General features: G+C 47.3%; 1 long non-coding RNA gene across 1 annotated transcript; it reads left to right on the top strand.

The window, feature by feature from the left end:
• The first annotated feature begins 10,403 nt into the window (after positions 1-10,403).
• LOC144169008 (uncharacterized) lies at positions 10,404-60,606 on the top strand. Its single transcript, XR_013322333.1, has 5 exons — positions 10,404-10,540; positions 25,579-25,708; positions 45,233-45,372; positions 47,269-47,386; positions 60,269-60,606. It is a non-coding gene; the product is annotated as an uncharacterized LOC144169008 (long non-coding RNA).
• Positions 60,607-68,496: the final 7,890 nt, after the last annotated feature.

Below are 68,496 nucleotides of genomic sequence, written 5' to 3'. Positions count from 1 at the left end.
CGTCAAATTTTGACCGAAAGACGAAAAGCAGGAGGGAACAAAGGAAGGGTAAGGAGGGAACCGGCCGATCACGAGAACTTGTTTCGTGACCCCTCCTTACCCTTCTCATTTCTTCGAATCGTGGCCTCCCCACCTTGTGAGTAGAGTGGGCATCGAGGCACCCTACCCGCGAGTGCTGTCGCGCGACATCCTTTCAGTGGTGACGATGCTTCCCCGAACTTCCTCCGAAGGCCCCAGCTAGAGCGAAAGCGCGTTTTCTTTCTTTCTACATTTATTCTTTATTTAACACATCGTGGTAATGCAACGGGTTCACTGCCGCCGTTTATTTTTCTTTTGACACAGCTTGCTGCAACTGGTTTGCTGGTTTTACAATCTTATTTTAACTATTGCGGGAATCGTGGAGAACCACGACCTGCGATCCCGAGCCAGCGCGCGCTTCGGGAGAGACGCTGGTGCGCTGAAACCGGTCCGGCGCTCCGTTGGTTCGTCGGCGTCCCCCGAGAGATGGCGCCACCGATGTGTGCGGGGATAGGCGCGCGGGCGCGGGCGGCGCGAACTTGCGCGCACGGGAGTCGGGAGACTCTCGTCGGAGACCCGGTTTGGGCGAGATCGGCGGAACGCGGCGGTGGTGGATACATGCATCTCAGGTGGGAGCTTTGTTTGTCGCGCGTCGTGAGTGCCTGCCTCCCGTTCGCGGTCACGACCCGGACGGCGTGATTCGTGAACGCCGTCGAGCCTTGTGCTCGCATGCTTTGGGATTCCCCAAATAAACGGCTGAGCTTCGGCACTACTGTCTACTGTGTTCTCGTATCGGCGAACCTCGTTGGGCTGCCGTAGGCATGGGAGCCTGCGTGGTTGACACGCCGGGAGCTAGAGTGGGGGCCTACCCCAGAGTGCTGACATGGTCCCCGAGGAACCCCTCATATATCCCACATGGCGCCCAACGTGGGGCTCGTATTCATACGAATTCGAGGTTGCTAGCTCCCCGAGAAATGCGTTGCTGCAGTCGTAGCCCGCTACCCTTTGTCCGGAAGACTTCGGACGAAACGCCTCGCGCCAGTCGGTTGCAGGCAGACAGTTATGATGCCCGATACAGCCGTGACGGCAAATGTGTAAACTCTCCTACCCGCACCACGCGGTGAGTCAGTAGGATACCTCCGAGCACCGCAGTCGCGGCCCGCTTGGGAGACGGGAGGTGCGTAGGCCTTGTTCCAACATGGCGGCGGGTCGCCTTCCTCGTAGCGCCGTCCCCGCGCAGTCGTGCCGGCGGCGCCGGTTGAAGTTTCCCGCAGGCGCGGAGGACACTACCGAGCGAGGGTGCGGTGTTTGGGAGTTCGCAAGCCGCACGATGAGCCCGCCGCTACTGCGCTTCGAGTCCGAGGTGGAGTGTTTGCCGATTTGACGCCTGACAAAGAGTGAGGGGGATCGGTGAAGAATCAGTCTCCTCTCGCTGCGGGGGGAACCGGGAGCAATGGGACCATTGTCTCCGCCCTTCCGGAGTGCGTGCGTCTCGATGCCGTGAAGTCTCCGCTCGAGATTGCGTTTAGGCAGTAAGAGCTTCGCGCGGCTCGGCAGCGGGCTCGTTGGTCGCGAGAGATCGCCAGTCTTAGTAAGAGACGGACTCTCAGGTGACCTATACCGGTGATGTTCGCCCGTAAGCCGCTGGTATTGCGGTTGGCGCTGGCTCTACGGCAGCTTGTATTGCTGCGAGCAAGTTGCAGGAGCCCGCCTGCTTGATGCTGACGCAGCTTTGCCGACCAACGCACCAAGCCGTAATTACTCGGACGGGTGTTTCGATGCTGACCCCCCGTAATAGGCAGGCGAGCTGCCTCCAGACGGGGGTGGCTGCTGGAGCACATTTGCCGGACTCGTGATTCCGCGAGCAAGCGAACGTGCAAGGGGGAGTACCCTCGGGCATGCAGCTTTCCGGCCAGTCACAGGAGATTGCGGAGTCCCGCTGCTCCCGCCTTCAAGTTCGGGAATCGTTTGAACCAGAGGTGAGGGCGAGACCTGCAAACGGATACCACCGGGAGCCACGCCAGTCACCACTGCCACGGACAGCGAGGATGGCCTGCTGAACCACCGGCGGGGCCGAGCGCGGCCCGCGGAGCTACCGCCAATTGCTGCTCCGGCCTGCCGGGCGGCAGCCAACCGTTCGGGAGGACCTGCGGCCGAAGCGGCCACGGAACCCAGGAGGCGGCGGGATCTGACGCTTACGCGAGCGGCGCGAGCCTTCGGGCAGCCGCATTGGGCGCGGCCGTTCCTGTCACTGCCTCGAGCTGGGAGTTGCGGTCGCATCACGCCGTGAACCTGGTAGTTCATCGGGTGCGGCTGCGGGCTACCCCCGGGCCTGCCCACCTGCTGTACTGCCCAACCGCGAGAGACTCGGAACCATTGCAATGTGTTTGCGGGTTAGTGAGGCGAGCATCCCGACGACGACATGGTGTGGCGAACCTTGGTGTGGACTGGCAGGGGAGTGGCGTTCGGTGGCGATTTTACTGACTTGAGGCGTCGTGACGAGTGTGGTGTAGCGTGGCGTCACTCGAGCTCAAGTGGCGTCCAGTTTTAGGGGGGAGGAGTGTGGGAATCGTGGAGAACCGCGACCTGCGATCCCGAGCCAGCGCGCGCTTCAGGAGAGACGCTGGTACGCTGAAACCGGTCCGGCGCTCCGCTGGTTCGTCGGCGTCCCCGGAGACAAAACAGACGACTGGGCGAGTTGGTACATTGTCTTGCTTGGTAACAGCGCAAATAAAACAGGACACAAAAGGAAGAAGGAACGGACACAGCGCTGACTTACAACTGAAATTTTATTGCGGTTGCCAGCGGTTTTGTAGGAACACTGGCAATAACAACAAAAAGGAAAAAGTAGAAAAGGAGAAGGAAAAGAAAAGTTTTTATACATGATAACATGAAAGGAATAGATACGTCACGTATTCCTTGGCGTGTCACGATAAGAATTTTGGGAAGGCATTGAACTCACAGTGGTCATGACGAAACGAGATAAGTACAAATGACATAACAAAAATCATGGTCGCAATCGAACCGTGGGACAGGCCTAAGTAATCTTCATTTACCGGGAGGGGTGCGCTGCGCCAAGAACTGACACTCCTTATCTGAGAGGGAGATAGATGGAGTGCTTACGCATTGTTTTCCTAACTTTAAGATTTCGTTGGCTTCTAAATAAACTTTCCGTCGTACGACAGAAATTCTGCCGTCATTCCGCAGAGATTCCTGTCTTACAACAGACCATCCTCCATTCCCAACAGAAATTCCTGTTCTGCGACAGAAATGCCTGTCGTACGACAGATTTTCTGTATTTGTACTTCAAAAATTCCCGCCGACCGACAGACCACCCTGTAGTCCCAACAGAAATCTCGGTCGTGCGACAGAAATGCCTGTCGTACGACAGATTTTTTGTAGTTGTACTACAGAAATTCCTGTCGCACGACAGACCATCCTGTACTCCCAACAGAAATCCCTGTCGTGCGCCAGAAATTTCCGTTGTGCGGCAGAAATTCCTGTTGTGTTTTTCGACTGAGATATTGTGCATTGGAGTGGCCATGCTCCTTTTCTGATAAAGGAGGCAGTGGAAAATATTCAGTTTTCACAATCATCATATTTGATTCCTTGCTATCGGGTGTGCTATACCAGTTTTGCAGCTTGCCATGGTTCGTGTTGCTTTGAATGTACCGTGTAAGGCTGCAAGGGATCACCAAAAAGTACGAATTTTTGTTTTTTAACTGCGTTTTTTTGGCTTTGTTTAGCTTCCCACATGAGTAGGAATTTGGTGTCACCATGCGAAATATTCGCTTCTTCTAGGGCTTCTTTGGTCGTTTGTTCAGTATGATTGCTCAGTAGCTCTGCTCAACTTGAATATCGTCTGAGTCATCTGTACGAGGGACATCATGTTTATTATAGACGCGCTTTGTGGTTCTGGTTATGCGAAAGCTTTTTGTAACAGCAGTCCTAAGTTCTTTTATAAGTTTTCGCTTGCAATTCTAGACTTCAGTGTGATTGTCATGATCTAATCATGGCTACCGGAATCTCCCTGCATGTTTAGCCGGTTTGCCACTTGGCGTGTGTTTTTCCTGAATGGAAGGCCTGGAGGCGTATCCTTGGGAACCCTTTCTTCTATTACGTTTGGCTACACCGAGCCTGAAAACCAGCGAGACGCTTTCCTGCTGTGCATTACATCATGTTTGATTATGTCTCGCTTGTATGTTAGTTGAAAAATCGTGCTAAAACTATCGTGCTCGGTTGGACTAAGTCCGCCCCTCTGCAAAAAGGCCCAGTTAATTTCTAGTTGCTGTTGTGGGAAAGACCACTAATTTACACCAACTGGCCAACTGACAAGACAAATCATAACGTTGTTACTGAGAACGTATAGTTAATGCGTCATATTCCATAGAACAGAATTTCTCCCCAAATTGTATATATGAACAAAATTCCCTTATTGTCTTGCATTACTCCGAAATACATTTCGAGTTCAAAGTATCTAATTAACGTAGATGCTATTTTGCCGGTACATTTACGTAGCGTATGACCACTGCTTGTAAATTAGAACAATCGCGGAATGCTTTAACTAAAGAATGATTACATCGCACCGGTGCAAAAGCAGTACCACGCTATAAACTCTCAAGGACCGGTTTTTCGTGATAGAGTCAAAGAAAGGAATAAAATGCTTACTTATGAAAGAGTTACAATCAGTTGTCCTCAATATGGTGCAAAATTTGTACACAAGAATTACTCATTTACTTTAAGTAATTATAACTGTAGCAGGTGGGAGATAACATGGAATCTACGAGGATATGGCGGTAACAATTATTTTTACGTTACCGACCCTAAGAAACATTTCAATCTAAGCTATCCTGAAGTAGGTTGCGTAAGGTTGCGTAAAGGTTGCGTAAAGCTTCGCTACCTTCAAGTCTTACGCGTTGGTGTGATCTTCCTTCATTTTTTGTTTGCTCTTTAAAGTGGGGCCATTGTCTCGACCGGAACACAATTAATTAAAGCCCAACGATGGGTTTTCGCACAATACGTCTGAGTTCGACCTGCCGCTGTTTTTTCATTGTGCCGTCCTCTTGCACGATGGTAAGTTTAAGAAATGTGCACTGAAGGTTTTCAAAATTAAAAATCGGTGTGTTATACAGCCGACGCATTGGTCAATGTTCATATATTTCGTTTGGGGGTATTTTCAGAAAAACGACAGCAGCAGACGTTGTCTGTAACAGTATTTTCTGGTTTGCGGCAGTGCAGTGACAGCCAACAGGAATGTCGTCACGTTTTCAACCTCCTGGTGAGCAAATAGCAAAAAATAGATGCAACTCGGCGCAATGGTAGAGCTATTTGAGAGGCCAAGTTCGGTACGATTTTTCCATGATTCCTACGTTACACTGTGTACTACAGAGAATTCTCAGGATTTTGAAGAGGAAGAAAATCCCGCGTCATCTGCACTTACACGATACCCTCAGTTGACCGAAGCATGCAGAGTATAAATGCATTATCGGCACCTTGGCATTTTTGCTCCCCTCCCCCGCCCCCCCCCGCCCCCCCAAAGGTGAAAGCGGAAGGCTTATCCTGTGGCGGGCAAAACATGCAGTGTATAAATGTAATCTTGGCGCCCCGCCGTGTTTGGCTAGTTAGAGAGATAAAACCCGCTTCGCGCACAAATTATGGAAAAATTACCGCTACCTTTGCGGCCATTTCTTTATAGAATGACATGCCCCTTTCTGTTAAATCGATGTCTACTTTGTCATTATAGAAAAAGTCGCTTGAAAGTTTTCTGTGAAATTATTAGTTGCCTGTTTATGGCCTTTTTGGGGGGCTTTGTGATTTTGGTTTTGCAATTTAGATAATTGTATTTTGATTGACAAAGTCCGCCACTAAACTAATGAGATTTTCTTCTTTCTTTCTTTTTTTCTTTTTTCTTTGTGTTGCTTTTTGTTGCCTGATGTGTCACTTAAAATATAATGATTGCTCACCCCAATATATTGTATAATTGATTGCCATTCACTCGTATTACATCTTGCTTGTTCACTCGATCTAACTTGTTGTTTGTTGTAATTCATCGACGGTCCTGTTACAGTTTTTACCTTCGGGACCCTCGTCTGCATATTGCTAATGCTGTACCACTTTTTTTGAATGACTAATAAACTGAAACTGAAACTGATAACGTTATCCTTGCGCCGAGCCGAAGGATTCAGTGCATAAGTGTATTCATCGCGCCTTGTCGCTTCGCCAACAGAGATGAAACCGTAAGGAGAAACCGGCGGTGGGGCGGAGCATGAAGTGTATAAGTGTATTCTTAGCGCTGTGGAATTTTTCGCACGGAGAGGAAACGGCTGGGCAGGGAGAGATATACGGCTTCCCCTAGGTGTCGCGTCTTTGAAGCCCACAGCGTTCTAGCTCTAGGCGTTGGAAAGCGAGTGTCCCCGTGTGTTCTTTTAGCACGTGTTTTCCCTGCTTAGATAAAACGTTCTCGTACGAAGCGTTGCGAAACGAGTGCCCCGGTGTTTTAGTACCGTGAGTACATGATATTGCGACGACATGAGACGCCGAAAGCCCCAGGCCCTAACGGAATGACCCCTAAAATCATCCGTTCCCATAAAGCAGAAACAACCATCAAAGGGCATTCGGGCCTTGTTGGCACAACCGCGTTTGTGCCTTCGAATGCGGCAGGACGGGTTACTTAAATACAACAAATAAGCTTAAAGTGCGAAAAGGGAAGAGCAAAGGAAGAGTGCGTAGCTTATTAGATATTCCCAACAATTCTGCACAATGGTTGGGTACCAGGTTCATTTAAAATTTACCTTAGATAAACATGACTGCTAGTCCAGCTGGCAATGTTTCAAGAAACTTGGAATATTGTATTCGTGGTTCATTTAAAAGACACTGAGCAATGCCTGAAGTATTTTCAATGCCTTAAAGCTGCTCCTCTTCATTTCTAGGGAACTCCCCCTCTTTTTTATTCGCACAATTGGGACTATGAAAAGGTCTTGCTCGGGCAGTACAGAACGACGGGTCTGCACAGGTGTCCCTATACAGACATCCGTAGCCCAGCGCCCTCTTTGTTTTAGAGCCCAGATCGTCATCGCGACCTCTGTTCATCCTGCCCCATCCACTTTCCCCAACAGGCATCGAGCACTCCGTACCAATACAGGGTTTTCTTTGCCTACCTCCCTCGATGCCCCGTCTCTTCCCCTGTGTGTTTGGATCAGTATTATTTCATTCCGTTAACTGTTTCATTTGACAACTTCGGCCGAGCGACAAATCTTAAAGAAAACGCCGCTGCTTCAACTAATGGTGCGAGGGTGGCGAAAAAGCCGGGCTGACGGCCCGTTTTTCGTCGTCAGAAACCTCCTAGCTGTTACACCTACATGGATTTCCGAAGTTGCCGCGGAAAGGTCTCTTTTACTGGTAGGCCCGGATCATTCTGTACGGAGCCTTTCACGTCTCTCACAATGTTGACCACATTAGTACGCGCTGGAACCTGCCGAAAACAGCTTGGCAGACTCGGCGCGAACTGGCGAATTGAAGAGAATGCAAGAGATCACGCCACGAACGCGGGCCAGAGGGTTCTCGAAAGGGGAGTTGGACGATTCCGGGCGCTCTACACGAGGCGCACGCTCGCGTTCCCTGGATATTTTTCTTCTTTCTGCAACCCCCTCACGTGGCGGAAGCCCACGCGCATTCGTGGACGACGCCGGGTGCTACTCACGAGACGCACGCTGATGTGCGCTCGGTATTTCTATTACTGAACGCCGCAACACGGAGCTCATAAACACCTGTGCTGTTTAAAAATCATGTGCTGTTCAAGCAGCCTAGCTACGTTGCTAGGTTTCTTACCTAATTTGGAGACAAACGCATCCGAGACTTAGTTACTGCTACGTCGAATTTCTGTCTTTATTCTTTTTCTCCGTTTTCTTTTGACACGAATAAGACTGCGATAGTCAGGCTGTTGGCAATTCATGCTTCCTCGCAGACAGAGCTCACCTCCTCGTGCACCCGTTCTCCGCATGGCGGCGTCTGCAGCGGTGATGCCGCATCCACGAGGCGAATTGTCTCTGCATTCTTGCAGGATGCTGGGTTGGCGCTGTGGTTAGATCACTTGCCATGGCTGCTGCTCTAGTTGCCCCATTGCAAATCCCACACTAACCGAATTTATCTTTTTTTTCAGCTGTGCACATTTCGATGCCATTCGTGTTGAAGCCTACGTTGAAGACGAGGATTACCTATGGGCGGTATTCAATGAAAAATTTAGCGGGAGATTTCTCCGCCTGACAACATTGAAAACCGCCATGTCGATGGCCACCATTCCAGCGCATGAGCTTTGCGCCCATGCCTCGAAGAAAAAAGAAACACCAGCGTACACCGTCTGCTGCGTTTCAGCCTGATGATCGGGGCCCCTTCAACAGATATCAAATTAATCGCAAGTGGTGGCGCTCTAGCTACCCTCGAGCACTTCGAATCCACGGAGGATGAAACCGCGGCTGTGAGCGGCGCGCATCAGCAGCGTATGTCCAACGCTGCAGTTGGCTGCCTGCGCCGCGATGTCAACGCAAGTGTACTCGCATGCCATCCACGACTTTATGTCTGGCAAGTGCCCTCAAATACGTGGTTGATTACAAAAACCGAACAATTTCCTTGGAAAAATTGTTCACACTTACACCGACCTAGCGCTGGCTTTCTCATGAGCTAAATATTTCACACTCAGCAAAACAACTCACGTCTGAAGTTAGAGCACGGCGGATGACAATCAGGTGATCTGCTGCGGCTACGTCATACGCGTCGGCGGATAGGTATATCGTACTGTGCGGTACTCTACAGCACTTGGCGTCGAGGTATTATTTTGCGTTCACTGGGCAACGGTTTAAAAATAATGCAGTTCCTGCTGTCAAACTGACCACTGCGCTCAAGTACAAAGCTTTGGGCCAAGACTGACTCGCACCTGCTCGTAGGTGTGCGCGGAGGCTGGGGTTGAATTGCAGATAAGGTTGTCACACTCATGAGCGCAATCGCGACTTTTCGCGTAACCATGCTATCGGGGTACAACTGACTATCGAATCACTCGCACACGCCTTACACGGAAATACAAGGTCACGTCGCGGCCCGCGGCCTGCCTGGCCGCCATGAAAGCATGGAGGAGAGAGGCGTGCCTGATCTGGGGGCCGTGTGCACAACGTCGCCTTGGCCACAGACGCTTGGCCACAGATATTGCAGAGCACTCGCATAGTTGGCTGCATGAATTCCACACCATTGAACACCGGCTATACGATTACGGCTAGGGTAACGTTCCACATTTATTAAAACAGCCAAGCCTTGCTTCTTAATGTATACGAACCCAATTAGCACGTCTACGAACCCAACGCACATCGAAGGCAGCGCTTACAAGACTGTGTTAGGACGGCAGGCGACCTTCGACAGGACGCACGGTCCGGAAGCTGCACCATGGAAGGCTTTCGCATCCGCTGTCGGAAGCCGATAAGCTTTCGACAGCGGACACCAACCACCCTCGACCAGGAACTAGGTCACAGGACATCCGTATACTTTTCAACGTTGCCCCAATCTAGCGCAGCCATCTCAGGTTACGCCGCGTTCACGTCCCACAAACGTTAAGTCGCGTTCGAAAGCCACAGAGTAGTCACAGCGTCAGTAGGCTATTACGTCTCATTAAATTACTGCGGTGTGCTTGCCGTAGCAGTGTACACAAGTACAATGTGTTCGAAAACACAGATTGAAGGTGGGCCAGTTGGTACATAACTGAGTTATAAAACAGCGCTAGAAACAGGACTACAGAAAGGGCACACAGACAGGGCGCCGATTTCTTGGCGATACTGTAGATAAGGCATGCTAGGTGCTACGATTGTGGTAGTAATGAAGAATACTGTACTTCTTGGAACTGATCGATTGTTTTTTTTTGTATTCGTTATTTGTTATATCTTTCCTCACGTGTCACTTTCTTTCCGTATTCATTGGCCGTTCAGTGACAATAAACTCAGTTGTTAGTCAGCGCCCTGTCTGTGTGCCCTTTCTGTAGTCCTGTTTCTAGCGCTGTTTTATAACTGTGTTCGAAAAATTAAGGTGAACACAATTATCAGTGAGGCCGTCAGGCACGTTCCTTGTGTAGCACCTATTGCAATTTCCGGCTTCTTCGCGGAACAAATGACAGATTTCAGCCGTGTTGCACCTCGAGAAATATTCGATAGCGCATCTAGGAGCAGTGAGAATTACTCCGTAGGCAGACACCCGGGTTTACCGATCAGGCAGGACGTTGCAACCGCGTACCGGAAGTTCTCGACGACTGGGTTCCTTTAGGCGTGTGATGTATTGCGCTTCCAGCTGCAGTCACAGTGTCTTGTCAGTTCACGAGTAGATTGGCATCCGTTAAAGATTACGCTCTGAAGGTCGGGCATCCTGTCTGGCCGCTTATATTCGTGTGCGTGCAGGTCAGGGCTGTCGTCGTTACAAGAAATCGGTATGGCGTGTTGCAGCGTTCGCGTTACAGCGCTCGTCGTTTTTTTCGTCGTCTGCGTAACAACAGGTAAGACTTAGGAAATTTTCATTGCAATTCCTGCATACCACCACGGTATTTTTACGCAATATACAGTAGATCTAAGCATTGTGATTATTTCCGGATTCAAAATAGGGGAAATGAATTTAGTGGAAACAACATCATTTTGCCCAGAAAGTATCAAAATCATACTCCCTTTCTACCAAAAAATATCGTTAAAACACGAAGCTTTCCCCCACGCCACTTGAGGGAAATCCACAGTCTAAAATCCAACCTCTCTATATCTAAACTCCCAACTGGCCAATTTAAACGCCAGAGAGTCAAATTCAAACGCCGACATAAAACTCCACACCACCAAAGAATTTATTTATACACAATCACCGTTAAGGTATTACCAAACTATATTTGCGTGTTACTGGAGTTCTGTCAAGTATGCAAAACCATCTCACTGTTGTGTTTTGTCGTGGAGGATTGATGCACGCTTTGTAAAATCGATCGCGTGAAGCTGGCCTTTCTGCAGTGTGTTTTACGCAGCCGCAAATGCCATCAGTGAGGCATAGGAAGCTATGCTTGAAAAAGATCCTCATGCCGTTGTGTTTCAAACGTTCGAGCGAACTTTCGACACCGTTATTTCGTTGAAACATGGCCGATTAATTGAACGAACCGGGAGTGCTGTGGCATGGTGGCGGATGCAATGTGTCCCTCCGTGCAAGTTTCGGCGTCTCTGTGTAACAGTTGTCACTGCATTTTGGATGAAGCTAACTGCTCCGTACGCAATCCTGTGCGGCAAAACTGAACTTTGGCTATGAGGTGAGCCGTATGTAAAAGATTCGGGTCAACAATTACGTATTACTGATGGTTTTAAGGCGTCCCAATATCTCTAAGTATGGAACATAATCTAGAAACAAATCACCAAAGTCCCAGGTGCCATATCTCCTCACGCATAAGAAAGCTATGGGCCATCGCAAATGATTTGCAGGCCACGTCCAGAGGGCGCCTTTTTAGCTGTGGCGTGGACAATACCCTGCCGTTTTGGCGATGCCTGGCTCGCCAAACTGCAAAAGAAATGTCAGAGTGCTGTCCTCGGCGGATCTTTTGTGTAGTTTCTTTTTTGAACGTGCATTAGCCTCATCGTGAGAGCATGAACGCTGGAAAAGTTCATTGGCAAGAGGGCGACAAACGAAACCATTTTCCCCCCTTAATTCACCAATTGCGCATATTTAGAACAAACCATAAGCGTACAGAGCATACTGGCAGCCACAGGGTAGTTACAGCATACCTTGAATACCCTTTCACGGTAAAGTGACTCTAAAACAGTTATGCTGCTGCGGAAACTGGTTCTGGCAATATGGATCAAAATGGGCACATTGCTTCAACAAAACATTTTGTCACGAATGCGTACTGATCACGAGGGGCATTGTGACCTCACCTTTAGCAATTTTTCGGGATCTTCGGCCATGACCCAGCTGTAAAAGTGTAGAGAATTGCGGATCTTAAAATGAAAGCTTCGGGGTTTGTTGTTCAGGTATCAGTGCATTAGCGCTAATACTTCTAAACATATTTCACCATAACTTATCGCCAGAAATACTTCATGATTAGAGTAAATATGATTACTCGTACTTTGTGTAAACGTTTTTGTGCCATTATGTGAGGGCGTTATGTATGCATGGTTTCTTTGGCCCCGTACGGTGGCAGTGCGATACGAGAACAATATTTCTCGGTCACGTTTGTATTCCCGATTCATTATACACCGGTTGGATGGTCCACATGGTATAAAGATTTCCGCATCACGCATTTCTGTATATTGCAAACCTTACAGCTGTATACCAGCATTGCATCGTGAAAAAATGAATTCAGAGGACATGGTCACAGATGCTAGTTCACTACCATAGGGGTCAGGGACTGGCTTGGCGCACCGACATGTGATGTCCGTCCACTCAAAGCGGGGCAGGAGAATCAGAAACACGCAAGTTTGCGGCTAATTATTACAAATAATTGAGCTACTTTCGTTACCAATTCAGGTTTGTACACCAGCTTGTAATGACCCTTTAGTTTTTATAAACTGATACAAATTTCTAGGCCTCGCTATGTGCTTCTCCTACCATAGAATTCTAGAGTCGTGGGTTATTACTAGCAGATAGAGACGCAATGGTGTCTACCGGCGGGATGACAACACCAGCAGTGCACGTTCGAAAGCTTGTGTAGTTTTAGCTCAATGTTTTTTCCATGGATGAATGTCTATTTTTAAACACCGTTGAAAATTCGTTTGGAGAAAATTTTGGCATCTTTATGCGCCCTACCCAACCAAAAAAGTCACAACAAAAACAGATTCAGTCTCCAAGAAAAGCAATAAATTAACGCTGGTGACTCATCGCAAACCAATATGGGCTCCCAAACTAAGTGTGGGGGACAGACTTCAATGTGGGCGTCAAAGCGTGCCTAAAACATTTCATTATGATTTAACCGTTGAACATGCACTTGCGTTTTAACAAACCTTTATATCCCTTTCTTTTGCGATAATTCCCCGAAACCCGTTGGTGGCGTGTCATCTTTGGGGAGCGAGGAAACCCCGAGGTGTTCATGTCCTATTCAGGATACATTTAGCCGCGCAAGACCATTGCTGAACCATTCTGTGCTGCCCCAACTCGCAAAGAGCGGCGTATCCAGAATTATCGATTACAACGAGCAAACTACGTGGACACCGGTCTCTTATAGTGAACTCGGGAACCGTCCCCTGCCCAGTTATTCGGCCAAGCATTGGGCGGGTATCCAGCCAACGTAATCTAAAATCGCTGGCCAAAGAGAGCAACATAAACAACAGAAAACACGCCTCACCTCAGCAAAATATAAAAAAACTCACACTAACGCGTAAGACTTGAAGGCAACGAAACTGTACGTGACCTTCACGACCATCGCGAAGGTTTAAGTCCGCGATTGCAGCTGGTTTGCTTCTTCTTCCCTGCCGCAATTTCCTTTACTACACAATTGTTCATCTAAGTGTGAGCTTCATTAATTTTTGCAAGTGATAATAATTAAACATCATTTTGGGTGGGCGTATGCTCTGGCGTGTCTTTCTCGTTCCAAGTAAGGGTTGCCGCAAATATGGTGAACGCTGGAGTTTTTTTGTTTATTGGGGGGGGGGGTTACTCTTGGCTGATCTTTCTAAGAGGGTACGCTTGACTTAAAAAACGTGCCAGAGACTGATGAAAGTTTATTCTGCAGCTGAATTCCGAGCCGCGAAGTTATCAGGCTTGGCGGAGGTGCAGAAAGTTCAATATGGGCAGCCAAGAGACACCACAGGGCTGCCCGTAGGTTTTCGGGGGGAGCGGCCCAGCTAGACCACGAGTAGATAATATCAGGAGGAAAGGGGCTGGGGAAAGAAATTTGGAAGACGAAGTCTCCCGTACACAGCGCCAATATGTATGTTCATTGTCCGGATAGCCGCCACATACCTGACGTTGCGGACGGCCTGGTGAATTCAGTATGTAGTGGAGGAACAGATCACAAGGAGGGACAATGTCTGCGCCTGTCTAATATATGTAGCGTGCATTCGTGACATAAATTTATATGGGGAGGGAAATACGATTCTTGTTATGCAGATGTTGTCGAGATGTTCGCGGCGCCTTTTGTGATGCATTGTTTTATCCTCTTTTGGATTGTATTCCTCATGCAACGGCTGAGGGCTTCCCCGGAAATTAGGATCGCGGGACATAGCGTGGTCTCATTCATTACCCTGCATGCCTTGGTGGCCAGAGATACATTCCAGGAAAACGTGTAAGTGGGGATGAGCGTGCATGTATGTTGTCGGGCCAGTGTGGACAAGGGATAGATGTCATTCGTGGCGAAGCTGCGGAGTGCTCCCTGGCTGTCCGCGGACTGTAATGTGGGTGGTCCGCTGCTGGTGAACTATAATGGCTTCTGCGATGGCTTGAGTCTCTGGAGTTGTGAGCGAGGGGACGTTGACGTGATCCCGTGCGTTAGCTGTGCTGGGGCCAACCGGTGCCGTAGCGGTTGAATGGTCCACAACACGGGCGCCTGTAAGTAGTCGTCATGGGTTGGTTCGGGCAGGTGTTGAGCGCGACATGCTCCACGTGCTTGATCTGTGGCTCGACTCATGTGTTTCGGTATATAGGTAGCACAGTGATTCTTAGTATTGTCTCCCAGTGTGGTTGCGGGGGAGTGACGGGTGGGAGGTGGTCGTGGGGTACCCCAGGGCGCGAAGGGTTTGGCGTCCTTGCATTGAAGTTGTTAGTCGGTGGTGCTGAGCTTCATGAAAAATTTAGGCTTTTTTTTCAAGAGTGTTTTGGAGGACAGTGTCATTATTAATGCCGTGGAGACGTAGAGAGGCACTCCCATTTCTATGCGGGTGCATTTTCTGATGGCTGTTTTATTATTTTATTTATTTAAGGATACAGCAGGCCAGTATTTTGGCCCTGACAGGAGGGGCTACACAGTATACATACAATATAAAGGAGATTAGTAGCAACAATAAAGACAACACGAAGACTACAGGAGCGTTCAACCATCAAAGTTTACAATGTGGGATTCAAGCTTTTTCATAAAATCAGCAGATTCAAAAACCTCTCGTGGCAAGGAATTCCATTCAGACACAGTTCGGGGGAAAAATGTGTTCTTGTGAGTGTCAGTTCTGGCGAAAATTGGCGATAATGAGTATTCATGGTTATGTCTAGTTGGCCGTGAAGTTAAAGGTTTTATACAATTAGGAAGTAATAATTTATTTTCCCTACAAGACAGTTATGAAGAAACCCAAGGCGACTAACTTTCCGGCGATTCTTGAGAGTCAATATGTTGTACTTCTGCATCAACAAGGATGGTGAATCATGCCTTCTATATTTACCAAAAATAAATATCATTGCTTTTCTTTGAAGTCTTTCAAGCAGCATAACATCCTTCTTAAAATGGGAATCCCATACTTCAGCAGCATACTGCAGATTTCACCTTTTCTCATTTTGTTGGCTTGTGTATTGGTAAGGCACTGAAAAGGTTACGCTTGCATGACGCGTGAGAACACGAGGGCTTCAACTACTTTGCATAATTCGTGTTTTTGGAGGCCTTGATGGTTTCACGTATCATGGCGGAGCATTTGGTGAATTTTGTTAATTTGAGCACTGATGTATTTGGCCCACTCTGTGGTTTTAGCGTCCTGTTCAAAAACCGGCCCAGGACCTTGAAGGGGCTTCGGCGAGGGAGGGTCAAGTTGTTTACTGCCAGAGTGATTAGGTAGCGATATTGGTTATTTTTCTTGAACTCTCTTGTCCAATACAACTACATAGTCTGATTTGTTGTTTGGGCAGGTGAGTCCGACGTCGTGGGTGTGCCCGCTGATTTTATCGAGGCCCTGTTGTAACGTTTATTTCTGCTCGACAGTGCTTCCCGTTGTACACCAGTGTGTGACGTCACCAGCGTATGTGGCGTGTTGAAGATTTGGAATAGCATTCAGTTTGGCGGGGAGATTCCTCATCACCACATTGAAGAGCGTTATTGATAATATGGATCCTTGTGGTGTGCCTCTGTGAAGTGGGCAAGGCCGAGATGGCTTCCCATCGGGTCCATAGGTGTAGATGGTTCGGTCTATGAGAAAAGTCTTAATGTACTTGAAAATACGGATACCCCGTCTAATTTCCTTGAGGCGGAGAAATATCGCGTCATGCAGCACATTTTCAGAAGTTTTTTTATGTATACTCCTACGATGGTGCGTAATTGGGCTGCTCTGGGCTGTGCTCTGACGTCCTCATGAATGCGTTTGGCCTGTACTATGTGCCCACATGCTTTCTAAATCCCACCGTCGTGGCTGGCAGGTGGCCGTTGTATTCCAGGTGCCTTTCTAGTCTAACGAGCACCATCTTCTCTATAAGTTTTCCAACAAATGACGTCATGAAGATAGGCCGGAGGTTGGCAGGTGTGTTGGGTGGTTTTAGTATTCAGAGGATTAGAGTAACATGAGCTTCCTTTCATCGGGGGGGAGGGGGGCGGAGGGAGGGAGGGAGGGAGGGAGTGTAGGTTACCTGATCTCTAAGCCCCATTGTTATAGTTGAGAAGTTACGCAAGTTTCTCGGCAGGCATGTTGCGTATCATCCCATATGTAATTTTATCGGGTCCCTGGGCCTTGTTGCGAGTGAGTGAATGCGGTGCCGTGTTTAGTTCTTCGGGGAACAAGTCCTAGATTATTCCTTCATCCTTATCTTCTCGGGCTGATTCTGTGTAAATGATATCGACGCGTTTGGTACTACAAGGGGGGTTGAGTGTGTTGCGAATCTGTTCTGTGATATCATGTGGTGTACCTCCCATCGCTAAGTAAAGTCGTTGGACGGTGTATTTTGTTTTTGTTGCACCAGCATTGTTCGAAACAGTCCCCAGTTCCTTGCTATATGAAGCTTGCCGTTGAGGCCTTCACATACTTGAATCCAATTGTCTTACTTCTCGGCGCACTCTTGGGGTTCGTGGTTGAAGCGGTAAAGGCGTTTTTTCAGCAACCCGTTACGCTTGTCATGTTTCCAGCATTTGACAATAGCACGGCGCTTTCTCCAGAGGTAAGGGCGCACTGGTCAATGTACGGATTGAATTTACCGCGGCGTATTTTTTTGGTCTGTTTACGTGCCACTGTCAAGATGACGTCGCTTCATTCAGCAAGGGGAATGCCACCTGTGTCAATTTCTTGCAGGTGTTTACGTAGATTTGGCCACTTCGTTATATTTGTTGTGGGCCTGTTTAATCGGAGTGCCCGGGAGGCGTGGCGGTCACTGCCAGGCAGGCACACACGAGCGGTAGACATTTCCTTGGTGTTGTTAATGGCTGCGTGGTCGCTGCGAGGCCCGTGCACATGTGCCCGCGATCGGCCATTTCTTGGTATTTTTAACTGTGGACACAAAAAATTTCGATTTGCTTAAGAGTTTCCCGCCTAAGAAATAGTCGATGCGCACGCAGTTTATGTTTTTTTATCCGATTGACACGCTTTTTCAATGACATCCATGACCGAAAGTCCAACTTTCCTCACCACCGCTCGTCTCATAATATTATTGCTAATACTTTGGTGCCAATTGATGTTCTGGGTGAAAAGATAGCGTGAAAGCACATTAAAACATCTATGACGCCATAAGGGCAGCTGGTGCTGAGCCCGCAAATGGCACATGGCGTTTACTCCTTAGCAGTCTATTCACGACAAAAGCTTCGTATTAATATGAAATACCAATGAAATAGAATTCCCAAGTTAGAGCGCGGAAATATTTGCAATTTTAATAAAATGAATTAAACAAAAAGACATTCAATCAGCTATTAAACTTCAAGATATGTTGTTCGGTTTTTTATGACTTTTCTAATACTTGGAAGGTACAGTTCTCATATTGTCAGGTTCGGGAGACAATAATAACTAGAAGAACAAGCTTTGTGAACTAGAGTAGTTTTTGTAACACTTGAATCTAAACAATACACAAACTATGGAGGAAAGAGCAATGCGGAACAAATGGGGAGCAATAGAGAAACTATCGCAAAAGCGGTATAGGAAACCAACACGTGTTCAAACAGAAAAAAGTCACCATCCGGGAATTAAGGGGAAGAACGCAGTAAGTGGTTATTACCCGCACAGGTGCGTGGCAGCGTTGAAATGTTCACGCAGTGTGTCGACACCGTGGCAGTGAAGCGCGCTTCGAGCTTTCTTCACCGTCCTGGCGAACGCAGCTCTCTTGAAGCGCCGCTGTCTTTCACTTATGCCCGGCGAGACGACTCGCTTGTGGGGAACATGTCTTGGAGGTTGCGCTTGTGGAGGACCTCTTGGGGCACGCCACGGGTCTGTTCGCCCGACCGCCGCGCATCCCGGTCACGCTCCACAGCTCCACACTTCACAGTCTCTGGTCTCCCTCCGTGTTCTTCTCTCGCTCCCTCTGCCCGCATGTCACTGTCGCTGGCCGTTGCCGATTGGCTGGTGGCCGGCGCGAGCTCGTGCCGTGGTCGCGAGCCCTCGGCGCCGTAGCTGGTGTCAACTTGGCAGAGCATCTCGCGCGTGTCATCTGCTTCGTAATTTCTTTTCATCGTCTTGTGGAGGATGTTTGTGTCGGCTCAAATTCTTCGCATGACATTATGTACACTAAGTTCCCGAAGGGAAAACATTCATTAAGGGGTATATTTGATTTTTTGTGTAGTTTCTTCATGTTTTGTGGAGCGTTCTTACGCCATATCAGCCGTGCTGCTGTGGTAGATATACCCGTATCGAAATGATTACGGGAGAATAAAAATACCTCAGAAGTAATTAGAAATGCCAGGCAAAGTGAGTTTGAATGACACGTTTGAGAGTCTGGAGTTTGTTATGTGAAAGCGATATATGGGAAACTAAGGAAAAAAATTAGTATTGGCTTAGCTGTGCTATGCCAGGATATACGTAGCGGAACAAAACTCTAAACATTACTCGTGGAGTGAAACTCGAAGACGCACGCAGCAGCATTTAGTTGGACAACGAATTACTGAAGTAAATTTATCAAACTTCTGTTTGTTTTCATTGCATATACTGGCTCAAATAAACAAACTTTCCTTTTTCCGGTAGATAGAGCAGTATTTATTTATAAAGCCTGAAAGTAGAAGTATTGCCATTCTACATTTGCCTCGGCCGCAGCAATTACAAAATGTCGCGTGTTCATCTTTGGATGGGATTGGACGATAACATCTCAAGGTTCTTCAACTCCGTTCCGGTTTTGGTTCTGTGCAACAAAATACATGGCATACGGCGCTACTGTACGGCGGGCATTCCTGATAACTGAGGAATCGCCATAACAGACTTCTGCCATGTTGTCTGTAGAATTGGTCAGATAAGTCTGCCAGCACCGCTAAGAATGGTCATGTTCACCAGCCGAGGCTTACGCAGTGACTGAACGCCCTCCACCTCATCGGAGGTGCTCAACTGCGGGAGGCTTTGTCGCAACCTTTGTAACTTCTGTGGCGCGTCGTTTTGCCGTAAGAGCCGTGTTCGCACAAGGACTGCAGTCAGCTGACTCAGCATGCACTGTGCCCGCAAGCAGTCGGTGCTTATATCAACGCCACGCAAACTAGAACTCTCTAGAGCTTCAAAGTCAGCCTGCACACAGTCTGTCATCTCGCTTGTGCAGCAGTGAAGGTTCCAGCTCAGGAAACATTACTTAAATCAAAAGCACCTGACAAAAAAACGGCGCAGCTTGCAAGCTTACACTAGTGGTGCATGGCTGAAGAAATAGCAGAGCTGGCGGCACCTCTCCATTCGTCCGAGACCGGGCTGTTGCTTTTCACAGGAATTTCCCAACTTTTTTTTGCCGCTGAAAGCTCTCCATGACCGGCAGTTCGGGAGTGTTTTATCCGCCGCCTTGCACATCTCTCCCAAATAGCCTGCGCTTGAATTCGCAGCAACCAGCTTCGCGAATTGGGCGTCGCAGCATGAACTCGGCGTCTGTGCTCCTCACATCAGGCGCGAAGGCAGGCGAACTGAGGAGAAGAACAGCTCGCGAGATATTACCACGAAACCTGGGCTGAGTGTTCTCGGATGTCGAGGTGGCCAACCCCAAGCGCTTTTTTTTGGTGTTTTTGGGGAGCTCCTCACGGGCCGCATGCTGACGCTAAAGCCTGGCCGACGCCGCCAGCTCCTGACGCAGCGCATGCTCTCACGCGCTGGGCATTTTTTGTTATTTGCTTCTGGCAACCATCAACGGAGGAATAAAACCAAAAAGGGCTCTACTGTTAACAAAAATACACGTCCAATCGGGGATTGGAACCAGCTCCTTGAGACGAACTGCCAACAGTGCTTCAGACCACACGGCCATACCGTGCGTGGTTGTTGGGGAGGGAAATACTAAGTGTATCCTATTGCCTCTCGATATTCTTTATTCACTCATTCGTAGGTGCTTAGATGTGTTTATTGAGCAATGGTTGTGCCATAGGTGTCCCCTGAAAATTTACGAATATCTTATCACTAGTGACTGCGTCCCTGAGGCATAAAAGCGATCGGGAAAATATGGTCGTACTGCTTAATGCTGTGGTAACTCAACCGGCGCAAAACGTGCTTCACGTACCTCGTTTTTATTTTTTCTGAGCAAAAAAAATTCGCTTCATTTTAAATCCCTCCCGGCAGCTTGGGCCGCTTTTGTGATGTACGCGAAATACAAAAACGTTCATGTGTTAGAGATTTCGCCCCACGTGAAAGATTCGCAGGTGGTCAAAATTAATCCAGAGTTATTCCGTGTGGCGCGCTTTGTCGCCTGCGCAGCGTCGGCGCTTTAAAACTCACATTGAGTCATTTTAATTCCTTATTACCTCTATTACTTCGCTGACTCCTTACTACGTAGCGAACCAGTTGCACAGGCATATGCAGCTTACAGCGTGGGTGTAGCGAAGTCTGCCAAGCGTCGACGGTGCATGTGCGAACCTATTTTGATTTCACCAACTTTACTAAAATTGATACAGTCTACAAATAAACAAACTAAAGCCACACCCTGGTGAGCACAAGTCCTGTCGTTGCTTGTGGCGTATTCGGTTGGTCGTTTACGAGCGCTTTGGAGTGGTCTGGAAAGCGGCTGCGCCTTTGGTTGGCAGAATTCGAGCGCTAAAACTACCTTCGGTTCGTTATTTCGGAGCGTCAGCCTCCTGCTCCGAGCGCTCCCGACCGCTCTGACTTCGAAGTAAGAGCGTGGTACGATCTGGGCGGGAGGACGGGTCACGTGACAAAAACGGCGCGCTTTACCACGGCCCGACTGGAGGTGAGGCGAGCGCGCACGCGCGCCCGCCCATAGAGTTTTTTACCATATACACTAGAGAGGATTCTGGCGCTAGCGTCTATGCGGCTCATATGAAGGCCGTCTGTGTCGTCATGGGCCATACATTGCAGTCGCTTTAGTTTCATCGTTGGCTTGGATGAAAACGTTCTAGTGACCGCAAATTTAAACAAAGTGCCACAAGAACGCGAAGAATGGTGTTCAATTACGTAAGTGGAAAATCAAAACAGGCTGTTTTAAAACTAAGGAAAGAGGAAGTAAAGCGTATTTTTGCCGAAACGGTTGTGCATGCCAATCCGCAGGCCAAGGTTGTACTAACAAACGAGGTTAATATTTGGGGAGGAACCTCATTGGAGATTGATTTTATTAATTTTACCAATTATTGGAAATATTAAGTTGCTTGAAGTGTTTGGAGAGTTTTTTGAACGTGCCTCTTAAAACATTGTCTTCGTGGTGAACTGGGGCCCCAACCGCCAACTAGTTTAACAAGAAAAAAGAAAACATGGCGTTTAACAGTCGTGCACGATGACAAGATGGAACGCATACAAGCGCCGGTATCTGTCGTATCCCCGTGGTCTTATCTTGTCTTCGTCGAAGTACGTTTTGTTTATTCTTTTCGTCGGCTACAAATTTCGCGGCGGCATATTACCCACTCAGTCGTGCGTCCTTCGACTGCGGCATGAGCAATGTCAGGTGCGGTCACGCACTGGTTGCTACTATTTCGACTTCCTTGTAGCTCGTAAACATGTTAATGCATAGTGAAGAAAGCAAATCCCGAAAACCGCTTAAGAATCCATTTGTCATGCCAAGACCAAGCCAAAAAGGGGGTCTTCCCATGAACCCCCACGACGGCATGGCTTACAAGACGCAGTTTCCTCTCTAGTATACTTACTAAGAATCTCTATGCGCCCGCTGCTCCTCCAGCCCGGCCGTGGGTTTACCCGACGGCTTCCCACGCTGGCTTCACGGTGGCGCTACAGGCGCGCTGCTCCGTGATTGCCGATGCATTCGGTTGGTAAGCTGCCTCTCGCGCTCTGATTGCGAGCCGCCGTGGCATCTGGTGAATCTCAGCCAGGGGACCGGAGCGGCCAACTGAATACGCTATTAGATTATCGGGAGGCCGCCAGCCGACGTAGTCCTAAGGATGGTCGGCGATCCGGGCAATAGGCCCAGTCAAGCCAAGGCAGCAAGTAAGCGTCATACGTACGGTCATAGGTAATGTTCAAGCAAGGTGCAGGACAGCACCTTACAATCGATTTTCCTACTACATTAATTCGCGTTAACACACCAGGAGGGATTGAAACCTGCCCTATTTATTACACACTTCAATTGGTGCAAGTAATCAGACAATGTTTGCGATCACTTCAGTGTTCATTGATTGCTTTCGCGTTTAAAACTTGGAACTAAGGCGTTCCAATCCTAAAATATGATTCAGTCGGCGTTCGGTGATATAACCACACAAAATATCAAAGGCGGTTTGAAGCACAGGTTACACACAACGCACCAAAATTCATATTTTTTCCCAAAATTGTGTGCTCCTACGCCCGTCTTTTACCCATTGGTCATGAGGTAATGCGGGCATTGTAGAACTAGTATAAATTACAGTTTTGTCTTGCTAAGCGTACAAGCGTAAATGTCTTTACTGCTATCAGTTAAGCTGTTTTGCAGTGAACCTTCCATGTTATTATCAGATGTGTATGCGTCTGGCGTAAATAACCTTTTTGTTAGCCATGAAGCAACTACGTGGAGCAAACTACATCACGTATTTGCAGCAGGCGTCGTTGCGTATACAGGACGAAGGCAGTGTTCGTACCGACGCGTGCAGCGCAGACATCACGACCAATGTTTTGCTAATACAGAGCAGCCAATTTTTATGACACAGCCTCACAGGTTGGTTGCTCTTGAAGGCATCGGCCTCGAACGGAGCAAATGCTATCTCGAGACAACCACTGGTAGTAGGTTTAGGGCGGACGCCTTAGATTTGTCCACATTATAACCGTGTGAGGCAGAGAAAGGCATGCGCAAAAATGGCCGAACTGAAAATTGGCGCGCCATCTGGGAAAGAAAGGAGCAGCGCTGGAGGAGGTTTGTGAGAAAGGGCACCCGACCATAGAGAGTTGTAGACCGGCTTATAAAGGCTTCCACATCCCCAAGAGCGAGGATGCTCTGCGGTGTTTCCATGGGTAGGAAATACCGAGAAAGTACGTCAGTGCGGAAGAGGCGAATTAAGCTCAATATGCCACTCGACATGACCGCTGTTGTGCAGAAAGTGGCCATGAATGAAGTCGCGGCAGCCGCGAGATGGTACCCAGATCAACAGAAAGTTCAATAGAAGTTTCAGCAGCATTGACACAGAATCGCGTCATCCCCATTTTTTGTTTTAACTAACTCACTATGCCCTTCATGCAAACACCGGTGAAATAAAAAAACTGTGATGCTCTTGCACCGAAATACGTGCACCATAAATCTTTATACGATTGTAATCACAACCTGTGTCACGCGAGTGATTATGCTGCGAATTACATCGGCCTCTGACGAACCGAACACAAACGAAGTTGAAATTGTTTTACAGGCTAGTAGGGCCTTTATACGTAGACATCTTTTACCTTTTCCATCTACGACTTAAGCAACTATATCTGTTCCATTGCTCCTAATACTACAAACCACCACGGCACATTGACATCCTAGAAAGTTTGAAGTCCGTATTAGAAAGAAAATGATGTCAATAAGGAAGAGGGATATGTGATGTTTTATCCATGTGGATATATATACCAGCATTACTCCCTTGCTTGCCTTATACCTCACTAACTTTTGTAATGTGCAAAAATAGGCTACATGCTCGAAGACAAGAGTAAGGGACGCACCGAACCTAACTGGGATTTTGTTATAAATAATAACTGCTTCCGACATATTTAGAACGCCATTATTTCAGGATGGGTTCAAATGCCGCTGTCAAACAGATGATGTAGGAATATAATTTGGCAATATAATTCAAGGAGTTGTGGTTGCACGCAGAATTCCATAAAAACGGTTTTTCCATTTTGACTAATGCTTTCGTATGTTGCGGTTACAGACAAGATATTGCAAAATTGACTTGAATCTTTAGTTTTTATTACTTCATGTAAAGACTTGTACTCCCGTGTTCTGAAGATGTCAAAAGACCCACAACGCTGCTTCTTTAATAAACAATAGGACAATTTCGCTTGAGTTCCGCCTTTCTGATAGTGCAGTGCGGAGTCTTTTCTACGTACACGCGTTCGTGCTCGAGAAAGCTCCATGTCTAGGGCCCTGCGATTGCTGTGTGCCTGGATTCCTGCACGGATGTTTCCACGGAGGTGCCTGGATTCCTGCACGGAGCAGCTGTTATTATGATAATGAGAGGAGAGAGAGTGTTGCGCACAGCTATTGGAGAGAAGAACGGAGGAGAGTTTGCGCACAGATGGCGCATGCATAGTAAGGGTGCGGACGCCTAATGCGAGGAGTGATAGGGTGCGAGTAAGAGATGCTCTGCATCTAAAAAATTTCTTCTCCAATTGAGGAGTACGCAAAGTGTTATGGGCCACTGTGAGGCCGTGCTGTGGTTCCGACGGCTTGGGGAGGGGCCAAGGTTGCCAACCCCTGTAAGGTTTTTTGTGTCCGATGGTAGGATTCCGGCAATGAGCACCTGTGGGTGAGCGGCAACCTTATTGCAGGGGACGCAGGATTTTTTATTGGTGTAGTCTGACGCCCTTCTGAGGTGGCAGATCGGACTTAAAAAGAAGTCAGATTTGTGAGGTCCAGAGCAAAACGTCGCTGCCCCCATTTCTCTTACAAACTCCCAGAAACCCCTCTCTTTTCTCCTACCCATTCTGTCACAACCCAGCCCATTCCGATACTTCCCAGGGGAAATTAGGCGAGTCTTTGCGGGCCCGCTCTCTTGGTCTTGGTGTCGCTTGAGCAGCTTTCACCCCTTTACTTTACCTCCGCCACTGGGTGGTCCCCATCTCTCTTGCCGTTTGCCCAGGTTATGTATGTGTAAATTGGTCTAAGCAAGTTATACTTAAGAGGTTTGAAGCAAGTTTGGTCGTGAAGGCAACCTGATTTACTTTCACTTCACAATCCTCAATTACTCAGCGTGGCTCTGATTTGCTTAACTGAAAACTCTCGGCCCTTCAAGCACCTCGTAAATCATATAGCATTCTTAGCGAGCTGCAGGTGCGGGATAAACGCTGTTATTCTTGCTGCCTTCTTGGTGTAGTTTGCATTGTACGTAACAGAAATGCTTTGATAGACCTCAGCAACTAACAGCAATTTTAATATCAATCGTTACTACCATATCTCCAGGTGACGCTGATTTCTTCGGGGAACTCCAATGCTATTTTAAGGCCTTTGAGTGTGTGGGGAACGGCGTGTATTACCCCAGCGAACCTGACGAGGCGATCAACTTCCCTGCTGTTATAAAGAAAGTATGCAGGTAAGTAATTCTATCTGTAAGCGTTTGGCTCGAGAAGCGCTTAATGTGCTACTGCCGTAGTGATACTAAAAGGAGTACCTTGGCGTGTTGGTTGGACATGATCGAAAAAAAAGATAACGCAGCTGCAACGCAGTGATTTTATATATCGTATTTACTTGCATAATGATCGCAACCGTGAAGTTTGTCGTCAAAATTCGGATTTTTTAGATTTCCCGCGCATCGAACGCACTAATTCATCAAAGCACTGCATTTTGTATCAATTTGCAAAGCGGCTGGTGGTGGTGTGCGGAGTTTTTATTAGGTTTGTATTATTTGTGTTATGTTCATGAGACCTATCGTGTAAACTTCTGACCCGCAAATTGCTTGCGTTTTCTGTGCTCAAAAGGTTTTCGCAAAACATTTACCCCACGTAATGAACGCACCCCTAAATTTGCATCAATTTTTTCAAGAAAAGGGGAATCATTAAGCTTGCAAATACGATGTATGTATATATACAATATATGTGTAAATAATTACGTATATATTTTTGTTATTATGGGGTGCTCGCTACCACGCCCGAGCGTCAGATAGCGTTCTGGTAATTATAAACACCCCAGAATGTAAAGGAGAACAGAGCCGCCCAGATAACCGAATTGGTAATGCATTCGAGATCAAATCGAAAGGTGTGGGGTCGGTCCCCACTCTGGCGCGTGTTTTCTTTTCTTAATTTCTTTCTTTCGCCTATTTAAAAATTATGGTAACTTCAGTAACCGCAGTTAAAAAGAGCCAGCAACACCCCTGTGCCTCCTCTGGCGTTGAAGACTGCCGACCTATCTTTCTGTATTTCCTCAACGAGCCCCATATTTCCTAACTACATTCTGCGAAAGCCTAGCGAGAGACTCGGTACTGGCAGCCTTGATACCAAGGTCCCATTAGCAGGCTTCCTGCCAGTTAACCGTCATGACAAGCTGTAGAATTTTGAGTCATGCCCCAGGGGTTGAATAGAATGTCTCCCTCTGCCCGTGCAGTCAGAGTGGCGCTGGATATTACCCTCAAGGGTCAGATACAGTTGTAGTAAATTTAAATACCCCAGAAAGTGAAACAGAGCACAGTCGCCCACATAGCCGAACTGTAAGGCATTCCAGATCAAATCGAAAGGTGTAGGTTCAGTCCCCACTCTGGGCGCCGGTATTTCTTTCTTTCTTTCTTTTTTCTTCCTTGCTTATGTATATTTAAAAAGGTTAACTTCACTAGCTGTAGTAAAAAAAGGAGCGTAACAACACAGCTGTGCCTCCTTTGATGTTGTAGGCTACCGACCTATCTTTCTGCGTATATATATAAATATATATATATATATAGTAAATAATGGGTATAGCTTCTAGAAAACTGTTCATTTGTCGACATTTTGGTCGGATGGCGACTTTTATCAAGAACACATTTCATATTTCTAAGCACGTGTTTCTAAGCTTGTCATCCAACGATGCCGAAAAAAAGAGAGTTGGGGGATTTGGGGTGAAAAGCAAAAGAAACACACACTCTCGGTGAGGTGAGGTAAAGGGTTACAAAAAAAGAGAAAGAGAAAAAGAAAAAGAATCAAAAAGAAACCCAAACATGGAGAGGGGAGAGAAGAGAACAAAACCCTTTCAATACGCTGTCCTGTATCGTATGTCGCTTGTAGGAAGAGTGACAGTTACCTCCCGCTTCAGAAGGGCGCCGCTACGCTCAACAAAGCAAAGCCCAAAGCAGTAACATGAAGGCTCTCACAAAATCACTGGGGGGCACCGAATTCCAACGCTAACTGACATTACGGGAAGAGTTTAAAGGAAGTGGTCGCAGTCGCACACATGTTTTTGTAACGCCAAACCTACAAATAAATAGGAAAGCTGGTTAAAAGTGTTCGTATGATCTCCGCACTGCGGCTCAAAACATGCACTATTCCGTCGACCGGCGGGACGGCCGGGCGGCATTCATGATTCTTAGGTCAATTCTTCCGCCTTGTCCAGGCAGCCGAAGTGGTCGTCAATGACCATGAACCTGGGTAAAGGCGCTTAACAAAACGTAGAATTAAACCCTCGGCTGTTGCTGGTACCGAGGTGTCGTACTTTGTGCCAGCATTCCATTTACATATATATATATATATATATATATATATATATATATATATATATATCGGCCGCGGCGGCCGCTTTTCTGATGGAGGCGAAAAGCAAAAACGCCCGTGTGTACGAGATTTCGGCGCACGTTAAAGATCCCCAGGTGGTCAAAATTAATCCGGAGGCCTCCACTACGGCGCGCCTCATCGCCTGCGTTGCGTCGGCGCGTTAAACCCCACAATCAATCATATATATATATATTGTTACAGTACGAGGGAGGTTGATTTCCTGGACAGGACAGGGAAGCTTCACAGGAACGAACCGAGCTCCAAAAGCACACGCCTGAGGATTGTTCCTCTTCCTCCACCAGCCCAGTGATAGCCCAACAGTCATGTACATGTCCAAGTACGTGAAGCGGTACAATGGTATATATATGTATATATATATATATGTATATATATACCCTACTGAAAAGTTCCCTATATACGGAATTATGGGAATACAGAGTTCATACGAAGTGTTACGCCCCCAAGCGTAATGAATGTTGATATTATTACGACAAGCACGTGAATTATATGAGTTTGCACAATATGATCGTTTGGGACAGTTTCCGTGTTTTTATCTTCAATAATAATCAAAATCACGCTCCGTATCATTTCCGCATACTCCGTAAATACGGAATTCACACGGTCAATGAGTTCGTGGTTCTAGTCATCATAAAAAATTAAAACAGGTGCCTAATTTTTCAATAGGCATGCACTGTTTCATTTTCATGAGCTTCTCAAAAATCTTTTTTGTTTTGTGGCGGCTTCGTGTCGTGCTAAGAATGTACTCCGCATTCCAATAATTCCGTATATACAGAACGTTTCAGGAGGGTATATATATATATATATATATATATATATATATATATATACAGAGGTATACTAAGAATAGGAAATGAAAGGCTCGTTGATATAAGAAATAAGGAATAACGGTTGGCGATGAGGAAGGCCAAGGAAAACACAGGGGAGGATGTGGTAGTTCATTTTATTATGCTTGAAACAGATGCACAGTTTTGAAAGAAAAAAAAGTGGAGAAAAACATACCTGCCTGGTGGGATCCGAACACACGACCTCCAGAATACGCGTCTGGCATGATGAACACTTAATTCAACGAGCCCCAAATATCCAATTCTGATTTGCTATTGGTGAGGGCATGGTGGGGGTCTCTATTTTGGCGGTCTTTGTGGTCGAACGCTGGTCGACCACTTCGGCATGTCGAGACGCTCGAGGAATGGACCGGGGGTTAAAAAGAAGGTCCCCTTCACCCCGAGAATCCGTGTGGCGCTGGCTACAACCCCCCCATCCCGACCGCCGGAAAAAAATACCTTAACATAAATACCCGAGAAAGTGGAGTGGAGAACCGCTCACCAATGGCACAATGGTCATCGCAGCAGACACGTATTCTGAAAGTCGTAGGTTCGGATCCCACCAAGCGGGCATTTTTAGATACAAGGCTTCTTAAGCTCGGGGCTGTGTCCCTCTTTCTGTTGTCGTTGTCTGCCGTCCGCAACACCACTGTGCATGCCTGGCCAGGCACCGCTGATGATGACTGTGGCAGGATGCCACTAGGGATTGGCCAACCAAAGAATCCATCAGGAGAAAGCTTCGCGTTCAACCACCGTCGTCATCTTCCCGTAGGGGAATACTGAGTAGTATGCGTGCAATTCCTCCTCTCCTCTCTTGCACTCCTCTCCGGTATTCCTCCTCTCTTCTTCGATGCTCCTCCACTCTCAGGATTGCGCACGAATGGCAACACCTGCAGCACCGCGAGCGATAATGTGAAGCAGCTTAGGGTTCAAGGCGCGATGACGTACTCCGCTGGGGGCGCCACTGTAGCTCCGTGGTAGAAATGACGTGCGATCTGCTCCCTTCATTCTCCTCCCGCAACGCCGCGATCAAACTGAAAATTAATGGGAACTTGACTCGACTCCATAGCTGCTTCGCATACTACTCAGGGTTCCCCTGCGGGGAGATAGTGAAATTTTTTCCCCACTTTCTTCTTGTCTTTCGGAAATCTACGTCTACTTCTGCCAAAATAAATGACCTGCCGCATACTCCGCTTTGCTTTGTTTGGAATCCTTCAGTACCAACCCTTTTATGTCCTAATTGAACGAGTCCCTCATTTCCAATTCTGATCCGCTACATGCATAGCGAACGTCCTTCTTCTCACAGTCTTGGTGCCATAGGGAGCTTTAGAGGGTTCAACGGTGGTCTTACACTCTCGACATGTCGCAGACGCTCGAGTCACGGCCCCGGGGGTTAAAAAGAATGCCCCCTTCACCCAGAGTAGTCCGAGTGGCGCTGGCTAACACCACCAAGCGCAGGAAATAAATACCTTAAATAAATACCCGACAAACTAGAGGATAGTGGTCTTCGCACGAGACGAGTATTCTAGGTGTCCTGGTTTTGGATCCCACCCAGCCGGCTTTTGCTCCCAACTTTCTTTCTGTCTTCCAGAAAATCTGCTTCTGTTTCAACTGAAATAAATGACCTACGGCATGCTCCCCTTTGCTTTTATTGGCATTGCTACTGCTAACAATTTTCTTTCGTGTATATATATATATATATATATATAGATATCGCACCAGACCGGTATTCTGGAGGTCGTGGGTTCGGATCCCACCACAGCCTTCCCTTTGCTTTCCGCGGTTGTCTTGACTTCCAACTCCTATTTCTGTCTCATTTCAACGAGCGAGTCATTTCCTATATATATTAGGGTCAACAACATCCCTTAGAATGTATATATATATATATATATATATATATATATATATATATATTGTAGAGGCGTAAAACATTGCGAAGGAAAACCTCAGGGCAAGGTCACCGGCCAATCTAGTACCAGACAAAGGAGGACAGCGGCCGACTGGAAGCGAAGGAAGAAGAAGCCGGGCGCTCGCTCTGGGTAGAGAATAAACATGGCGTCGTAGGCATCGGACGTTGGTTCATTACAAGGGGCGCAGCCGACAAGTTTTCAAGCCCCGAGGCGACCCAGCCTCCGGACCTGCTCTCCCTAGCGGCGATCCAGCCGCAGGGACGGCCCTCAGCAGAGGCCAAGGCCTGTCACGCCTTCCAGCCCTGCTGCCCGAGTTCATCGGTGGGATCCTGGTCCCGGCACGAGCCCGAACGCAACGACAGCCCAGCCCCCAGGCGAGCCAGCCTTGGGCGCGACCTTCTCCAGCGGCCGACGTCTTCTTGACTCGCCGCTGCGTCCGCCGTTCGCGCCTTGATTTCTGCGGACTTTGGCCTCTGCGGACTTTGGTGAGTGACCAACCTCTCGCAATGACGACCGCTGATGCGAACGCCAGCCAACCTTCTTGGGCTGTCCAGGCCCTCACAGAAATGTGTCGCCAGTTTCGCGACGTTATTCCCAGCCCGTTTCCATCACCCGCCCACACGGGCGTCCCCGTCTTCCGAGGGTTCCAGGACGATGCTGTTTCTTGGATAAAGCTTATCGACACCCTTGCTACCCTTCACGCTTGGCCCGATCAGACCAAACTGTTCGTTGCACAAGAACGCCGGCCCGACGCTGCCCGAGCGTGGCACCTTTACGAAGGCCACTCTCATCCCATTTGGGAAAGCTGGAGTGGGGCATTAATCACGGCGTTCACTGGATTGTCAGCCAACTACGACTCTCGCTTCATGGAAATGCGTGTCCGCCTGCAAGGCCCTAGCGAGAACGTCGCGGTCTACATCTACGACAAGCTCCGCCTTCTCGCAGGCTGCGACTTCGCCTGGGCGTCTCCTGTTGCGAGGCGGTACGTCATAGATGGCCTGGCCGACCCTGTTCTAGCTGCAGTCTTGACTGTGCAGCCATCGGATTTGAGCCCACAAGCCTTCGTCCGTGTGGCTGTGCGACTGCAGCAGGGTGCAACGCTGCCGGCACAGGAGCCTCACCTGCAAGCCTCGACGCAGACCCTGGCGGAAACTCCTGGCCATGGCCCTGAATTGCGTGATATGGCAGTGAAGGATGAGGCAACCAGCAAGGTGGCCACAATTGGGACTGAAGAAGGAGCCCCGTGTGCCGAGTCTCCGCATAAAGCCGATGACCTGCCTGTGGTTTCCTCTTTGCTGATGCCGGCCCTTCTCGTCTGTGAGCCACCTTCGACGCGTGACACGAACTATCCCAGGGAGCTCATCTTATACTCAGCAGCTGGAAAAACGACAATCGAGAACCAAACCCCGAGCAACTCATCCCCACATGCTTCTGAGATCTCTGCTAAGGAACAAGCTGACCTTTCAGTTCTGCCCGAGGAGGATGAAGGCAAAGACATGCCACCAGAAATCAGCAACGACGCTGCACCAAGCCTTCAAACGGGTGGCGAAAGGCGTGAAACACACAAGGATGCAGCTGTCGCAGACGAGCACATTTCAGCGAGAGTTTTTGAAGCAGACCACGACGAACCTGCAGGCGGCAAGGACGCTGAAGCTAATGCAGAGTCGCTTTTCAAACAAAACAATGACCAAATCTACAATAGAGGCAAAACCAACCTGACCGACCCCTACTGCAAGGACCGTATGACGCGCCTGTTCAGCGCACAGGACATTTCTCTGGAAGTCATCATGGATTCCCCGTCAACAAAGGACAATGTAGCCCAGGCACAAACCCGAAAGGACAATATGAACACAGCCGCGAGAGCCGAGGACCCACACCAACAATTTGCTGGGGGGCGTCTTCGCAGTGTGGCCGAGTGTAGAGGCGTAAAACATTGCGAAGGAAAACCTCAGGGCAAGGTCACCGGCCAATCTACTACCAGACGAAGGAGGACAGCGGCCGACTGGAAGTGAAGGAAGAAGAAGCCGGGCGCTCGCTCTAGGTAGAGAATAAACATGGCGTCGTAGGCATCGGACGTTGGTTCATTACAATATATATATATATATATATTTATTTATTAAAAAATACCTTACAGGCCCTTGTTGCAGGGCATTGTGTAAGGGGGGTAACAAAGGGTGAGTGTCGTGACAGAACTGTAAGGGAACATGAACCTTGAAAGAACGGAACAGCAAATAACAGGATATATGTCACTAAAGAGAAAAAGAATGTACAAAAAAAGTCACTTGAAGTGACACATACATGGAACATTGCAGGTGGGAAGGAATGCAAATATGCGCAATATAAATATATATATATATATATATATATGTATATGGTTATTCTGACGAAGGCCGGTCCCTCGGCCGAAACGTTAAATCTTTTCTTTTTTCGACGTGTGTCTTTCTTTTTTTGCTACGACTTTCCGGTGTCCAAGAAATATTTTCCTGCAATATATATATATGTATATATATATATATATATATATATATATATATATATATATAGCGAATCAGAAAATGGCAAATGAGGGGCTCCGTGAAATAAGACAGAAAATAAGGGTTGGCAGTCAAGAAAACCTCGGAAAGCAAAGGGGAGGTTGTGGTGGGTCATAGAAAGAGATGAAGAATTTTTTGAGTCGAAAAGAAAGTGGTGAAAAAATGCCCGCCGGGTGGGCATTTTTTAGCGAATCAGAATAGGAAATGAGGGGCTCGTTGAAAATAACACCGAAATAAGGGTTGGCAGTCGAGAAAACCTCGGAAAGCAAAGGGGAGGATGTGGTAGATCATTGAAACAGATTAAGAATTTGGAAAGAAAGAAAGAAAGTGAAGAAAAAATGCCCGCCAGGTGGGATCCGAACCCACGACCTCCAGAATCGCACCAGACCGGTATTCTGGAGGTCGTGGGTTCGGATCCCACCTGGCGGGCATTTTTTCTTCACTTTCTTTCTTTCTTTCCAAATTCTTAATCTGTTTCAGTGATCTACCACATCCTCCCTTTGCTTTCCGAGGTTTTCTCGACTGCCAACCCTTATTTCTGTGTTATATATATATATATATATATATATATATATATATATATATATATATATATATATATATATATATATATATATATATATATATATATATATATATATATATATATATACTGTAAGGGATGTAGCTGACCCTCCGGTAGTAGACCGAACGCCGTTTATTGGCAGGAGCAGAACCAAGGCAGCGTAGGTACAAGGGTGCAGACGATGGCAGATCTCGCGCGCCAGAACCTTCCGCCATTTTTTTTCTTCCGCTGCTACCAGCCTGCGCACATACCATCGTGTATAGATTGACCACGGTCGCAGGCCCTCTTACTTGTTACGGCGCATACCCCAATAAGCTGATGGTGTTACAAGAGCTGCTCATAATCTTTCCTACAATCACATCCGGCAAAAAGCAGCCAACCTGGCGACATACGAAGAGGATGACACCATAGGGTCGTAGTAGGCCTTCAGTCGTTGAACGTGCACTATTTCACGCCCTCGGCGGCGAAGGTCAGAGGAGGGGATGACTGCTTCCACAAGGTAGTTTATGGGCAAAGTGCGGGCGATGACTTTGTAAGGGCCACGATATTTGGCTACAAGTTTTGAGGGTAGACCCGGTGTTGGGCAGGGTACGCGAGGCGAGACATGCGAGGTGGGGTCAAATGGCGAGCGGGTGGTTAAATCGTCACAGCGAGAGTCTGGCGCTGTTGATCTGCAGTTGTAAAGGAACGAGTGTGTTGGCGACATCCTTTGGGGAGCTGCGCTAGTCGCGAAACTGCTTTAAAATGTTTGACGTCCGGGTTGTAGGCAGGATGGCGTCCAGTGTACAGGTCGGCTCGCGTTCATAAAATAGGAAAAACGGAAAAAAATCCTATCTTTGTCTGCGTAGCCGCGTTATATGCCTAAGTTATGAACGGGAGTACGAGGTCCCAATTGGAGTGATCCGACGACACCTACATTGAAAGGATATCTCCCAGGGTGCGATGGAACCGCTCTGTGAGCCCACTGGTTTGCGCGTGGGTCGAGGAGGTCGTGCGGTGGCAACGTGGCATTCGGCGAGTAGAGCATTCACAACGTCCGATAGGAAAACGCAGCGTCGACCACTCAGAAGTTCGCGAGGCGCTCCGTGGCGAAGGACAAAGTGACGTAAAAGGAAAGTGGCGACGTCACGAGCCGTGGATGCAGGCAAGCCAGCTGTTTCGGCATACCTCGTGAGGTGGTCTACCGCAACAATTATCCACCGGTTACCAGCGGCCGTTAAAGGCAGTGGCCCGTACAGATCGATGCCAAGGCGATAAAAGGGTTTCGCAGAGCATGGTAGTGGTTGCAATGTGGCCGTAGAGCGAGTAGGCGGTGATTTGCGGCGTTGACATTCCGGACATGAGCGCACGTACATCCGCACGTAGTTATACATGCCCCTCCAATAGTAACGTAGGCGGAGTCGCTCGTACGTTTCCAGGACGCCAGCATGAGGGCAACTCGTTTCGGCATAAAAGGCGGCGCAGATGTCTACACGCAGATGACGTGGGATAACTAAAAGCCAGTTGCGGCCGTCTTAGTTATCAGACCGATGATAAAGAAGCTCTTCACGCTGTTGGTAGTGAGAGACTTGTTGCTGCAGTGCCCTGGGTGCACCGGTAGCAGAAGAATGAGAGAGGACGCCGGATTATGGAAGCTATCCGCTGCTCGGCAGTCATGTTGGTGAGGCTGAGTGACGGCAATCTACAGTCCGCTCTGGCTACGTGGGACACGTCAGCTGGCATTGGAGAGCGGGAGAGTGCGTCAGCATCAGAATGCTTGCTGCCGGAACGGTAAACCACGCGGATATCATATTCTTGCAGATGAACAGCCCACTGCCCAAGAGGACCTGAAAGATCCTTCAGAGAGCCGAGCCAACAAAGCGCGTGGTGATCGGTCACCGCGTCAAATGGGTGGCCATACAAGTACGGGCGGAACTTCCCCAGCGCCCGTGTTGTGGCCAAACATTCATTTTCAGTGACGAAGTAATTTGTTTCTGCTTTCGTCAGTGCCCGACTCGCGTACGGAACAACATATCCCTCACTGCCGGATTTCCCTTGGCGAGCACGCCACCAAGGACAATCACGCTCGCATTAGTGTGCACTTCGGTTGGGGTCGAGGCTTCGAAATGCCGTAATATAGGCGGGGATGTTAACAAACAACGCAGTGTCGCAAATGTTTCGTCGCACGAGGTTGACCAAGCAGAAATGCCGCCGTCGTTACCGAGCAGCTTGGTAAGAGGCGAGATGATGGTCGCAAAGTTGCGAACCAAGCATCGAAAATATGAGCACAGCCCAATAAAGCTCCGAAGCGCCTTCAGTGTGGTCGGCTTCGGGAACTCCGCAATGGCTCGAAGCTTTGTCGCGTTGGGGCTGATGCCGTCTTTGGAAACGACATGGCCCAGGATGGCAAGCATGCGTGCGGCGAAGTGGCATTTTTTGAGGTTGAGCTGTAGCCCAGCGTTCGCAAGGCAAGTCAGGACTTGTTCGGGGCGAATCAGCTGTGTCTCGAAATTGGGAGGGGAAACGACTACGTCGTCCTGGTAACAGAGGCACGTCTGCAACTTGAGGCCACGGAGGAGACTCCATCATTCTTTCGAACGTAGTGGGGGCATGCCGAAGCCCGAATGGCATAACGTTAAATACGTAAAGGCCGCCTGGGATAGCAAATGCCGTTATTGCACGATCAGCCTCTGCCATGAGAACTTGCGAGTACCTTGAGTGTAAGTCGAGTGATGAGAAAAATTGCGCTCCCTGCAGACAGTCCGCAGAATCGTCGATACGCGGAAGAGGGTACACGTCTTTTCTTGTGATGGTATTCAAGCGGTGATAGTGAACACAAAACCGAATACAGACGTCTTTCTTCTTAACCAGAACCACCGGTGAAGACCACGGGCTCTTCGAGGGACGAATGACACCTCGTTGAAGCACATCCGTGACGTGGTCTTCAATGGTTCGCCGTTCTGTCAGAGACACACGATATGGGCGCTTTCATACGATCCGGTGTCGACTGAGTACGTAACGGTAGACGTGCGGCCCAGCGAGGTTTGCGTGCAATCAAAGGAAGAAACAAATATTGAAAGCAATGAAGAAAGACGTTCTCGTCGGGTTGCATCCAGATCGGCGCCGAGAGAGTGGGCAAAGGCATCGGGTGGCAATAGCCCGGGCCAGCATGGCGAAGCACTCTGTTCACTGATCTGAAGATGGGTAAGATCACCTCAAGAAAACCTCGGAGAGCAAAGGGGTGCTTGTTGTGGATCATAAAAACAGTTGAATAATTTTTTGAGTCGGAGAGGAAGTGGTGGAAAAATTCCCGCCGGTTGTGATCCGAACCCACGACCTCCACAATAACGTTCTGGTGCGAAAACCATTGCGCTACCGGAGGGGCTGTTTCCCCACCACTTGCTCGGGTGTTTATGTTAAGGTACTTTTTGTTTCCTGCACTCGGGGGTTGTAGCCAGCGCCACTCGGGCTACTTAGGGTGAAGGGGACTTTCTTTTTAACCCCACGGGCCGTGACTCCAGGGTCTACGACATGTCGAGAGTTGTCGACCAGTGCTGAACGCTCTTAAGCTACCTTTGGCACCAACACTGCCAGAACAGAGGTCCTGGCTATGCATGTAGCGAATCAGAATAGGAAGTGAGGGGCTCGTAGAAATAACACAGAAATAAGGGTTGGCAGTGAAGAAAACCTCGGAAAGCAAAGGGGAGGACGTGGCAGGTCATTGAAACAGATAAAGAATTTTGAAAGAAAGAAAGCGAAGAAAAAATGCCCGCCTTGTGGGATCCGACCCCACGACCTCCAAAATACCTTAACATAAATAAACGAGAAAGTGGTGGTGAAACAGCCCCCCCACCCTGGTAGCGTAGTGTTTATGGCACCAGACCTTTCTGGAGGTCGTGGGTTCGGATCTCACCAGGCGGGAATTTTTCCACCACTTTCTTTCTGACTCAAAAAAATTGTTGATCTGTTTCTGTGATCCTCCACAACATCCCCTTTTCTCTCCGAGGTTTTCTTGACTGGCAACCCTTATTTTCGGTCTTATTTAACTGAGTCCATGATTTCCCATTTTCTGATTCGCTACATATATATATATATATATATATATATATATATATATATATATACGTATATATATATATATATATATATATATATATATATATATATATATATATATATATATACACAAAGATAGGTCAGCAGTCTACAATGCCAAAGGAGGCATAGGGGTGTGGTTAGGCTCTTTTCTTTTTTACTACGGTTAATGAAGTAAACTTTTTTTTATATATTGATCGGGTATCTTGTTCAATGGGCCAGTTCAAAGTACACCATAGTGAGGGAGACGATAGCGTTTGTCGAGTTTCTTAGAATACACAGAAAAACGCTTATACGCACTTTGGATTCGAGGGCTTCCCTTTCTCCGCACCCTCGCCAATGAGAACTCTCGGGGAGAGTAAAAGAGCGGGAGAGTAACTAAAACATGTCACTATAGTACAGAAGGTGGGAAAAAGAGGAAGGGAGAGAGGAAGGTTGCAAATGGGAAGGAGGCACAGTTGCAGCATTGATAGACAGAAAGAAGACGTATAAGGTTCAGCCAATGTGCGTCTACAGGAAAAAAACAGCGTGATGCGTAGAGAGAGAAAAAGATACACAACATCTGCAGAATCGAAGCTCGTAAGCCTCAATGACAAGCCTCTGGATGGCAGAGAAGCATGCCAACCTTTGCCTACTGGTGATGAATGGTAAAAAAGAACGAAAGAAATGCACTTGTTAATGTCGGTTTGAGACCGTCGTTAGACAGAGGCAAGTGCCACATGGCCCGCAGGTGGCTGAAGGAAGCTTATCGGAAAACGAAACATTCGTCGACAGCTTTGAAAAAAGAGGGGGCAGTGAGTCCGCAGTGCGCGGAGGCTCGTACGGGTCCGTCTCAGTGAAATGGTGCGAACATTTTTGCGTAGAAACTGACTTACGTCTCGTAAAGAACCACAGGCAGAGAAGGATTTATTACCTCACCGCCGCCATAGCGGCACGCCGACCATCCCGCACCGCCCCCACCCGCGTCCCCCTCGTTAGGATGCCTGCACACCACGGCACTCCTCAGGGGCGGAGGATCTCTTCTAAAAAACTGTTATCTCACGATTATTTGTTTCGCCCTCCCTAAAAACACCTCAGTGTGGTTACGTCAGTTTTGAATGGAACTCATCTCCCTGTGGTCTTATTTATTCCTTCGGCAAACGTCCGAAATTTATGTATAAATAATGATTCTTTGTTCCCGCTCTTATGTGGTGCGGAAGCTGGGTTGAATTAGCACGGCCTGTATGTTTTCAAAAGAGTGACCCGGTAGTCGCAGATGCCTGGACAGCGGAAGGTCGGGGAGGCCCTTCACCTGTCACTTATGATTGTTAAACCGTTTGCGGAAAGATGTTTGAGCTACCTTGAGACAGTGAGAGCTGATGACAACAGCCACATTTCGAACAGTGGGCCTCGGTAAGCTCTAGAGAAAGAGCAAACATGGAAACGAAATAGGGGAGGGGGGGGGGGGCAAAATGGGGAGCACCGGGCGGACATCGGACGCATACAGAACGCTGCAGAGCCCCCATGGCCCCTCCACTCTGTCCCGCGCCCCGGGAGGAGAAGGGCACAGTACGCTCCCTGGGAGAGGGGGGGGGGGAGGAACCACCGTGCCGAACCTGGCTTCGCGTTGCCAGAGCCGATGGTCAACCGGGCAGCCACCAACACCCCATTACCCTCAGAGTAGGCCTAAAAAAGGGGTGAACATAAGTATGACAACCACCCACACAAGAAAAAGAAAGAAAGAAAAAAGAAAGGAGAAAAACTGCACACATGTTCTCAGACATATTCCGCATGCATGGTCCACCCCAGACACTGTGCTCACTCAATGTGAGGTTCTGAATTTGTTAGCCGACGACGACACTCAGTACTGCTAAAAAAGAAAGTAAGAAGGTTGCTTGATTTCGCCAGGAATCTGAGGTATCAATTAAGATGCGAAGTTATTTCAGTTAGTTCCTTTAGGCACGAAAGGCTTCCTGGGGTCTCGTTGATTCCATGTGTGAGGTATTGGAATTTGTAGATGGAAAAGGATTGGTGTCCTGATCAAGAGAGAGAGAGAGATAAACTTTATTTTGAAGCCTGTGTCCAAAGGACTGCTCGGCTTCTTGGTTAGGTTGCAGGGACTATAGTCCTGGCTATCTATAGTCCTGGCGTGTTTTTAACGTGGTGCACCAGCGTGGTCCAATAGAGCTCTTCAAGCTCCTTAGGGGGTGTGACCCATGCCTCCCAGCAAGTAGGGCGCTTTGTGGCAGGAATTGGTTGCAGGGAAGATCTCAGGGTGCTTTGTATGTTTGGGCATGTCCAGAGGGTGTGTTCATTGTTGGGGTATTGGTCGCAGTGTGAGGATTTTGGTGTGCCTGGAAGCCCGTCTATGTAGTGTTGTATGTGTTGTGTTGGTAGCGTGCCCGTTTGTGCACGTCGAATGTGAACAGCGTCAGGGCGGGCGAATTTTCGGGGGTAGGGAAGGGTGGTTCTCTGATCTCTGACGTCCCGTAAGTACTTTCTACGAGTCTGATGCATTTCTCGGCGGTGCTCTTTTGGGTCATAGAAGCGAGGCCAGGGTATTGGGGTGCCCGGATCAAAGAGAGCAGCTCGGGCTAAGGCATGGGCCTTCTCATTCCCCTTTACACCTGCGTGTCCAGGGACCCATATCACAGTGGTATGAAGCTCGGGGTGGTTACGTGTGATGCTGGCGAGTGTGTAGCGCATGTGGGGGTGCATGTGATTCTCCCGTAGATTGCGAATTGCTGATTTGCTGTCCGTGATGATTACCAGTTCTGTTTGATCTTGGTGTGCTTCTATGGCGTTTACAATAGCCTGAAGCTCCAGAGATGTCGACGACGGTGCGGGGGCGTACTTGGCTACTGCGGAGAGGACGTCGCTATGAAAAGCTGTCGTTCCGATTTTGGTGTCTTTGTTGTACGCAGCGTCGGTGTAAATGACCGTAGTTCCTGGGGAAAATGTCTTCCTGTTGTAGTGGTTTGCCCTGTCAGCGCGGCGACTTGCCTGGTCTGGACCCATATTTTTGGGTATGGGCTTCAAGGTTATGTTGGCTGGACATGACCATGGTGGCGGCTCTGGTGGAATATGCTGGAGCTGCGAGATGTTGTGGCCCAGATCAAGGAGGATGAGACGACCTTGGGGCGACGTTTGTAGTCTTTGGGTTTGGGCGAGGTGGTGCGTGTCAATCTTCTCACTGAGTGTATTCAGCGCGCCTGTGGCATATAATAGGTCATTTTGGGTGAATCTTGGGGTGCCTGTTATGATACGGGTTGCGTTGCGGAGAATTATTTCGAGTTTTGTGTGCTGAGTTTTTGTCAGATAGTAGTAAGGAAGGCCGTACATGATCCGTGAGATAAGGAGAGCTTCCACAACCTTGCGACCTTCATGTTCCTTTAAACCATACTTGCTGCGGGACACCCTATTTATCATGTGGAGGATCTGGTTCGCTTGAGTAGTGATGGTTTTCAGCCAGGTTGTACCTGTGCCGTCCTGATCTATGTGAAAGCCGAGGATCCGTATGGAGTGTTTTCGCGGAATTTCTTTGCCGTTTAGGTGTAGCCTGATGAGTCCCCGGATATCGTTTGCGTGAGCCTTGCGGGAGTTGATGACTACCGTGTATTCTGTCTTCTCAGGAGAGCACACCAGTCCAATAGAGGCCGTGTATTGAGTTACTACGTCTATGCCTCGCTGCAGCGTCTCTTCTTGAGTGCCAGGAGAGCCCGTGTGACACCAAAGGGTAATATCATCGGCATAGATGGAATGTTTTAGTCCCGGGATATCATTCAGAAGGGGTGGAAGATCGCTCATGGCCAGGTTAAACAGAGTTGGAGAAAGTATGGCTCCTTGGGGCACTCCTGCTGTAAGTTTGCGGGCATTACTGATGTGGTCTTCTACTTTGATTTTGACGAGCCGGTTAGTGAGGAAATCTCTAAGATACTGGATAGTTCTGGGTCCTAATTTGTTGCGTTTTGCTTTTTCGAGTATTGGCTCGTGAGCGACGGTATCGAAAGCTTTCTTTATATCGATCCCGACTATGGTACGAGTTTGGGCAGTGCTCTTCACTTCCACTATGTCTCTATGAATGCGCAGTATGGTGTCTTGGGCAGAGACATGTCGGCGAAAACCGGTCATCGTATAACTAAAAGCCTGGTTTTCTTCTAGAGCCCATTCAATGCGGGCCTGAACCATCTTTTCCATGAGTTTGCCTATGCAGGAGGTAAGGGAAATGGGGCGCAAATTCTTAATGTCATCAGGTGATTTACCGTGTTTAGGAATAGCAACTACATGTGCCGTTTTCCACGCCATAGGGATTTGGCCACTTTCCCAGGCTTGGTTTATGTAACCTAGGAGGGCTTCTAAGTGGTTGTATGGTAGGTTCTGCAGCATTTTATACGAAATTTGGTCTGGTCCAGGAGCTGTATTTCTTCGGATGCTTTGTAGGGCGTTTTGCAGTTCATGAATTGTGAATGGTTGATCAATGTCCGTAGTTGATGGTTGTGGGAGTGACGTCTTCGGGTACTGATCAAGGTTATTTTGGAAGCCTGATTGGACCTGCACTACCTTGATGTGTTCGAAGCTCTGGTTGAGATGTCGGACGTGCCGTGAAAGTGGTAGATTTGGTTCAGAAGCCACGTCTGCCCTGTGATTATTAAACCGCAATGGGAATGCTGTTCCTGTTTGACCAATGTATTCCATGCTGCAGGTGTTGCACCGAAGTCTGTATACCACGTTGCTCAAGTCACAATTAAATTTTATTTTTGATATGCACAAATTCGGAACAGCTTGACTTTACCTTTTCGGTTGGCACAATGTGAGGGCAAACCTTGCAGCGTGGTTTACCACAAGGTAGGCAACCCTGTGCGTTGTCTGGTGGGCCTGTCTTAGCCATTACTATTAGGTCGCGAAAGTTTTTTCTCGTCGGTACACAACTCTGGGTGGTCTTTCAGAAATTGTTGACTAAAAATTACTCTATTTTATCATGTTGAAATGTTTGTTAAGTATTTTGTTCACTCGAGGAGCCATTGCTGGGTAGGTCAGTACAAGGTTGGTCTGAGATGCGCTGTGAGTTTGGTGTAGGCTCGGCCCCGATAGAGCTGCAGTGCGATCGCGGCTTCAGCCTCTTTCTATTGCATCGTCAACGACATCTGCAGGGTAGTTCTGATCCAGAAGGGTGGTTTTGAGTTCTTGCGTATGCCTGTCAGAGTCAGAGCCGTTGGAGCACATTTTTTGGTTTCGGTTGGCCTGAGAGTATGGAATGCTGGTCTTACAGGGCCGGGGGTGGCTGCTATGAAAATGGAGGTATCTCTGACGGTCTGTTGGCTTCCTGTATAGTGTTGTGGAAAGGCGGTTGTTCTCCATAGACACGGTAACATCTAGGAAATAATGACCTCGTCAGATATCTCATGGTTGAAACTGATTGAAGAGTGAACTGCATTAAAATTCTCGATAAAACTTACGGGGTTCGTTTTTCCGGAGCTACACACAAGAAATATATCGTCCAGAAGCCTTCTGTAAAACAATGGCTTAATAGGGCAGTCCTCCAGAAATTGCATTTCCAATGACACCATGAAAATGCTTGCATAATGTGGGGCCAATTTGGTTCCCATTGCTGTTCTATTGAATTGAATGTAATGCTTTTTGTGAAAGTCGAAGTTATTGCGACTCAATACTAGGCCGAGACGGGCAGAAAGTGTATCCTTATCGATGCCTACCGAGGGCTCCTTGTTTTCGAATGTTGCAACGGTGGCCGCTATGCCATCTTGATGTGGGATATTGGAATAGAGTGAGCAAGCATCCACAGTTGCGACAACGCTTCCCGGTGGAGTTTTTAGGTTTGATATTTCGCGAAGAAAGTGATCGGTATCGTTATTGTAGGAAGGAAAGGTTGCTGGAATGTTGCAAATGAGGTAGTTAATAAAGTTGAAAATTTCTTCCGTTGCAGTGTCGTTGCCTGATGCTATGGGGCGGCCAGGATGGTTCGCCTTGTGTATTTTGGGGAGCAGGTAAAAACACCCGGCTACTGCGTATTTGGGCGACATGGCTCTCATCATAGCAGGAGGTATCTATTTGCGTGTGAACAGTAACGCCAGTGTTTCCTTGATTTCGTTTTGAATTTCCGGTTTAGGATCAGTAAGGACTTCTTTGTAAAGGTTAGCTTCACTCACCTGGCGGAACCGTTCCAGAATGTAGACAGCTTTGTCCAGGACCATTATTGCACCAGCCTTGTCCGCCGGCTTGATCACGATTTCTCTAATATTTCGCAGGGCCTCGAGGGCTCTTTGCTCCTCGCTACACAGGTTATCGCGGAAGGGCCGGTGTTTAGAATACTCTTTAACTATGTCTTTTTGTACCGCGGATTTGTAAAAAATCAAATGCTAATCCCTTCGTTCGTTTGGTGTCCAAGATTTGTCCGTTAACATGGTCACGCTGTTTTGCCTCCCCCCCCCCCCATATCGTGTTCATGAAAGTACTCCCTTAAGCGCAAATTTCGGGAAAACACATCAAGGTCCTTGTACAGTTGAAATTCATCGAATTTACCAGAGGTTGGACAAAACGTTACACCTTTAGAAAGTAGGGTTATTTAAGGCCCTGAAAGCGTTTTGCAGGAGGGGTTAACCACGTTGGTTGGTCGTGTTCTGACCTTTTCATCCAGAGGGAAGAGATTGACCACGTTAGTCGGTTTTGTTTTTACCTTTTCAGCGATGGGTGATAGATTAGCCATGCTGGTTGTGTTTTGCCCTTTTCAGCGACGGGTGCACGCTCAACGCAAGCAGCTGCCTGGGCGCGTGGGGCCCACAAGTGACTGAGTTGGGCGATGTCCACGTTATCCCATTGTAGCTTTTTCTGTTTCCTCGGAGACATATCGTTTTTTTCTTGAACCTCATATGTGTTCAATGCCTCTATTTCTGATTGAGGAAGCTCAGCCTGACGGCACTGCAGGCGCTCCTCACCCTTAATCTCCATAGCCCGGCGTCTGCTGTGCTCAACCACTATATTAGTAAGTCGGAGAGAGGCGTCAGATAGCGTTTCCTCCCAAATTTTTTTCTCGTGATCGTTAAATGTCATGGAGTTTGTGCACCCCACACTAAGACCCTTTGGTGCTACTTGAGATGAAATACACGCCGACAAATGGGGAGCATGAAGTTGGAAGTGTACCCTCTTATCAATTATTTTGTAATCGAAAGAAATTCGGGGGACCATTTCTGTTTGGGGCGGGCCATACCTGTTTGTGCCGGCAGTCACTCGGACACGGGGGGTCCATGAGAGTTGGGTAGGATAATGGGAGGGGGGTAGGAGGTAGGATAACTTTTTTTATTGAATCCTACATGGAGTTTTGAAAAAGAGTTATGCCAAGATACTATGAGTAAACTATTCACCAGTAGTGGGCGCCAACATCACTACTCTTGACTAAAGTGATGTCGTCACGCTTCTTTCGGTAAACACTGCGTAAGTCTATATTTAAAATGTGAACTTTTTGCAGGCGTTTCTTCTATACATGCACCCGGAATCGTTCTCTTGATGAATGCCCCCAAAAAAGTAGAGCACCTCTACTCGCCTTGGAAACCGCCCTTCAGAAGACGTCTGACGCGCTGTGCCAGAATGATGCATCCCTTTTCAAAGGTAAGATTCCTTGCACAATGCCATTGCAGGGAGTGGGTATTTATTAACCACGTTCCTGATAGATTACGTGTCGTATTTTTCTCTGATGCATTCATTAAAGAGGGATTCATAAGTTTGTATAGAACGCCAGTTCTCAACACACAGCTTCCCATTTTTTTAAAGATTTCATGGACAGCTGCAAAATTCGAAACCATTTCCGTCGGCATTTCGATGTCAAAGGTGCGCTGCCGCGACCAACATGGGCAGTACGAACTGTGGAAAATGGAGTGTTTAAGAGGGAAGGCTGAGTAGTTCAATGGTTTCTGTGGTTGCTGTTGTAGCGCCGCCATTCACATCGAGAGACGAATACGAGGGACTGCTGTAGTCATTTCGGCCGCCAGAACTGGCGTTTGGTATTTTCTGCTTTCAGGCTGTTTAAATTGACTGCTTTTAATCAAACGGACAAATGATAAAAAGTGTGTTTAAGCGAAACGTTCCGCCTCGCATTATTGATGTTTGTACGTGAAAATGCCCTGTAAAACAGGCACCTTTCACTGACGAAGACGATGATCGTGGATGAAGCTTTGAAAAATTAAAGCGCTTCCATGCTACGCTTGGCCACAGCTTCGTTAGGCCCCCTCCTTTAGCGGTTAATGTGCAGCAGGTGGATGACATGCGACCGTGTGACGTATCCACCTCTAATTCCATGTTCTAAGGTGGGCGTCGACCGCCGTTACCTATATCTCGACGTGCGAAGAGAAGGACGTTGCTGGGCACACCGTAAAGCTGACAGCCGCAGCACCTTAGGTTTAACATGGAACTTTTACGCTTAGTACGTTAGTGCTAACGTCACGTTTACGTGTTCAACACCATGAACCAGCACCCGTTGGAAAAATTGTTCACTGTACGTCAAGTAGCAGGTGCACTCTTAGGCAAAAGGGGCGAAAAGGTCGTCTTCTGGGGGAGTAGGAAGTGACTATGTCACAATCTCTGCACCATTTCGGGACTAAATACGGGAGGACGAACGGTTAGTCCGCCACCCAGTTGGTCCGTCCCGATACTGCATTGAACTAACTGAAGAAAGGGAGTCGCACCTCCTCCCCCTCCAGAAAAAAGAAAACAAACGTAAAAAAACAGTTGCACGAGGGTTCAAACCACCGACAACTAGATGAACCAAACACGTTACCTCGAGGTCAGGCAGCCTGGCAGGGGATTTGGTAGAAAATATCTATTCAAGAGTGACGCGTGCAGTAGTTTGGCAAACGCGACGATTTATTGCGGCTGGTGCCCGAAGTGGCTTGAATGCACCATTGTATGAATGAATAACGCCACTCTGACATCCGTGTGGGCGGCCCATCGGCATGCAACACATTCTTTTGAATGGGCACGGTTTAACGTTATTCTCTGCAATATTACTGAAGAGGCAACGTGCCAACGGCTGCACTTATCTTTATTTGTCAAAAAGGCAGTATAACTGTTCTCGGGCACTGGTGGTACAAGAGTTAGTATCCCGACGGATTGAATCAACAAAATATTTATGGCACTAAGGCATATTATTTCCTTAGTTTCAAGTTCAACGTGCCCAGCATTTCAGTTTTGTAAATAGCGTTTGGCTTCAAGTGGCACAAGGTTCATTCTTATAGCCATAACGTTTAGTGTCTTATTATATATCCTACAAGTGCCATCTCAAATGGATAAAAGAATATGTATTATGATATATTATCTTAGTAGACTCGATAGTTTCATCACTTCTTAGGTACAAAGTGGTGTTCAGTCGCTTCTAATTTTATGCGCTAGCAATGCACGTGCTTCATAGTAAAAAGTAGGCACTAAAGACCACATTTTGTGTTGTGTTTTTATGTCTACACGGGTCCGCCCATCTTCAACCGAAATTTCTTTCTTGTCTCCTTGGCGCAGATACGAGACTGCCAGCGACCTGCTTCAGCTGGGGCAAGTTTACCAGCTGCCTTAATGAAATGGACATTAGAATACCTTACTTCGCCTGGTTACACAACTTGACACAAGAAAGCTTGGAGTAAGATACCTTTTTTTGTTTTGTTATCCTCTTGTCACGGGCATTTTTTCTTGTGAGCGGCGGGTGGCGAAATAGTTATTTCAAGAACTTCCTTTTAGTTACTGTTTCAGACAGGCACTCCTTTCTGTTACAGTGCTTTCCTATTACGAACGAAAATAGACTCGAAGTTAATTTAAAACTGTACGTGGATCTTAGCCACCGTGTTCTTCCTTTCGCTGAAAAGGGAAACCTTCTTTGCTTGGCCAATTGTTACTTGGTTTTTCACCACAATGACTGTGTGACCGCACGACTTTGTGAACCTCATATTACGCTTTTTTTCGTAAACAATTATCCTCTAAACTTACTTCAGCAGTCATATAACAAAACACACTGCAGTGGACCCTTGCGGGTAGCGTACTAGTTTATAAAACCATTGTAAGCAAACAACTACCACGCGTTTTCAGCCCTTCCAGTTGTGCAACTGATTGATGAAGTTAGGACAATCGACAATTCATTTTCTTTCAAAAGTAACAAATGAATACCGAGGGTCTGTTACATTCTCCTCCGGGCTTAAGTAATGATAAAAAACCAAAGCCGTTCCACTCAATGTGAAAGCTTTGGGAAACAGTGATTCGCCATAAGGACCTGTATCGCCGTCAGCCTCTCAGTGCTACCACCCAACCAAAATTCTAATTTCCCGCCTTCGCAGTGCTTGCGCGCCCCCTGCCTGAAACTGCACCAGCAGGAGTTCTGTTGTGTTTGTTTTTGCTTTTCCTCCCCAAAGTGCCGTCGTAGAAATGTCCCTTTTTTGCGCTTACTGTTGTACGAAGAAACCCAGCGAGCGTCTCTAATTAAATGAAGGTGGGCGCCGCCGGTTAATTTACGTATATTCTGCCTGAAGGGTACCTACGGTTTTCTTCTCGCGCTAAACAACGGGGAGATGCTTGACAAGCGGCCCCGGTTCACGAGTTTTAAACGATTATGACTATAATAACCCGCTTAGCTCTCGAAGCCTCTGTGTTCCACCGCGACGACAGCCAATGCTACGGAACGCCGTGTGGCTTTACTTGGGTACAGCGAGCGAGCTACGACGACAAGGCGCGGTTGTAAAGTGCGCTGCTCTTGACAGAGATGCACAAGGAGAGGAAGCGGAAATATAGTTCCAGGCGACGCATACAACAAAAGATAACCGAGCGTTCTTGAACACAATGTCAGCACCGTTGTTCGGAAGCAATGTCACAGAACATTTCCACTCCATGTACTTGCCAGCTGAATCTCATTAATATGGACACGATTATTGCAGTCAGTGGAGCTTTCCGTCAGATGCAATGTGAGCTCTTCTACCGCAGTTTCATGCAGGACTATCAACTACCCCCTGATTACTGGATTGGCCGAACCTTGCTTGTTTGAAAACAGCCATTTAAGGAATAAATCCGGTTGTGCGAGACTTTCATTTTGTAGCAGGATCCAAGATCGCACAGACGTTAAGTATTATTGCTAGACTTTATTATGTGTGTCCTAAAACTGCCATGTAAATATATTTGAGGCCGCGATCACAGAAAGCAACAGTCATCATTCTATTCGACTTAGGGACGAGGATTAGCGTTAATGGAAATAAATTGGGTCCTAGACACAACCTCAAAAGGGGTATGATCTTCATTCCGGTGCCAGATTTTTAGCCTTCATAAGACATCTCAGATACTGTGAACCAAATCCATCGTAACTGAAAACATTTTCAAATTCAGTGCAAGTGAAATTTTCCGCAGGCCGCCGAGAAATGTTTGACGCGTGCATGAGAAAAGCTCACTTGTGGCAGAACTTACTTGTGTACTGCTGCTGCTTCATGTTTACGCACGTAACGTAATGTTGGTGCCAAAAATGGCGTGAAAACACAGTACATGGAGTAGCTTGCGCATTCCTTATAATCGTCCGCGAGGCAGCACCGTACGTCGTGCAGAGCGCCGAGATTCGTGTATGCCAGATTTAGACTACGCTCCTTCTACAGAATGGTCATCTATTCAATTGCCGGTGAGGCAGCGCCCTTGGGAGCCGGTTGAGAATGATGAACAACATGGCAGAGAAATAGTGTGGTGTTTTAATATGAAGGCAGTGAATGGCATATTCAATGCAAAAGGCGGCGTCTACTTAAAGGCTGTTGGAGGAATTGGAAACGTGGAAAATGCACCCACGCGGCAGCGAAGACTCGCACGCTTTGACGTTAGCCGAATAAAAACATTATGTAAAGCGATGAAACCACTGCTAGGCACTGCATGGGTCTCCGCCGAAGCACGTGGAAAGCAGGAAGTCCGGATTCGGCTGTGAGTGTGTTGATCGGTGGCAGCGGCTCGTCAAATCAAGCATTTGCCGCACTGACCACACACCGAGGCGCAAGAATTGCAGCTCAAAAGCGCAAGGAACATTCTGAGGCGTACAAACTTTGATAGCTCTTCCGCGTTTCGCGTCTCGGAAAAACTGCTTGAAGAGCGCTTCTTTTCGGTGGGGCTTCCTTATGGAGGCGGGGTGTTTCAACAACAAGCAGGCTACTGGTCTTGCATGAATAACGATTCAAAACTTTTGGCCAGACGGCGCGATCTTCTAGCTTAAATTGCACTGTGAAAAGTAATGAAATAAATATACAGGACCTATTTTGCGTTCACATGGACTACATACTGCTATGGTCCTAACAGTCTGGTTAATTCCTTAGAGAGCTAACTGGACACATAAAAGCTTACATTGTTCTCTTTTGAGGCCCCGGCCCCAACCTATCGCAAGGACTGTGAGAGAATTGTTTGGCTTCAGTTACCTTTCCACCTCGGTTTTGGCTAGCTTCACTCCGGAAAACACATGCTTAGAGAGTGCACGAAACAGGAGGCGTTAATATTTAAAAGGGCCTTCCACCCTTGGGAAAGAAACCAATTCTGCCGATAGTGTTCTGTTTTACGGCCGGGGTGCTCCATAGGCTCCAGAATAACAAGAAGTACATGATACCGGGCAAGGCAAGCTTCATTAGCAACGTTCATGGGCGAACACCACGTGCTCACAGTGAGTTTCGCACGTTGTGTTTAGCAGGTGTGGGAAACCATTGTTCAAAGAAGCCTTTCCCACGCAGTCTGATTACTCCATAAAGAATTCTGAAAGGCAAGCGCCTGCCTGCAACATTTCGTTCAGTTCATATGATGAATACAACCACGTAGAAATAGATTTAAAAACATGGCTACAATAGTTGAAGTGGCCTTCACACGTGGAGAAGAATTTCTTCAAAGTTCTACAGTGAACTTACCCCATAACGAAGTGTAACGTATCAAGAGGGGTTCTTGTACACGTGTAGGGTGTATGTAGTGAACCAGATATGTGGCCACCAAAAGTACGAAACTATTAGTTAAAACAAGACAAAAAGTAGAAATCGCCTTAGCTGGAAAGGCAAACTAATTCAAAATAATAATAAATGATTGAAATACTGGAAAGCGTATTTTAAAACTGGCGACAATCTCCGCCTGAGAAAGACGTTGCCCCCTACTAGCAAACTATAAGGTACTTTCCAACGAGTTCAATACAACCTCCTAACCTTTCACCAGACCAATATTTGAAAGCGGCAATAGCGACCTTCATCTGTGTAAACGCTTCTGGGGAAGCTGAAGCGAATATGACGCACGCGCTCCAGATGGCGTTTCGTACCACGGGCACTTGTAAGTACAAAGAAAGTTACATCTTGCATCTCCGGCTATGGTCCCTAAATGCAAACTATTCTTTAGATCGGAGTAATTTGCCGGAGAGTCTGAGAGCCAGTATTTCAACGAGGCTTTGGCACCTGCATTAGGCACAGAGGTGAGAGTGCCAGCGTACGTGTGTGTCAGTTCAGGCAGCGAGAAAAAAACGAACAGGGCCTATCAAGAAGTAGAATTTCAGCACAGCTGTGTTACATGAGTGAAGCGTAAGCGCAAACAGACACGGGCGAAAAGGGGAAACGACACCAGCGCTTACTATCGACTGAAAGGTTTATTAAAACTGAATACACGTTTATACCACACCAAGACCTAACACACCTAACACACCACACCAAGACCGTCGCACATGCGTATAGCAGTACATGAGCACAACCACCCCATTTCCTTCTCCTCTTTTTCTTTCTCTCGTCTTCTACCCCCTGTGCTTAAGAAGTTGCACTCCTTTATCTAGAATACTCAGCGACAGGTGATTTAAACAATCACAAGCCCTAACCCGGATATGGAAGACTTCAGAACTTTTTCTGGTAGCACGGTCTCTGTGCTTAAAAACAACTTGCGTGTCTGTGAAGCATGGCTAACAACCGTAGTCTGAACAGTGCAGCGCCAGGTGTGTGTAGGGCCTTCCTTTTAAGGAGGAATGGTGCTCCCTCAAACGTACATTGAGACAGCGGCCTGTACGGCCGATGTACACCCGGCCCCCGGACATTGGAATGCAGTACACAACATTGGTCATACACGGAACAAATTGGAGACTCTTTTATCAAACAGCCACGTCGGGGAATATTGTCTCGGAATCGAGCCTCTTGCTGACCATGCTGCATAATCTGCCTAGCTTGTTCCTGGCCGGTAAAACCACCTAAACGCCGAGTCTGTCAGTCGAGTTCTTAAGGCGATGCGACAGCGCATCTAAATAGGGTATGACCGCCACTTTTTTACTCTGGTCGGTATCTGTTATGTGATGTGAGAAACCTTTGAACTGCTTCACAAGACGCTGACAGATCGCCTGGAGCATGGAGAGGGGAAAGCCAGCGTTCTCCAGACGAAGTATTCGCGTATTGAAACTTTTTTGCGCCATATGATAACAGGACTTGTTGAGTGGGCATTTGAGGCACGTGTGGGCTATCCCGTACTTAAATGAAAAGAAGTGAAGTTCAAGAGCGGCTTGCTACAACGGGGCGCGTACATCCAGCATGTATGACGCCGCGAGAAACGGAGCTCGAGGTCAAGAAATTGGAAAGGGCAGTCAGCAGGAACCTCAGCCGTGAACTTCAAACCTTTACCTTTCGCCTTCAAGGCATCAAGAAGAGCACACTCGAAGGTCTCAAGTTGTACGTTGCAGCTGAGGACCAAAAAATCGTCCACATAACGGAAAACCTTAGCGGCAACACACTGTAAAGCAAGCTGCACATCACAGTCAACCTCGGCCACAAAAATGTTGCTCAGGACTGGAGAAACCTTAGACGCAATGCACACACCCGACATTTGTACGTGTACCTTATTTTGAAACCCCACACCAGTACTCTGCATGTAAAAGATGAGCAGCTCCAAAGACGTCCAGGGAGCAAGGGAGGAAGCCGTTGTCTAGGAAAAGCCAATATACTTCCATTGTGTACAGGGAACCGTTCTCAAAAAAGCCATCTCCTAGCCTGGCTACGTAGTCTTCGTCTTCTTCGTCTTAGTGCCTGCTTAGCTGGCTGCGAGCTTCTTCGTCTTCCATGCAAGTTCCAACATCTTCCCGCCCCACAAGCGTTCGTGTATGCGGGATAAGTCAAATCGATGAAGGTACTGTCCGAGTCCTTGCAATGGTGTTTTGTACATTCATGCCCAGCCGGTGTCTCAGGTACGTTTTTTTTCTTATCTTCGGCCAACTCTTTCTTCGTGACTTTGCCTTTTTTCTTACTTTTTTCCTATGTTTTCTTTTGATACCTGTTTCAGGTGTCTGATCGCAGTCGTATCCGCCTTTGAAGTTCCGAATGGGCAAAGACTCAGGATGTAGTTTTCTTGACATCTTGCATTTGCACCCGATGCCCGCTTGAAATCGTGAACGTTGATATCTTGCTCTGTGTGAATCTTCTCAGGACCACGCTGTCCAGGTTTCTTCACTTTGTGAACACGTGTGGTGGCTTGCTTCGTCGTACATGCGATCATGCCGACGATAGCATTGTCATCTGGCGTATTTCCTGGAACATGGGATGCGTAGTCTGCAGCAGGGGCGAAGTGGACATAAAGGTGTATGGTTATCGAGGAATCCGACTCTTTATGGGCAGCGCGTTGGAACAGTTCGTTCCTTGTAGCACTGATATCATGTGGTAGTAACCCCTGCACTAATATCTCGGTCGTAAGTCTCGCTCCGTCAACGTACTCCTGTCGCAGACACACATCCAGAACATGGTCGCGCTTCGGTCTCAGTGATGACTCGTCGTTGTCCTGTGTAGTTCCTTGCACTTTTGGCGGTAGCACACCAGCATCTGGATTTACTTCTTCCGTCTTCAGAAAATCCTCCTAGATACAGTCTGCACCTGCATACTTTGTATCCGCAGGATGGTCTCCCTTCAGGCGCGTAGGCTTCGCCGGTAATGCCTTCGGCAGCCGGTTCGTCGTCCACAATGTTCGCTTCGGGCAGGGATGTGGTGGACGGGGATTGCGATGATTTCATTTTATTCTGGGTATCATTCGGTGGCTGGTGTGGTGTATCCAGTATTACGGCGTCTTCGTTTCTGCGCGAGGGAGGTACCGTTGTCTGGGGTCTTGTCACAGCCGAGTGGTCATTAAAACATGAACATGTCATGGTTGTGGCTGGTGATGCAAGTATGCTTGATGGTTCTTGTGGTTCATGAGCGATTACCGAAATGCCCCTCCATGTCATCGAAGCCGTTGGCTTCCTGCAGGTTTCGGTTCCCTCCTCAGGCTCGTCACCCTCGCTTGTAGGACTCCATTCATAATGCGGCAGGTGTTGCCTTCTGTCCTCTTTGGCGAGAGGTCGCTCCTGAGGGGCAAGGGCTTCTCGTCCATAAAGCCTTTTTCTAGGTAACAAAAAATTCTGCATGCTTCTCTGACCAAATCTATAGCGTCGTCGGGTTGGCCATCGACACTGGTTCCGCATGCAACGGCATCCAGCTTCTCGGTGATTGCAGCAAGCCAGTCGGCACTGTGCTGGAGCCTTGCTAACGAAATTGCGGCCTCGACATCTTTGTTGTGCTCTATAGTAGGCGTTATCTCGGCAAAAGGCTTTCTATTGAATTCGGGAGGCTGTTGGGGGAAATGCGGAGCCGGTTCCGCTGTCTCGGCGCCTTCTTCGAGCTTCGGGGTGAGGATGGCGGTCGAAAAATTGAATTCCGCTGCACGGCTGACCTCGTCGTGTCGCCTGACGTCCTGGGTTTCGGCACCATGTGGAGAACGTACAGGGAGGCAAAGCAGGAGGCCGTCGTCTAGGAAAAGCCAATATATTTACATTATGTACAGGGAACCGTTCTCAAAGCAGCCATCTCGTCGCCTCGCTTGGTCGTCTTCGTCTTCTTCGTCTGAGTGCCTGTTGAGCTGGGTTCGAGCTCCTTCGTCTTCCATGAAAGTTCCAACCACCATCATCACCATCACCACCAGCCTATCTACGCCCACTGCAGGGCAAAGGCCTCTCCCATTATTCTCCAATTGCCTCGGTCCTGTGCCAACTGTGACCAATTTATCCCCGCAAACTTCTTTATCTCATCTGCCCATCTAACTTTCTGCCGCCCCCTGCAACGCTTGCCTTCTCTAGGGATCCATTCTGTTACCCTTAATGACCAGCGGTTATCTTGCCTTCGCAGGGATCTGTACAGTAGCCAGGACATACAGGATAATGCCGAACGAGACAGTAGTTCACAGGAGATAGACATCCCACCAGTAACTACCTAAGAAGTAAGGAAGGCCTTGAAAGAAATGAAAGGGGGCAAAGCACCTGGTGAGGATCAGATAACAGCAGACCTCTCGAAGGATGGCGGAGAAATTGTCCTTGAAAAACTGGCAAACCTGTATACGCAATGCCTAATGACCGCAATGGTACCGGAATCTTGGAAGAACGCGAACATCATCCTAATTCATAAGAAAGGCGACATGAAGAACTTGAAAAATTACCGGCCGATCAGCTTACTGTCAGTCGTCTACAAGGTATTTACCAAGGTAATCGCTAACCGAATTTCTGCAACCTTAGATTTCAGTCAACCTAAAGAACAAGCAGGGTTCCGTAAAGGTTATTCAACAATGGACCATATTCACACGATCAATCAGGTGATAGAGAAGTGCGCTGAGTATACTGAACCCCTATATATAGCCTTCATAGATTATGAGAAAGCATTTGACTCGGTCGAAACCCTAGCAGTCATTCAGGCATTACGGAACCAGGGGGTAGACGAGCATTATGTAACAATACTAGAGGATATCTACAATGGGTCTACAGCTACGATCATCCTCCATAGGGAGAGCAGTAAAATACCTATAAGAAAGGGTGTCAGACAAGGAGACACAATCTCTCCAATGCTATTCACAGCATGTTTACAGGAAGTATTCAGAACGTTGGATTGGGAACAGGTGGGTGTAAGGGTTAATGGAGAATACCTCAGTAACCTCAGATTTGCTGATGACGTTGCCTTGCTAAGTAACTCAGGGGACGAATTGCAAAGCGTGCTTTCCGCACTGGGCGAACAGAGTAGAACCGTGGGACTGAAAATTAATATGCAGAAAACTAAAGTAATGATCAATAACCTCGGGACAGCACAGCAATTTGAAATAGGTGGCGAGGCAGTGGAAGTGGTAAGCGAATATATCTACTTAGGCCAAGTTGTGACCCCAGATCCAAACCATGAGGCAGAGATAATTAGAAGGATCAGAATGGGGTGGGGTGCATATGGCAGACATTCTCAGATAATGAATAGCACTCTACCATTGTCGCTGAAGAAGAAAGTGTATGACAGCTGCATCTTACCGGTACTCACCTACGGGGCAGAAACTTGGAGGCTCACTAAGAGGGTTCAACTTAAATTGAGAACAACTCAGCGGGCAATGGAGCGGAAAATGATAGGTGTAACATTAAGGGACAGGAAGAGAGCGGAGTGGGTCAGGGAGCAAACTGGTGTTAAAGACATATTAGTAGAAATTAAGAAGAAGAAATGGACGTGGGCAGGACATGTAATGCGAAAGTTCCAACACTTATCATCAAACCCCACACCAGGGGCCCTATTCTCGACGGAACAACTTGCCGTGAATTCTGGCAATTTTCCAGAAGTCTTTTCTGATTGGCTTTCAATTTTGGTCACGTGCTTCCGGTTTACAAAGAGGTTGTGTGTGCTGTCATTTTGACGTTTCATGACGTTTACGGGCGCCAGTTCTAAAGTTTGCCTTATTTCTCTTTACTGAAAGCGCCTAATTCTTGGCCGGCAGTGAAAAACTAGACCAAATGCACCAGACATGACAACGTAAGGTTGTCTTTGGTATTCAACAACAATACTTCTTGTAATACACACCCTCTCTGTGATTGGCTGAGAAGGTGTGACGTAATTTAAACAGTTGGCGCGAACGATTACGCCCCACAATGTCAACTTCAGTCTGCGTAAAAGTGACTCAATGTTACGTAACAGCTTGAAAATGGCGGCTGTTTTTGTTGCAAAATAAAAGCAAAATAGGACAAAAACTTGCCCCCGCTTTCCGATACGCGAAATGTCCTGCAATGTGCAGCAGGCGCAGTTTCGCATGACGCGCGGTTTAAAGCATGTTGTCTATTAAGAAATAATAGTGTCGACTGTTTCCGAGTCAGCACTCACTGAGCATACAAATAACGTTCCGTTGTTGGCTTTTATGTTTGGGAATAAAATAAAAATTATTTGTTTGCCGTAACGCCAAAATAAAAGGGCGGTACTTGCCTTTCCACGACAGAGAACCCAACGCATGGCATTTGTCCACACCCTTCCAAGTAAGCTGCTGGATCACATGATCGAACTCAAGAGAAAAATAACAACGAAAAGTGACTCTTGTTTATTACAGCGCTGATTGAAATGGATCTTGTCGAATGGGTTGAATCGGTGACATCGGTGAGCTCCGCGGTTATCAGGCGTAGCGCTTTGCTGCTCTTATGTGTCACACAAGCGATGATCGCCGCCGACTATTTCTGTGATCACGACGTAAACTTGTAACAGAGCAGCAGGCGATGGTGTGGCGGCATGGGAAGGTGATAACGCAACAAAGCTTGCATTTAAGCAGAGAGCCCAACTATGTTACTAAAAGCGATTCAAAGAACTAAATAGATACGGTAAAAATTGTGTAATGTTCTTTAGCTCTCCATCCGGCTTTCGCTCACTTTCGAATCAACGTTACTCGATCGCCTGCTGGTGTTGACGCCAATTTTGACCTGCAGAAATACGTTTTAAAGACGAGAGTCTTTCTTGGGCTACTTAAACCGAGAAAATTTGGTCTGTCTGTATGTCTGTCTCTCCGTGACTCGATTCAGCCGGCCGGCCAAAGTAAACTTGATATTGCGCAAAATTCTTATATACTCGCAACCAAACGTAAACGGCTAAGCCTGGTTAATGTGTTCATACTTCTCAACTTTGCTGAACAAGTACAAGACATTACGCAAATATAAGACAGGAAATTAGTACACAAGGGGTATTTACAGTGCTCCCTTATAAAAAAATTCATGCATTCTTGGTTTTTCGATAGCAAAGGATATTCTACATCTATAGCAGAAAACCGCGGCCTCCTGGCGGCATATGAAAAATCACGCGGCAGCAGAAACGAAAGGTTCCACCAGCTAGGGTCCACGCTCTGCTTGGAACGCACGTGGAGCACGGCCACGCGAGTCTCTAAACCTTGTAGTCGGCCATCTCGATTCACGCGCGTCTCCGCCGTACTGCAGCGCTGGCATCCAGGAACCCGGCCTGTAGCAGTGGAACGCGGTAAATTCAAATCGCCTTGCGCTAACCTTTAGTGTGTTTACCTTGGTATGAGCGCGACTGTACCAGAACGGCATGAGAGGTGAGCGGGAAAGCAAAAGGGGGCATTTTCTTGGCAAATGTCTACAAAGACTATCGTCTTTTGGCGACATTTGCAACAAAAGGAGCAGATACGCGGCCAATTTTTTTCTTGTCAGCCTCACCTACCGTGTTAATTTTTATAGTACACGCCAAGAGTTTTTATATCTTCCTTGCGCGATATCGGGAACCTTGATTGCGATCTTTATGCGCGAATCGTGAAAAACAGTGCATGTCGTCATAGCTATAGGTGCAGCACGTCACTCTTTGCTTACATCGTGCTAGAGCAAAGAAAAACATGGCGAATGGCCGGCAATTTCTGGAGTCGAGAAATTAAGGCGCCAGTACACTGAAGTAGAAACTGAGCAGCTCCAAAACCGCCGCCACGGGGATTCCCCTACGATTCGCAAAGCCCAGCTCATCATTGTCGTTTGTTATGCAATCTCTAGTACGTCGGTTCAGCACATCATGAGGCAGGAAGTAAAACAGGTCCTCAACGTCCACGCTAATTCCCGACACGTTCAAGCAATCAACAGAAGACAGATACTCCACCACCGCCACAGGATTCCCCGCAGAAAACCAATCAATGATGGTCAAAGATTCTAAATGCTTCTGTAAGAAACCAGAAACAGCCACCTGCCATGACCCTCGCTCTGAAACGATAGAACGGAAGGGTAACCCCGGCTTGTGGGATTTTGCTGCACAAAACAGCTTCAACTTCTGTTCCTTCTCCTTCGTAATAGCCGTGGCTAGGCCATCCAGATTCTAGGAAGTAGACATGTCCAGGGCCTGGTGCCCGGCTAATAACCCACTGGCAAGTATCTCTTCGGAATTCTTCCGTACCGCTGCCACTGCCCTTTCTGCGAACGTGGTCTGCTCAAGGACAACAAAATGGCCTTCCTTAACTGACTCGGGTAGACGGCCGCCTTGAGCTACCAAAACACAAGAGACCGAGTTTAATGAAGCCTCCCTTGTAACGGCAGTGCCGCGCATGGCAACCGCGTCAACACTTTCACTGACTTGAAACTTGAACTTCACTTCTTTTCTACGAACGGGATAGCCCACACGTGCCTCAAATCAGCAGTTAACAAGTTCTGTTATCATTTAGGGCAATAGAGCTTCAATGCGCGAATAGTTCGGCTGGAGAACGCTGGCTATCCCCTCTCCGTGCTCTAGGCGATCTGTCAGGGTATTATAGAGCAGTTGACAGGGTTCGCACATCACATAACAGATACCAGCCAGAGTAAACAAGTGGTGGTCATCCCCGATGTACATGCCCTGTAGCATCGCCTTAACAAGACGAATGAGGGATTCTGGTTTTAGGTGGTTTTCTTGGCCAGGAACAAGCTAGGCAGATTATGCAGCATTGTGAGCAACAGGTCCGATTCCGGAGACAATATTCCCCGACGTGGCAGTTTGATAAAACATAGACTCCAATTTGTTCGGTGTATGACCAATGTTGTGTACTGCGTTCCAATGTCCTGTGGCCAGGTGTACGTCGGCCATACCGGCCGCTGTGTTAATATACGCTTGAGGGGGCACCATTCCTTCTTGAAAGAAAGGCCCTACACACACCTGGCGCTCACTGGTCAGACTGCGATTTCCATGCTTCACATACACGCAAGTTGTTTTTAAGCACAGAGACCACAATACCAGAGAAATTGCTGAAGCCTTTCATATCCGGATTATGGGTTCTGACTGTATAAGTCACCCGTCGCCGAGTATTCTAGATAAAGAGGTGAAACTTCTTAAGAAGGGGTAGAAGACAAGGGGAAAAAAAGAGGACAAGAAAATGGGGCGATTGTACTAATGTACCACAATACGCATGTGCGATGGTCACACGTGCTTGATTGTCAGGTCTTGTTTTGGTATATATGTGTTTTCAACTGTAATAAATCTTTCAGTTGATAGTAAGGGCTGGTGTCGTTTCCCTTTCTCGTCCCAGTGTCTGTTTGCGCTTAAGCCTTTCTCATGAATGTTCACAAACTAGCTCGTCTCTCCATTTCGTACAATTATGATAGGTGACAAGAAAGGGAAGGCTTCGAGACAGATACGGATAGGCAGAACATGCTTCGAGTTGAAACACAGGGAACATTCAAATGGTGCTCTCTTTAATGTTCTACGCCATTAAAGACAACTTAAAGGCGCAAGTTTCGTAATTTGCATTACGATCACCGCAGTGCCATCAAAGCCGATATTTCCACGTGCATCAGAAGAAGCCGTAAAGACACAGCGGAGTGCAAAACAGCTGACTTCGGGCCAGTGAACAAGGTACTCGACATTTTCTTCGGTCAATCTGCTAGCGGAAGTGGACTGACTGCACCAGCCTCGCCTCCATTTTGACGGCATTGGTCTCCGTGGTTTTGTCGTTAGCCCTTTCACAATGACAGAAGCACATTTGCAGCTGGAGCGATACTTCCAGCAACGCCGACCTCACTGGAATTGTGTGTGCCAGAGACTGCAGCCTTGCTTTAGGAAACAGAATTATGTGAAAATTCCACCTATGTTGGACTTCGGGAGCACGCCTAGCTCCGAAGTATGCTAATTGGGGGAACTAAGCCATAGTTTTCGAAGACCACTTTATGCCCATTTAGGGGATTTATTTCGCGGTCATAACCTCCTTATGTCAGGCTTGAAATGGTAAGAATACCTTTCAGGCAGTCATGGCTACAATATGATTGTTTGAAGAGTACTCTTTCTTGAAAAGCCTCCTTCTTGAAAAGGTATTCTTGCTTGAAAAGCCTACGGAGGATTGGCTACCTAAAGAATTTTCTTATGTTTCCTGTTTGCACATGGATAGGAAAGGCAGGCGCACACATTTTTATGGGAACAGAGAATTTTGTATGGGTGTTTACGATACACAACACTATTGAAAGAGAGCTGTATCCACACCCCCTGTTCATTTGTTGTCTGCTGTTGCCTAGAGTACTCGGGTAACGGACTAAACCTAGGAATGTGAGTTGATTTGCGTTTGCAAGGGGGAATTATTGTTATAAAAGGGAGCAATAATTATTGATGACACTGTAAATGACGTATGCGGGTAAAGCTCGTATGATGAGTAATATGGCAAGCCTGCATTTCATAATATGAGGCTTCAGTTATCGCCCGAGAGAAAACTGTGTAATTGCTGCTCTATACAAGTATATTTTGCCTCAGTGACTAAATGTATACAAATATTTTGCTTTTGTGTGCTTTGCAGCGTCAAATTATTATCTGAACTGGAGTGGTTACATTTGAATGGTCTGTAGTTTTGATGTATACAAGTGTGAATAAATGTTGTTTATCTTGAATTTTGATGTATAAAAATGTGAACCAAATGTTTATTCTGAACCTGTCTTGATGTCAACTTGTCTTGTTTGTTTGTGTAATGTTTGGGTGGCAAAAAATAACTATGTGTTGAAAGGGAATGGGGTGCCCTTTTTTTATTTGACTGTGGTCCGGTTTAGGCCAGTGGGGCACCGTCAGACTAGTCTTTTGGTCTCCAAACTTCTAAGTGAGTGAATATCCCACTGTTTGTAGGCGGATAAAACGATTCCCCTTAAAACGTCATCAATTTCGACCTTCTCGATGGCAAATCGCAGCAATAATTGTGCTGAAAACTTTGGTTGGAATCGTAAAAAATTATGTTTCAATGTTGGTAATACTTGAAACATTCCAGGGCAAGATTTTGAAGCTGGGAGTAGGTGGCAAATATGGTGCTATGTTAGGGGTGTACGGTAGCTATCCTGGGCAGCAGGGTTGGCCTTGGTGGCGAACGTTACCCACCAGAAGCATGCTGGGGTTAATAGTGTTGACTTCTACATTTCCGAAGCCGCCGTTATCTTGCTTGGCGATGCCGATCGAAGTTTGCCTACACGAAAAGCACCCTTAGTAAAGGCCATTATCGGCGTTCGAAAATAGACGTGAAGTCATTGACAGCACCCATATGCAATTCGTTGCCAGCACAGCATGTTCAGATAAATCCGAAAATAACGGTTCCTTCCCCCGCCACACAGAAATTGGTAGCAGCAAACAGATAACAAAAAAAACATGGTCTTACTCCCAGTCCTGTGTTCTCCACGTGGATGCCATTAAGTCGAGCTGAGGAATAGTTATGTCATGTGCACTAATGCAGTTTTGGAGGTCGGCGAATCTCCACAACGGCCGTGACAAAATCACATCTGCGCCAAGAAGTCTAGAAAAAAATTTCCTTGGAGATAAAGCGTAACAACGGCCGTGACAAAATCACATCTGCGCCAAGAAGTCTAGAAAAAAATTTCCTTGGAGATAAAGCGTAAACAGTGGTCTAGGGGGCACCCCTGAATTACACGTAGATATTACAAGGAAACAGAAAATGCGTCTTTTAGTGGCTACTACATCCGCAAGAACTCGTACATTGCAAACGGTAAAACCCAGAAATGCCTGAACACAATTATGTGCGTACCAAGTGATAAAAATCATCTGGTCTGCTAAGCAAAGATAATAATACACAAATTCTTTCGTCTCTATCAGATGGTACTTTTGCAATATCTCATAAAACACGGCAAGATATCCATATAAAGGTCGTGCCCATTCTTCGGTGCAACCTTTGCATTGCGAATGGGGCAATGTGCACTGCGAATGGCGCAATGTGCACTGCGAAAGGCCTTTTTCCCACGTTCACAGTGCACATTCATGTGCCGTGCTAGGGACTCGCCATCGTTCTGATTCCAGTTTCGTAGCACTTCGTTCGGAATCGCTGTATCAAGGACTAGGTTAAAACGTGCCAGCTGGAGCACAGCCGGTTTGCGCAAATTTCCCGCAAAGTTGCAGGGGAAGCCGCATGACCCTAGTGGTTCGCCATAAAAACAACACGTCATAACATTGGACGCAGCGTTTTCAGAGTTTCTGTATGGATGGTGCCTCTTGCTTCCTGCTGCCTGAGGGGGCGACCTATGGTTTTGTTTTTTGTATCGAGTATGGCAACAGCACTTCTGGCGAGTGATTTGTCACTTCTCGTTTCTGCAATAAAGTATCTGTCGGAACATCCAAATGCGTGAAGCAGAACACACATGTTGTGCCTTATGTGGTCTTGCTGCCTTCCGGGTAAAGGAGGCAGTGGAAAATATTCAGTTTCCAGAATACCAATATTTTAATCTTTGCTATGGCATGCACTATATTAGTTTTGCCCCATGCCATGTTACTGGTAGCTTTGAATGTCCCGATTAAGGCATTGCAGTGCATCGCAATAAATTCCGAATTTTTGTTTCTGAAGTAAATAAAGCACTAAGCTAAGCAGAGCCTGAAAACGCGTTGGTTAGCCTCCCACACGAGTAGGGATAAGTAGGAATGAGTAGGAAAGAAGTCGCCTTTAGAGAAATATTTTTCGAACATTTGGGACAGTACGCTTCTGGGTTAGCATGGCAAAAAGCAACCTTGTCCATAGACAAAGTACTCACATAGGTCCAGAGCTCGATTGGGAACCAAACAATGAGCATGGTCGTCAAAGACATTTTTTTATGTAGGTGTCAGCATGAAGTAGGCTGGTCCAGCGTTAAAAGGTGTGTACGATTCACGCCAGAGGAAGACAATAGCTTAGTATAATGAGCTTCGTTCACTTATGGCAATCGCCGTATGAATAGAGCGGCTGTAAAGTAAAAGCCTTTTACCTCCGCCTGTTGACGCTGTTGAATCCAATGTAGAAGTTCCTGTGAAATTGGGGAAGAGAAGATGAAATGTTGCAACCACGAAACAGCACAGAAATGATTGCTTGCAAAAAGGGTGGCCTCTCACTTAAATTTTGTGGGCCATTGTGAGATTCCCCCTCACAAAAATGGTTAATGAGATTTAATTGAAAGTCAAATGACCTTACTCAATATATTGCATTGACAGTCAATTGACTTTGCATAGAAATTATATGTTGAGTTCTCGTTGGAATTTGGCCGCCACGTTCTAATTGAAACTCAAAGCTGTAATTTAATTGAAACTCTTTTGACTATATTGAACATGACTGTTGACTTGGAATCGACTTTCTGTTGACTCCCAATCCTGTTGAGTACCTGTTGTGACGTATTAATTGAAAGTCTATTGAGGAAAGCCTGTAGAGTTCCAGTTGAGTCTTTGTTGACTCGCTATTGGTTCTCCGGTTGAGTTTTGTGTTGAAAAATGTCAAATGAAAATCTATTAAGTGCGAATACACTTCTTAAGCGAGCCTGAATCGTCCGCCGCCGTAGTCCGCATAGCAACAGCTGCGGGTGCGCGCGCTCCTCGTCTTCCTTAGCAACGGTGGGAGATGGGCGCGCGCTGCCTGGCCGCTGACATGGCACATACCCACGTGGGGGATTGGCCAGGAATCAGGCGTGAGAAGGGCTAATGCACCCGCTTAAAGGAGTACTGACACGAAATTTCAAAGCTGAGATCCGCTCTAGCAATCAAGTACAACGAGAACACAAATAGGTGTCTGTGAATAAATGCATCTTTCTTTCTTTGTAGTTGTGTGTGTGTGTGTGATCTCTCTTTCGCGAACATTACCGAACCGCGCAAATTCAACTCGTGCATTCGCACTTTCACATTCTTCCCCCCGGGGAAATGCGGGGAATTTTTTGAGCTTATTCAAGACAGTCCATTTATTTTTATTTTCGTTTTTTATCACGTTGCTTCAACAATTGCGGAGTAAAGTTCAATTGACTGTACTAAATATATACTGAGTGGGCTTCAATAGTGCAAAAGTATTCTACCTGTCATCAAGGTGTGCGTTCAGCAGGTGAAATAGTAAGATGTTCTATGGTAAAACTTCCTTTATTACCCGCGAAAGCATCACGGGAGGGATGAGAGCCTCGCGGGTTCCACTTGGCTACTTGACTGTGTAGCCTGCAAAATACGAGAAATAGACTTGTATGTTTACACCAGCACAGTAAGAAATGATGATTGCATGTCTTCTTCATTAAGCATGCTGGTCTAAGCAGCTTGCTTGTTTAGAAGTTAGATGTTTTGAATTTTAGAACGCAAGCAAAGCAGACAGCAGTTCAAGAAGTGTATAAGCTTTTCTCAGGTTTTAATGCCTCAAGACAAGCTAGCCACATCAAGAATATTCTACAGTGGGTATGGAGGGAAATGCATTTAGTTGAATGCTTTCCGCATTAAAGCGCCTGAAATCTAGCTGAACGACTATGTTTAAAGGTCGGCAGGGAACCACAAAATCATCCGCATGGGTTCTATATCGTGTCTTCCACACCTTTCAGGCCCAAAAGAAATCCACATAGGCCTGTCAACACTGGTTGAGCCACTACCTGACAGCAGAAACCCCAAACCTGTCCAAAAGCATACCTGTCAAACTGTGGAATTCGTTTTTAATTTTTCAAGCTTGAAATTTTATAACAAAAAATAAGAAGATTGTCAACTTGCATGAATTCCTTTGGAAAACTGTAGCCTTGATTAAAAAAACAACTAGTGCCAGCTGGTTCTGTAAACTAGTTACTCCAAAAGGCAATCATTGCAAATGGCTTTATGAATGGGTGAGCGCATATTGATTTGTATTTACCAAATAGTGGGAAAAAATTAATCAACATGAAAGAAAAAACGTGTAGGAAAGAACGTAACACCAAAAATACGTTGTAACTTGATTTTCGCAGCCTTCCACACTCTTTTAGCGCTGAACTAAAGTGTGTGCCTACAGTAGGTTTAACAAACAAGTAGTTCTAAGCAGCAGCTTGAAGGGATCGTATGACACATGGGCACATCCGCATTTTTGCCTTAATTATAGCAATGCCACAGGAGTGTCCCAGTATAACAAGGTCATCTGATGCCACTTTACACACGAGGAGAACACGAAACAGTCTTGTTTCGTGAGGGGGAAACCAGCAGCATTGCTGTAAATGAGAAATAAGTGGAAAGGTTTATTTCGCTTGACGAGATTTTCTGTGAAGTACCAGCACTAAAACAGTATAGTGATACCGTGCCGACAAATTGTTTGGGTGATTCCTAGACGCAGAACATTCGTCACCACAGACTGACTAAGCCCTCGCTCAATGACTGTCTAGCATCAGTCAGTGGTACGACTGATTCCACGTTCAGCCAACATGTTATTCAGTGATTTTGCAATTGCTCACACCGCATTCAGCCAAACTTATTCAAAATTGCACCAAGAAAGGCAGTCAGCATGTTGTGATTAGAAGCAATGGCAGAGTTCAATTTACGCTAGCAAGTCGAGCAAGTGCCTAAGTCAAAACCGATATTCATCAGTTACAAAGTTTGACACCTGTGCACGTTCTAGCACAAGCTGCGTAGTACCTGAGACAAAAAATAGCAAATAAGAAATTCGTGGAAAGTTACCTGCGCGCGATTGGTACTTTGTGGTAAAAGACTATATATGACAACAGTTTGCAGTCTGTTTCCAACTACTAACCTTCCGCAGCACGTTTTTCTCTGCATTGGTTTTAAAGCCGAAGTGTCTGCTTGCCTTCAGGGTGTCAAGGTAACGCATCAGACCTGTGTGAAGATGCTTTGGGTTCAAACCCTAGCTTCCGCGGATACATAGTGGCCTCTATTTTCCAACAGCAATAAATAATTTGTTACATTCTTGGGCATCATTTTTATTAGCTGGAATGAAGTACGTTTTAGGCCACATTTGGCACCTGAGTCACTGCTATGCACTAAGGGAACGCTCTTCCTCTAAGCAATCGTTCAAATTAGCTTGAATTAGGAAGCAGCCAGCACTTTAGCTTGTAAGGATATTTTGCCACCATGTCTCCTAACTGGTTGAACACACTATCGTGTTTGTGACGGGTAGTTCTGCCTCTCAACCTAGCGTGTCATGTGTGCGTGCATGGCGCAGTGTTCATGCATCTGTTATTGATCCGACAGGCACTTGTTGGAATCTACCTCCCTTAATTTTTTTTCATATTTGTTCACTTCGCCAAACATTTCATTTACCTTAATCATGGTGCTTCTTTTTTTTATGAAACTCCGTACTAGGTAATACAGGGCTTCTGCTCCGTTCTGTAGCGTCACCGCGTCTTGGGTTGCATTCATCGCCACTTGCCTTCACAGGTTTTGTTAGATTTTAGCTTAACATACATACAAATATAGCAAACGCTATAGCAACACAGCAGCGCAGAAGACAGTAAAATACTCACTGATGTCAGAATATTATATGCTGGTACAATAGCATCTCCCTTCAATTTGTTACACTTCCGTACAGTATTTTTGAAAGTCTGAAGTGAAATCATACCGTTTAGTTCGCTCTCGAGGCGGCATGCATAAAAACTCTTTATACAGCGAAAAATAGCCACGTCGGGAGTTTTACCATTCAGGTAGGACTGCAGAACGTCAGTCATAATGAAGTGTACACGAGTGCTAGGAAAGAACGAAGTTACCTTGTGTATATATAACAACGTCGCACCCAGCGGAGGCTCCCAGCGTGGTGAATTTGACTGATTCCAAAGCCTGGCTAACAAATTTCGCCAAGGCATAGTAACACGAGACTTCGCAAGCTTCTTTGTGTATGACCACAACGCACCGACACAACACAAACACACAAAGGATGTTCACCAGAGATAGAAGAGCACATATAATGAATTTCCTTTCAATAAACTCGATGTATCGCCAGCTGCACTGCAATTTCTGACCTTCGATGCTCGTTGAAATGATTCGAACATGGCACATAAATCACCAACAGTTTAATTTCACCTCTGAATCTTCTTGGCGAACGATGCAGGCCAAATCATGAAGTTCTTGAAGAAGCGCGAGCCGAGAGGATGATCTCAACTCGCTCCGATGACCGACGACCGATGCTTGAAGCGGGTGGGGGATGAGGACTGCCTTGCTTGCTGGATATTAGGTTAATTTATACTATTTACATTATTCCAAGTTTACATAAGGTCAGAATGACGGTTACATTGTCACTCTGACAGCAGCAGCCTGTTCGGCTGAGATCTATACTGATCGATGACTCTGGACCGACCCCCGACCAAAGCCCGACACTCCTGTTTTGATGCCAAAAACCACCTCTCCAAAGGGGACGTTCAAGAAAGAGAGAAAAACCCATCCAAAATAATTAATCTAAACCCTTGATTGGCTACACGGACCAGCCAATCCCACACACGTCCCCGCCTGCGGTCACGTGACCCAACACTCTCTCTTATGCACTCACAGTGCGTTTCCCACGCACGGTATTGCACCCTACAAGCAAATACAGGACATAATGTCGCTGACCGCGAGGAGTGGACACACCATTACGTTGAGCGGGCGGCATATGCTCAAAAGCCAGCCGAAGGCTTACACCGGTCTTCGCGGAGCTAACATCCTCCCGTGACGCCTTGCACCGTCGTCTGCGCGCGCGGCGGGACAATGAGGGTTGCTAATCCCCGCCTGCCGTCTGTTCCATGGGAAGAGGCGCTTCAGGCCCCGGTGATCGTCTTCGCGGCGAACGACCTGTCAACGACCAGCGCCA

This window comes from Haemaphysalis longicornis, unplaced genomic scaffold (genome assembly GCF_048455015.1).
Source record: "Haemaphysalis longicornis isolate Haplotype H1 unplaced genomic scaffold, Haemaphysalis longicornis Haplotype H1 scaffold_2, whole genome shotgun sequence".
Lineage (NCBI taxonomy): Eukaryota > Metazoa > Arthropoda > Arachnida > Ixodida > Ixodidae > Haemaphysalis > Haemaphysalis longicornis.
This window is presented reverse-complemented; position numbering and strand designations above follow the sequence as displayed.